Source organism: Rattus norvegicus, chromosome 13 (assembly GCF_021556685.1).
Source record: "Rattus norvegicus strain SHRSP/BbbUtx chromosome 13, alternate assembly SHRSP_T2T, whole genome shotgun sequence".
Classification (NCBI taxonomy): domain Eukaryota; kingdom Metazoa; phylum Chordata; class Mammalia; order Rodentia; family Muridae; genus Rattus; species Rattus norvegicus.
In genome coordinates this window covers 64,745,870-64,817,958 of record NC_141546.1, presented here as the reverse complement: position 1 = coordinate 64,817,958, position 72,089 = coordinate 64,745,870, and the positions used below count along the sequence as shown (strand labels likewise).

The following is a 72,089-nucleotide window of genomic DNA, read 5'->3' as shown; positions in this document are numbered from 1 at the left end:
ACACACACACACACACACACACACACACAAATAAAATTTTCCCCTCAAATTAACTATCACTAATTTGTCCTTCAGAATCATTAATTTCAAACTCCCTACTATGATTTTGTGTGTGTGTTTGTGTGTGTGTGTTTGTGTGTGTGTGTGTGTACACATGTGTGTGTGCATCTTAAATGTCATTCTCCTTACGACTACCATGATATAAATTTGGAAGTTTTCTTTGTAGCTTTTATGCAGAAAAATTTGTCAAGTCCCCAACCATGCCACTCTGTGCTGTGCCTCCATGTATGGACAGCTTCTCTCTCTCCCTACCTCATCTTACATACCCTGCTCATCCACCTGGTTCTCTTAGTCATGCTTCGACAACTTTTCCACCTTCCTTGTGATTCCCTCCCTGATGACTGACTTTCTCCTCTTCTCTCCTTTCATAATACTTTATCGGCATTGTGGTGATTATGCTATTGTATAACAATTATCTGCCGATTATATCTTATGAGGATAAATAGTGGGAGCCTGAGCCAGTTTTATCTCCCATTTATAATAGGAAACTAGTCTAAGACTGTCTGAGCACCTATGATGATTAAGATTGATTGTCTACTAGATAGGATTTATAATCACTATAGAGACAGATCTCACAGCAAGTCTATGGAACATTATCCAGTTGAGATGGACCACGGATGGCACCAGTCCATAGATTGGGGTACTGTACTGAATAAAAAGGAGAAAGGGAACTGAGTATAACCTCCCCCTCCTCTCTGCTTCCTGACTGTGCATATGCTTTAACCAGCAGCTTCAAGTTCCTCACCGTGGTGCACTGTAAGACAAAATAAAACCTTCCTTCCTTAAGTTGCTCTGGTCAGGTACTTTGTCCTAGCAAAAGGACAAGGAACTAAGATAATTTTCAGGGGACCTATCATTATGTCATGAGCATCTGTTACAGAAGAACCTACCTTCTATATTGTGGATTTCGTACATTTGGAAAAGTTTGTACTAAATAGTTCTATAGACATTTGTAATAAACATAGCCTTTGTGGCAATGTTGACAGTGGTGGAGGTCAGACAACGTACCTAAGGAATATCTCCCTACCTTTCCTCAACCGTGATGCATATATGAGAACATTTTTGTTTTCTGACATAGGGTTTTATTGTAGTCCATCCTGACCTTGAACTCAATATGTAGTTGATGATGGCCTTTAACTTCTGATCCTCATGTCTGTACCTCCCTAGTATTGTGGTTACAAGATATGCGTGACCACCCTGAGTTATATGTGGTGCTGGAGATCCAACCCAGGGCTTCATCCCCACCCGATCAAAACACTCATGAAATAAAATATTTAAAAGAAAAAAAGAAAGGAAAATTAAGAAATTAAGAATTAAGAAAGGAAAAAATTGAAATGTAGCTGATATTTCTAGAAATCTGCAAATTCCTCACAAAGTAGGTGCCAGAGAGAAGTGTCAGCAGCTCAGAGTACTTACCGCGCTTGCTGAGGACATAACATGGCTTCTCAGCATCTGCACTGGGGAGGGGAGGCTTCCAAGCATCTGTAATTTCAATTCCAAGGATATCAGATACCTGAAGACTCTTCTGGTATCTGCATCCATGTACCCATACTATCTGACCTCACACACATACACGTAAGTCAAAAGTAAAATAAAATAAGGTACACTTTTATACTCTGGACCAGAACAGAACTGTTTATAATCATCATTGTCTTCAAACTAAAAACCAGTGCCAAAACTATGGCAGGGTGCTTGCTAATATGCAGAAAAGATGTGGATTTAATCCCCAACACCAATTAAAACTGGACCTATTGACTTACACCAGTAATCCCAACACTAGGGAGATGTGGGCAGGAGAATCAGGTTAAAGTCATCCAGAAATACACACTGAGCTTAAGAACAGCCTGAACTAGATGAGACTCTTTAAAAAAATTTTTAAATACTATTTAAAACAAACTGGTGAACCTTCAAGAATAGAATAATAAGCTAGAATAGAAATAAGCTCTGAGTGATGGGTTTCCAGGTCCTTGTTGCAGACATTCGCATGCTCCCATGTTCCCAGTGCTGGTTACTACTGCACACTGACTGCCTTTGTTCAGTGATGTAATGGAGCTATCAACTCATTTTTGCTTGTAAGCATAATGTTTTTGTACACTGTGTAAATGTTATCCTTGTGTTATTCAAGTGTCCTCATATCTTGTTTCAATCCAGACAGGGCATTGTAACGTGTAGGTCAAGACTCTCCTCTCTTAAGCTTCTACAAACTATTCTTACCATCTATTCTCTGCCTTGTCATTAAATACTGATCACCTAATGACTGGGGAAAAGACAGAAAGAATGGAAACTTCCACCAGCCAGAGCAAGGAGAGAAGGGGAGGGGATTCAGATTAGCCACCAGAAGGAGAGGGTCTGAGAATATACCATGGAAAGAAACATCTGAAGCAGAGAGACTGGAACAATAGTTAATTGTAAGTGTCATGGGGATAGGAGGTAGCCAGACTAGCCTAGTGGGCTAAGGTAGATCATTTAACTACTCAGCTATTGAGGTGTAGCTTAAAATAAATCTTGGTTTCTCTGTGTGGCTATTGAGGACTAGGAAAGGTAAAGAAATACAGTCACTGGGTTATTACTGCTTACATTTATATTGTAAAAGAATTCATTTTACAATTGGCTAGTTTGAATACATTATTGCCCATTACAGTAAATGTTCATGTGGAGAAATAATTGTGAAAGATACTGGAAAATATATAATTAACCATGTCTGTTCATCATTTTCATGAATGTCTACTATTCTTTTAGTTTTTAATCAACCAAGGCAACATTTGGCTACATTTTATATTTCAAGGCTTCTAATGTCCACAACTTGAAGTTTTATCTGCATAAAAGATGTCTAAGATGAACATTATAAAACAGAAAGGACAAAGGGAGAAGAGAAAATGAGAATTATCTGTGTCTTTATCTAGTCGAACTTAAAACTTTGCCTTAGGGCTTCCTAACATACAGGGAACAAGAAATGCTATTCTGGGGCTTTTTACCCTTACTACCACAGTACAGATGGAACACGGTAATTGTTTAAAGGCTGTGGGAGAAAAGAGAACACCTAGTTGGCTGACCAATTCTGAGCTTCAGTTTGTCACTGGGCTGATAGGATAGAGGTTTGTGAACGCTCAGTAGTCGGGAACCATGACACCATGAGAAGAAAAGTGTATTATTATATAGTTCATTTTACCAGGAACGACAAAGATGTCTCTTGGTTGTTTTGAGGGATTGGAGATATTTCTAGGTCTTTAATTAATTAATTAATTATTTTACTGATTTGGGGATTGAATGCATTGTGTGGCAAGTACTTTACCTGCTGATCCATCTTCCCAGCCCTCTTCTAGGTCTAATTTAAAAAAAAAAAAACACCACACTTACACATTGTTCATAAATAAGTGTACATTTCAGACGGGGAACTAATATTTGCATAGTTACCCAGTTTGATGACAGTTGATATAACCATTTGCCAGTGAGGGCTTTGTTTGTGTGCTTGTTTGGATTTCAGTGTTTCTAGGCAGAGTCTCATCCTCAGTGGCAGGTTACAGCATCACCCAGTGCTCCAGAGGAATTCTTGGAGTCAGCCACATAGGATTTCCCTCCTTGATTCCTAACGTAATATTTCCTCAGGTTGCATAAGACCAGCCACTTCTTGGGATAAAGTGCTGATTGTGTGAGGGCGTGCACCCTACTAGTTGCCTTGCCTATACAGACTCTGAATGGCCGGGAAGGGCAGGGCACTACACTTGGGTGCCGGCAGGAAAAGGAGACCATATTTCATGAGATTCTTTTTTTTTTCATAATGCACTTATATGTCCATTTCCAAGTTATACGAGTTGTAACAGGCAGTATTTTGAAAACAGGCCCATGGGTATCATCAGCTACTAAGATACAGAGGGCAAGTGTGCTGAGAGCGTCTTTTCCTACCTGGCCTGATGAGGGACATGGGAAGAAGCTTTTCAAAGAACAGTGACACCAACTCCTGTTGCCATGCAGGAATGTACAACAGTAAACATCCTCTGCACCCTGAGGGCTGTTCCTTAAAGGATGTGGGCCTGGAGTGCGCACAACAACCACTCCATCTGACTGCTGCCGTGAGAAGTAGAGGTGCTGGCGTGAGCCCAGGAGACTCGTGTGAGCAGCTAACTTGGCTGGAAGCTCAGGGAACCCAGCTGTAATCACTGATAGTGTGATTTTTTTTCTAATATCTTAAAAAGCGAGTTGTTGGGTGACTTAGAAAACCGTCCTCGTTCATGTAGAATATGTTCTGCTTTTGTAAATAATGGCTAAATGAATAAATGCATGAAATTGATGCTCACAGGTTAAAGGGAGTCATGGCTCTCCCTAGTTTCTTATACTAGACTCTTCAGCCCAACTACCTCAGAATCAAAATTCCTCTAAAGAAGCAATTAATACAAAACAGGGTCACCAGGTTGGGTCCTAGTCCAATATGAGTGGCCTCCTCATAGAAAGAGATTGGGAAACAGATGTTCTGTGAGCTCAGCCGAAAAGTCATATAAGGACTTAGCAAGAGGGTACCTTCAGCAAGTCACAAACATCTGCCAACACCCTTACCTTGGGATCTTATAGAAGTATAACATTTCTCTTTTGCTGTTTTTGAAGCTGCCCAGCTAATCGTATTTTGTTACAATAACTACTAAACACATGGCATGAAATTTTAGAAATTGCCCACTAAGAATTTTCTGCATTTTCAGTCTCTATGTTCAATATAACTGCTTTAGAGTCTCAATTGTAAACTTCTCTTAAGATGGTCTAAGTTCTATATCTCGTCAGCTTATATTAGAACATCCTCCTGGCTGATCATTGGTCCCTTCAAAAGAGTGTTTAAAGGGTTTTGTCATCTGCATAATGTATGGATAAACACAGTGTTCTGTCCCCAGGGACCTCCATCTCCCAGTCTTTAACCTGATTTTTCATAAAGGAAAAGAACATAAACTCAGCAAAACATGTGGCTCATGTTGTAATCCCAACGTCATGGGTTGAGACAGGAAGAGTGCTATGAGGATACTCTGGATTACATCATGAGTTCTAGATCAGCATGGGCAAGAGAGAGAGAGAGAGAGAGAGAGAGAGAGAGAGAGAGAGAGAGAGAGAGAGAGAGAGAGAAAGAGAGAGAGAGAGAATCTAAAATCTGCTTATCAAAGCTTTTCCAATTAATTTGCATCAAGAATCTAGAAGAATTTTATTGGTGATGAAAGATCCCCGAAGAGAGACCCTTTCTAAAGTCACGGGAAATCGCGGACCCCAGACACAGAGAGACCATTTTGGATGTAATAAGCAAAGGCGAGGTTTATTACGGAGATCTATTATGGGGATCTCCGGGTCGACACGTATCCTGCGCAGGAGACAGAGGTGTCGACCCCGAAGCTCAAAAGTCAGGGGTTTATATAGGGAAGGCTAGGGGGGTTGCCTCGGTTACACACAATTGGCTAATTTCTGGCGCGGCTATAAGTGATTGGCTCATGTAAACATGGCAGTGGGATTACAGCACAGCAGGAGAGTACGTATTGACTGGAGCGTACAGGATTTTAGAAGCTAGGGGCGTATCAGGGTTTGAAGGACATCTGGTTAAGGTGTGACTCTGAGTAAGCTGGGGGAGGTGCCTTTCTGCCAGATGGTTTGGGTCAGTCCTGATAACTCGGGCTGGTTCCTGCATTCCTTTTCTTTATCTCTATGGTCTGTTAGTCCTAGCGGCAGGGCGGGGCTGCCTGGACTTGCTTTTCACAATGTTTAGGCCTGAGTCTGTGAATTTTGAAACTTACTCTTTTAATTTCATATTTTTAAGCCTTAAATCTGTATAATTTTCCTTTCAGTGAGAACATTTCATCATTGGGGTATTTTTGTTATCAATTCTGCAAGTGTGGCATGTGACTGCTGACAACAAACAATTCCCTGATTATTAATAGACATTTACACTAGTAATTCATATGATGCCAAGTACTACTTCCCACTTTTTGTTTTGTTTTATTTTGGTTTTTGAAATAGGGTTTCTCTGTGTAGACCTAGCTGTCCTGGAACTTGCTCTGTAGACCAGCGTGCCCTCAAACTCAGAGATCCCCTTGCCTCTGCCTCCCAAGTGCTAGGATTAAATGCCTGTTTCCATTGCCTGGCTACTGCCCACTTTTGAAGACCGCTGAGCCTTACACTTTTGACATCATTTTGGTCTTTCTTTTCTTTTGGCAAGAACAAATATGCCTTATCTTTCTGGCTTTCCCTTCTCCAATCTTTAACAATGCCCAAGTAATTTACATTAAACAAGCACCCTTACTGACATAATCAAACCATAGCCTTTATTGTTAAAAGTATACTCTATGTTATGTAACTCAGTTTATGGAGTACTTGCCTATCATGTCTGAGGCCCTGGCTTTGATCCACTGCATGATTTAGACCAAGTGTGATGGGGCATACCTGGATGTCCAGCACTCAAAAGTAGAGGCAAGAGGACCAGTAATTTTCCTTGGTCACACAGAGAGTTCAAGGCCAGTATGGGTTATAATATAACCTACTGTGATGGTTTGTATATGCTTGTCCCAGGGAGTGGCACTATTAGGTGTGACCTTGTTGGAGGAAGTGTATCACTGTGGGAGTGGGCTTAAAGACTCTTCTCCTAGATGCCCGAGAATGTTCAGTCTGTTCCTTGCTTCCTTCAGATAAAGATGTAGAACTCTCAGCTCCTCCTGCACCATGCCTGCCTAGATGCTGCCATGCTCCACCTTGATGATAATGGACTGAATCTCTGAACCTGGCCAGCCCCAATTAAATTTTGTCCTTTATAAAACTTGCTTTGGTAATGGTGTCTGTTCACAGCAATAAAACACTAAAACAGAAGTTGGTACCAGGAGACAGGTATTGCTTTGTTAGGCCTGACCATACTTTTGTTTGGAAGAATGTGGATTTTGGGACTTTGGATTTGGAGCACAGTGGGATGCTTTAAATAGGGCTTAATGGGCTATCTTAGTAGGAATGCGGAAGATTTTGTTACTGAGAGTAATTTGAACTGTTCCATCCCGGCCCACAATTGTTCAGAGAAGAAGGATGTGTGGCCTAGAGACTGTTTTTGTTGTATTTTGGGGAAAAATGTGGCTGCTTTCTGCCATTGTCCAAAGAGTGTGCCTGAGGTTAAGGTGAAGAGATTTAGATTAATTGCTTTGAAAAAGGAAGTCTCAAAACAGCCTGGTAATTTCTGTTGTGTCATTACTAAAGTTCATGCTTATGAAGAGCATTTTAATGAAAAATAGGAAGCTGAGAAAGGAAAAATACAAAATATATGGTTCGAGTATTAAAGTGACCCCAGGAAGTGAAATGGAACTGAATCCTGTGTTCAAAGGATATTAAATTGAATTAAGGGAGTAAAGACCTTGGGACAAGACCCCATGTAGCTAAATTAGCTCCAGGCAACTTAGTACAAATCTTTAATCCTGGGAGACAGGCTTGGACATCTCTAAATTCAAGGTCAATCTACAGAGCAAGATCCAGGACAACCAAGCTTAGGTAGTGAAGGAGTTAGAAAAGAGAAAGCTAATGATAATGTAATAGAACAAGGAGGCCATGTTCCAGCTCCTGCAAGCAGGAAAACTCAGCTGCTTCGGCCATGTGTCTCTGGCTTTATATTCAAGAGGAGAAGGAGACTACTGGGACAACTGAAGCTGGTTACCTGGAGCTAAGAACTTAGTGGTGATTAAGAAGAGACCAGGATCACTGAAGTGAAATCTTCTGGAAAGAGCAGAAAAAAGCTGTGTTCCAGAGATAGCCAAGGCTGTACCTCATGCTGCAGCTTTACTTGGTAATGTGTAAGAATTACCCTTGTGGTACTAATTTTGAAAGGGTCATGAAGAATAGCTGAGACTTGGGGTTGTGAGAGGCCATGGAAGGCCATAGGTGAAGGTACAGCCTCAGTTGCAGTTGATAATCCAGGACTGAAGGGGTCAGGCAAAGGATATGAAGCTTGGCAACATGAAGGGAGCCTATTTGAGGCTATTGGCGAAGCCTAGTTGCAACGGAAGACCCCTGTGTGTTGGAGATGCCAGTACCATAGAATGCTCACCAAGAACAGCAGCAACAGTGTAGTGGATCAACCTAAGTTAAACTGCTACAGAGGGCAGAGCTGGAGAAGTGAAGCCAGCCCTTTGGAGGATCACATGTGGATCCCAAACATTGAAACAAGCTGTAACATTGAAGCTGCCTTGGAGACCCAAAGATATTAAGATGCCAGAGGGGTTGGTTAGCTATCTGCTGAGGAAAGCTGCTACAGGGAGTGTAACCAGCTCAGGAGAAAGAAGTTTGTTGTAGTCAACAAAGTTGAAAAAGGAGTTGAAGCTCTGAAGACCGCTTTGATATCAGACATGGAGATGGCAGAGTTTGGAGTTTATCTAGCTGGTTGCCTGTCTTAATTCATGGATTACAGTTAAGTGATTGGATGGATGCAGAAGACACTTTGAAATTTGGACTTTTAACATTGTTGATACTGCTATAGACTATGGGGACTTTGGAAGTTGGACTAAATGTACTTTTTTATTATGCTATGTTTAGGTATGGCCTCCATAGACTCATGTGTTTGAACAAGCCTATGGAGGCCAGGGAGTTGAATGTGATGGTTTACATATGCATGGCTCAGGGAGTAGCACTATTGGAAGGTGTGACCTTGTTGGAGGAAGTGTGTCACTGTGAGGGTGGGCTTGGAGACCCTCTTCCTAGCTGCCTAAGGATGCTCTGTCTGTTCCTGGGTTCCTTCAGATGAAGATGTAGAACTCAGCTCCTCCTGCACCACACCTGCTTGAATACTTTCATGCTCTGCCTTGATGATAATGGACTGAATTTCTGAAGCTGTAAGCCAGCCCCAATTAAATATCCTTTATAAAACTTGCACTGGTAATGGTGTCTTTTCACAGCAATAAAGCACTAAGACATCTACATTCTAAAAAATGTCTTTAAGTCTAAAATGTAGGTTTAGAATAAGCTGCTTCTCAGTGGATATGGATGGAGACCTCTCATTTCCTCATTTGTTTTCTCCTGAAACTTCAGAGACTTGGAAGTTGAGCAATGATGGTTCTAAAACTCTCATGATTCTTTTTGACATATTTTAGTTATTTGTGGTTTTTCTAAATGTCTGGGTAATACTTGTCGAGCATTACTAGTAGATAGAAAAAGAGATTACTATTGGCTAATATTTCCAAGCCAAAGCTGGCTTGGATATTACACTAAGTTTTTAACTGATTGATACAGTTGGGTCTCAACTTTTTTACTCTTCTCTGTAGGTCAGAGTCTGAGACTTAGCCAACTATCTTTCTCATTCTCCTTTGCCATCTAATTACTTAATAAGGTCCGTCAATGAAAAGCATGAGAGAAGGCTTAGATGTACAAGGAAGGACAAGAGTTTATTTATTTGTTTAATTCCCATTTTACTTATCACTTCAGTAGCAGGAATGAAGAGACCTGTGGCTTCAGTTCCCAGCTTTTTTTTTCCTCTTTCACATCTGTACTGTGCTGGTTAAGAAAACTCATTAATTGCCAGCCTTTATCCCACTGTGTGGTTGCAATCATAGTTATTCTGCTGCATGGATCGACAAGGCTGTATTCCCTGGATCTCGCAGACATCTGCATATCCCAACTCATCTGTAATTTATGCCTTCATCCTGAGGAGCTTCCACAGCTTAGAGTGATTGGTCTAAGCACTATATCCGCTGAGCACTTGAGGCTAGCTCTCACACCTTTGCTTTTGATTCACAACATTAGAGGAAAGTTAATCTCCTTTTTGCTCTTCCGGCCTTTCAATATTCCCATGAAAGTTTCCTGAGCCAATCAGTTTTTCATTGAAATGCCTAATGTAGGAGCAAGATTAGACTCTCAGTTACCTAGGCAAAAGACTAATCCTTAATTATTGAAGCCAGAGATTGAGTAGAATTGGTCAAATGAGGGATATAGGCCAACCTCTGTAGTTAAATATATAGTCTTTTACTAAAAGAGACATAGGTAGGGAGGATTACCCTAGTAGACAGTCATGAAAGGAAGGAATATAAGCCACAGTTATTACAGTAAAACCTTTATGATTTTTTTTCATGCCATCCTAGTCTATTTTTACTGCTACAACAGGCCTGGGAGTGTATATTTAATACTGAAAACAAATGAATGTAGGTTCTAGAACCTCTGAAATCTGGGATCTTGTGGCCGTGATGTAGCAACTGAGGTATAATGGGTACTATGGTTTGAAAGAAGTCTGTCTTGCTCAACATATGCTGAAATGTCCCCAATGTAAAGGTGTTGGGGAGTGGGGCCTTTAAGAGGTATTCAGAGCTTGACATGGTAGTTTATACCTGTAATCCAAGCACTTAACAGAGTGAGGCAGGAGAATTGTCATGAGTTTAAGACCAGCCTGGTTTACATATCAAGCACTATGGTAGTCTTAGCTAAAGTTAGACCCCAACCTGGGGTGGTGACACATGTTTGCAACCCCAGCCTTTAGGAGGTGGAGGAAGAAGGTTGGAAGGTCAAAGTCATTCTCCATTACATAGTGAATTTGAAGGCATCCTGGGATACATGAGGTTGTGTCTTGAAACAAATCATACTAAACAGAACAACAGAACACATGCTTCTGAATTTATTCTAGCATGGAAATAGTCATTTGTCTTATTTCCACATTTAGATTTGTAAAAATCAGTCATAAAAGAGTCATTTCCATGCACAGAGCACAGAGTCAAAGAGGTGTGGTCCTGACACAGCAGTGACTGACTAGGCCCTGCTAACTTGTAAGAAAAAGGAAGGTTATGATAGCTATGACATCATCTTTCCTGTTTCAGAACCTCAGGAAAGGTGATGTTCTGCGTATTTATGCATCATTTTTTTCACAGCCTTTCTTCCTTTCCATTATGTTAAAAAAAAAAGTCTTGACAGGACCACTCTTTTTGCCCCATACCCAACTTCTTTGGCTCCCTTTCCTCACAGGCACCCAAATCTTAACTACATTTAGGATTAAGGCAAGGATCCAGTGTGACCTGACTATAGATATCTTGGTTGTAACCACCATTTTGCCTGCTATGTGACTCAGGCATACATATGGGGTGTCCTCTGTGACACACCAGCTGCTTAAGACAGTCACCTGGGAAGTTGGTGTGCGGCTCAGTGGGAGAGTATGTGCTAAGCTTGTGTGAAACCCTGGATTCAACTCACAGCCCCCTTCCACCACTACCAAAAAAGGAAAAACAAATACAAATTTGGACATTTGGACATGTTGCAATGGCTACTGTTGATTGGGATGTTGTTTTCTCTAACACTGGACATGTTTATAGCTTTTACAGAAAGAGTAGATACAGTTTATCTTAATTAGTGTTCCCATTGCTGTGAATAGACTCAATGACCAAGGCAACTCTTATAAAGGACAGCATTTAATTGGGGCTGGCTTACAGGTTCAGAGGTTCAGTCCATTATCATCAAAGTGGAGCATGGCAGCATCCAGGCAGGCGTGGTGTAAGAGGAGCTGAGAGTTCACCATCTTTATCTGAAGCAAGCCAGGAACAGACTGGGCATCCTCAGGCAGCTACAAAGAGGTACAACTTTGGCCCTTCCAGAACACAGTTTTTGTTTTTATTAATTGATTGATTGATTGATTGTGCTCTTAGAAAACACTTCCCAGATTTCACCAAAGTGATACTGGTTTCTTCTTAATCACTGTTAATTTCTTAACTCCAGCTAACCAGCATCAATTGTCCCAGTAGTCCTTTCTATTCTTGACTCTAAAGCCAGAGGCACATAGGTAATGCTGTCAAGTTCTGCTGCTTGCTAGGGCTGGAATATGACCTCCTTGTTCTATTGTATTATGACCAGCTCTCTGTTTTGCAATTTGTTCAATGCCTAAACTTAGCTGTCCTGAAACTTGCTCTGTAGATTGACCTTGAACTCAGAGAACTGCATAACTCTTGCCTGAATATTGAGATTAAAGGCATGTACTACCATGACTGGACTTAAACTTTCCTTTACCTAGAACTTGCTCTGTCCCAGATTGTTGTTGAACTCAGAGATTTGCTTGCCTTTGTATCCTGGGATTAAAGGTGTGTACTACCAAACCTGGGCCTAAGCTTCTAATAACCACTGTTCCTCAAGATTGAGGTCAAAAGTCTGTGTCTTCCAGCCTCAAAATATGGATCACAGAGATGTCCTCCATTTCTGGATTGTAGTTGAATCCAGATTAAAAGGCCAAATGAAAACAATAGCCAGGTAATAATACTTAACATTACCTAAGCATTCCTTGTTCAACTCCAAACACAAACAATAAGGTTAGCTGGGTGGGATCTTGCCACAATGTTATCACTCCCTTAATCTATTTCTCTCTTTTAGCACAGGATTCAGTTCCATTCTACTTCTTAGTGTACCTTTATTACTTGAACTAAACATTTTATATTTTTCTTTTCTAAGATTGCTACACTTGATCCAAGCTCTTCATGGGGGCAAATTTTATGCTAGGCTTTTCTGAGACTTCCTTTGTCAATGCAATTAATCTCATTCTCTTCACCTTAGACTTAGTCTCAGGCTGACTTTTCTGACAAGGGCAAAAAACAGCTACATTCTTCACCAAAATAAGACAAAACAGTCTCTAAGCCACATACTAACATTCTTCTCATCTGAAATCTCTTGAACCAGGCTCCCGCAGTTAAAAATTACCCTCAGCATCAATGTCTTTCATATTCCTACTAGGATGGCCCTTTAAGCCCTCACTTAAAGCATCTTACCACTTTCCAAATTCAAAGCACCCAAATCCACATTCCTCCAAACAGAAACCTGGCCAGACCTATCACAGCAATACTCCTGTCCCTGGTACCAACATCTGTCTTAGGGATTCCATGGCTGTGAAGGGACACTATAACCAAGACAATTCTTCTAAAGGGCAATTTGCTTTTATTAAATGTATTATTTATTCACTTTACAACCCCTTATCAGCCCTTCTTCTCTTCCCAGTAACCCCCTCCCCCAAGTACTCCTCCAATTCCCCAACTCGAAAGAGAAGGGGAACTCCTTGCTCTGGGTGCCTTTATCCTAAGAGCAATCTTTCCAGCAACAGTGTATTATTTTAATCAAAAGGCAATTGAGGAGAGTCTAATAGAAGCTTCCTATCATCCTTTTAATGACCAACACAGGGAATAAATCACTAAAGGTCTTTTCTCCCAGCTGTATTACGATAATCAGCAAAGTGATTAATGTGCCACCATCACAGACAAATTAGTATGCACCGTGGCAACTGTAGCACTGCACTATGACCATTTTAGATAACCCTTGATATCTTGAGTCAGGCTTGTTAAGTAGTTAGCTTTAGAGAAAATGTTTTTGTTTTAGAGAAATGGTTGTTTTAGTTGACATTTTTATTATTGTCATTTTTGTTTTAATAGATTTTAAAAAACAATTTTAGCTTTCTGAAAAATTGAGGAGAAGGTACAGAGATATAATATGGTTATCTCTTCAAGTTTTTAAATTAAAAGTTTCAGTGTGGTATGTTTTTAAAAGCAATTGGGGGAAACTTAAAGATGTGTAGTTGAATTAACAACATTACACCAGTGCCACTATCTAGGTTTCAATAATGTTATATATTTGCATAGGAGGCCTCTATTCTGATACTGAGTTCACGGGTATCTATATACTGTTTTATGAGCTATGAATCTGAGGTTATGTAACATAAAAATATTTTAAAAACTAATTTGAGAATAATTAGGATTATGCCTAGAATAATACAATTTTTACTTATTTTCAGTCTCTTATCCAAAAACTAACCCGTTTAGCTTTTGAGATCACACCTGTGTAGGTTATTCAAGGTGATTTGCCTGTAGGCTTTTCATATTTGCATCCTGCTGTTGTAGGGGTAGAGAATGGTGAGGATAGATATTTTGGGCACCAGTGATTGGCTCTCAGTAGACCACTGAATTTGCATTGCTCTTGCTTCTTCTCTGACCCTTCTAGACTGATTTCAACTGTTTTGGTTTTTTTACCACCTCTGCAGAATTTCTGTTCTGGAAGTTCCATTTGTCAGTGATGTGCCATGACTAACCTTGCACTGACCACCAGCCCGCCTGGATCTGAGGTGACTTCATTATTGCTTCATCTCTAGCAGGCTGGATAAAGGGTCTTGGCCTGGCTTGGCCATCTGACTGTGCTATTTGCATACTGTTCCCATCCTAAGTGATATTTCCTTGTAGAGCCCTCGCCTGCCACTCAAGATTTATTCCTTCTTTTGTTTCCCCTCAGATCACAGACATGTTCTACCATGGTGCTAACAAGTTCATAATTATATGTTCCCTTAGTCGTTAAATGCCCAGCTCCTCTCTTGTCTCAGCTCAATTAGGACAGAGACTAATGTGATGCTGTTTCCTTCCCTGAGTGGAGAGCAAGCTATAGGCATCTGGGAGAAGAACACTGTGAGTCAGAGGGAGTCCAGGGCAAAGCATAGATAGGGAAGGGCTGTGAAGAACAGTGGGGACGGTGACTTCAGGGCAGAGCAGACATATAATGACTTTGCTTTTCTTGGGTGTGGACTTGATAAACCTCTGCAGCATTTTGAGCATACAAACATGATCTGACTGGTTTAAAAGGTATTTCCGTTTTCTTGAGTCTCTCTGTGTAAACAGTTGAAGAAAGAAAAGAAGGGTGTTATCCATCAACTCCCTAAAATCTCATTGTAGTTTCTCTCTGTTTCATGTTTTATTGGTATTTTTCCATTGGTTTTATTAGTTATCCGATTTGAAAAGGGAAGAGGAAAAAGTATAGTGAATTTTAAAATACATGAGCCACATTCATACAAACCTATGTACCTATCAACCCCAAATACCTGTGCTATGTGTTGCCCCAACTCTACTTCTGGAGTTTAAACCTGAATTACAGTAGAACAGAATAAACAATATTATGGTGATACATGTAATCCCAGGAATTGGGAGCCAAAGCAAGAGGATGACAAGTTCTAGGCACCATGTGCTGGAGAGCCATACCCTGTCTCCAAAAGCCAACTAACCAACAAACAAAAGAGTGGAATAAGAAAAGGATTAAAAGATACATACATACATACATACATACATACATACATACATACATACATACTACATACATACAGACTGAGCAGGCTGTATGTGTGTATTTTAATATCTGTATTTAGAAATATATATAGCATGTGTGTATGTGTGTGTGTTTGTGTGTGTGCGTGTGTGTAGGTAACAATAATTACTAAAAAGAAGTCATGAATATGAAAGAAAGCAAGGAGAGGTTATATGGGAGGGTGTGGGAGGGTATGGCAGGAGGAAAAGTTAGGGAAAGGTAAATATATATATATATATATATATATATATATATATATATATATATATATACACATATATCTCAAAAACTGAAAGGAATAATTTTTTAAAAGAGTAAGAAGAAAAGGTTGCCAAAGAAAGTGGGTATAGCATGGCTACCCCAGGGCTGGGATGGGCATAGGAACCTGGCCTGTCAGTGTGACTCATCCATTTCTACAGTTTCAGTAATGGAGCCAACATTAACATATGGTCCCAGGGAGGTCCACCAGAGCTTTCCTTTTGGATCTGTTATTAAAACCAGAGCAGTGCATTCTTTTTTGGTCCTGGAGATGCAAGCATGTAATCAGGAAATGCCATCAACTATCTTTTCTTCCACAAGAGAAAGTCAGTTCACGATGGGGAATATTAATAATTTGGGCATAGCAATCTTCCTTCTTAGTCATCTCAGGAATGCTTTGTAATATAACCCACAGCAGGGGTGGAAAAAGGAAATGCATGCTTGTTTTGCATAAACCCATCCGTATATTACTATTAGCCCTAAGATAGCCAAGGGAGTAGAATCTTTCTGTCAGCAATAAAGTTTTCTAAATAAGATTGGCCTTTAACCCAAGGCTTTTTTTGTGCGTTGACAGGGAACGGACCCCATTCCAGCCTGAAGATTTCCTCTATTCTTTTTGTCTCCAACTCCACCCCCCTCCCGCGCCCCAGGAAAGTCCACAAACATCAAGACCTTTTCACAAATACAACACTACACTGAGAGCATGAAATGCACACCTGTAATTCTGGCACCCAGGAGATGGAGACAATTGGATCCAGAATCTTAGGGCAGCCTGAGAATGAAACGCAATGAAAAACCAACAAAACAAACTTAGAAACGACAAGACGGAAGAGAGACCAGACTATAATTTAACAAGAATCAAAATGGTGGATGGATTCAGCATGCATGATTTACTCTTTGTCATACTTCTATCCAAAGTCTCTGGAGAATTTCCATGGCTTTTAGGAAGAATCCATTCATCCATAAGTCCTGTGGTGCTCTGGGTGACTCAGCATATAGCTTCCTCTGGGAGGTCACTGTAGTTCCTTTTGTCCTGCTCACTCACATTCTAACCATCTGGCTTCCTTACTGATGCCCCAAGCATTTCGGAGGCAGGGAAGTAGGGTGGAGACTGAGGCTCACCAGGCTTACACAAAGTACGGGAATAGAAAGAAGCTGAAGTGCTCAGGAATGTCTGAAGGTGACCCAGAACTTATTACAATACTAGAACACATCGTGGGTGGATATTTAAGAGCTATTAGTAAAGTAAATGATATAGCCACCCCCCCCAAACTTACACAATGTGACATAAAAGCTCCAATTACTTACAGTGGGGCCTGCAGAGCTGTTAAATTCTCTACTCTAGCCTACTCTGCCCACCATCCCACCTAGACGTGTACTTTCTTTTTTCTTTCTTTTGTTTGGTATAAGTCTATGTGTATATGCGTGTTCATGTGTGATGGTACAGGTCTGCACATTGGACGTGGTTACACATGCACATGTTTGTATAGGGGGCAGAGGTCAATCTCAGGTACCATTCCTTGGGAATTGTCTTCCTTATTTTTTGAGACACGGTCTGTCATCTGGCCTAGAACTTACCAATTAGGCTAAGTCAACCCTTGTGATCTGTATGTGCCCACCTCCATAGCACTGGGATTACAAGCATGTTCTACTATGATCTGCCTTTTCATGTGAGACCTAAAAATTGAACTTAGGTCCTTGTTGTTGCACCATAGCACTTTACTGACTGAGGTGTCACCTAGCCCAGTAGTGTACATTCTTTTAACAAATTGTTCCTGCTTTTGATACCACTCATGTGTCTCTGTTCAATTCCTTGTTCTGGGACACAAAAACCTAGAACTGCTCCAGGCCTCCAACTCAATCTCTACTCCAGGATGTTTGCTTTTTTTCTTTTTTCTTCCTTCTTTTCCATTTTTCCTTTTCTCCCACCCTCCCCTCTCTTTTTCTCAATCTATTCCTTGATTACTATTTTCTCCCTTTCTCCTTCTCCCTTTTCCTTCCTTCACTACTTCCTTCCTTCCTTCCTTCCTTCTGTCTTTCCTTCTCCCTCCCCTCTCTTCCCTCCCTTCCTCTCCCCCTCTCTCTTTTGGTCCCTGCTCTCCTTTTCTCTGGTTTTATTTGGACAGGATCTCATCCACCTGAAGTTAGCCCTGAATGCTTAATGTAGTCAAGGTTCAATATTCCTGTCTCCACCTCCCACTTAGTGACATTAGAGGCACATGCAGACATTTTAGGTTGATGTGCAACGTGGATCCAACGTAGGACTGCGTGATGTTAGGCAAGCTCTCTATCCACTGAGCTATATCCTCAGCTCTATTTTGTTTTGTATTGATACACATTTCTTTTAGGCGTCCACAGGATTCTCTTTTCTTTTATGTCTCTGCTGCTCAGCTTGTCTATCTTCAACCTTTCAGAACTACATTGACTTCCCTAAAGAAAATGACCTACACGAACCTCTATGGTGTTTTCTGTAAAGCAGTTACCACCATCTTCATTTAGGGACTGTCTGTCTCTCCCCACTGGAATGTAAGCTATATTAAACCATACGTGTGTTGTGTGTGTATATATTCTTGACTTAGAGACCTCACAGAGTCCCTAGTAACCCTGGTGAATGGTAATGTATGTATGAATGCATGCATGTATGTATACCATGTGTATGCCTGTTGCCTACAGAGTTCAGAAGAGAGTATCACATTTTCTGGAACTGAAGTTACAGACAGACCTGCCAAGTAGGTGTGCTGGGAATTAAACCCCGGTCCTCTGGAAGAGCAGCAAGTGCTCTTAACTACTAAGCCATCTTCCTAGTTTGCTTTGAATCCTTTATTTATATTAGTTTCACTAAACAGTTCCATTTTCTAAATTCAGTTATGTATACATACATATGTACAAAGTACTATAACTACTGATTAGTAGATAAATGTGATAAAATCTCTTTATTGATCAAGTGAAGGATAGAATTGAGAGAAACAAAGTATAGAAAGAATAACAAGGGAATTTTTTATTGTTTTACTTCTTGCTTGTGATACAAAGTCTCTCAGGTTGATAGTATCCTCAAACTTATTCTGTATACGAGGTGATCTTGAACTTCAGCCTTCTTGCCTCTGCCTGTAGGGTCAAAGACATGTGCCATGACTGCCTGAAATTCATAATTTTAATGATAAAAAACTGACCAGGCAAGTGGAAATGAACAGTGGCATATATCAACAAACATTTAGGTATTCGTATCAGAAAGGTAGTGAATTAGTGAAAAAGGAACAGGCAAATGTGAATGTAACCTTTATTCTTCACATTCAGTTGTTGTCTCAGAGGCTTATTTCTGAGTAAGCTCCCCGTTTCTAGCTCTTTCTGAACTTGGGCTGGCCTGTTCAACTCAACTGTTCTGGCTGAAGTGCCTCTCCAAGCTGACTGATTCAATCTGGCTTCACTCAGCTTCTCACTGAATTGCTCCACTTGACCTCAAACTAACTCCGGTAATATGTTCTAATCTTCCGGTTCCTTTTTTCCCCCTGGTTTCAACTGCCTCTGCTGACCTGCACTGAACCCCATGAACTCAGGAACAAACTCCACTGCATCTCACTGCACTCACTGCACTGAATCCCAACAGACTGACACAACTCCACTGCACCAAACTCAACTAACTGAGCAGAACTCATTGAGTATCTTTCCCTGTGCTGCTCTTAAATAGCGTTTCTCACCTCTACTGTTTTCGTGAGAGTTGGCCATATCCTATGTGTGACTCATTCTGTTACATCTGTCTCTGTCTGATTCATCAGTTTTCCCTCAACTAGATGCCACTTTTAAACATAGCTGTCTCCTTCTACAAACTAGCCTTGCATACATTGTTTCAGATTAAAGGTATGTACTAAAGGCATATCTATATTCCAACCAGAGTAGTCACATTGATGGATTAAAATTCCTCTATGGGCAAAGGTGACTCCAGATTTCTAGATAGAGGTGAATAATTTATAATGATACCATCAATTCACAGATAATAACAGAAGGGTAATTACCAGTTAAGTAGGGAAATATCTACATAGACTGGCTGAATGGGGCTGGAGACAGGATCCACAGAGTTGTGCTTATCCACTCATGATCTGAATCTATAAACATGAACAAAGGAAACCTTCACTGTCCCTGAAAAAGAAGCTCTGGTGTCCCCAGTCCTCTTTTGGTGTTATGTCTCTGATGGCATCATCAGGTTTCTCCACCTTTTGAGTAGGAAGATATACAGAGATAACGTTTCAAAGTCTAATAGGATCTTTCTGAAAAAGTACACAAAGTTTGACTGTCTGACTTTGTGTGTGTGTGTGTGTGTGTGTGTGTGTGTGTGTGTAAGTAGGGATAAAACACAGGACTTTGAACATAGTAAACACATGTTATATCTTCCCCTCACTGTCATATATATTCTAGAATAATAAAGTCTGTTCCCTGTCGCGCCCACCTCGCCCGGCAAGGAAGACGCAACACGGTCGGATTCTTCTCAACAGCCTTTATTGCAGGACCACCTCATTGCTGATACGGGGACCTCGAGCGGCAAAAGGGCTCGCCTTATATACACAGCAGGCTGAGACTATGCTAATTGTCCTTCAGGGATTGGTGGAGCATGAATCCCTCATTAGCATATTAATGTGAAGACCAGCCTAAATCTCAAGGATAAAGGCTGAGGAAGCAAAAGGCAGAAGAAGTAAGTTGACCACCACCCATGTGTGGTCCAGGTTTGTCAGTTCCACATGCATCAGCCGGGCTCAGCAGAGGTCATGCAGTGGAGACACGGGTGTTTACTACTTGGTCTTTTCTTCCTGTGCTGTAAATACATGGGAGACAATCCCATGACTTTATGGCAATAATCTTAATTGTATCCAATATGTTCCCTACAGTTCCCTGTATAAATCCCTGTATAAATCACTATTTAAACTCCTTCCATGTTCAATGTTTTCATTTAATATTAGTTTTATTTTCCTAGACACCTGCCCATCATCCTACCTTAGGATCAGGTTTTTGGTTCAAATTAAATACTTACATGATTATTTTATAATTACCAGAGCTAAGTAATGTAGAATGATTAAGTAGCCTTTTTTGTTTAACTTTTCCAACTTTTCCTTCAGCTAAAATTATTTCTTTCATTTGCAGTATTTTAGAAATATAATTCCTTACAATTGTTCTAGTGTGCCTAATAAAGTATTAATATTGAAACACATGTTTATTAATAAACTGATAACATTAATATTATGTTTCGAAATCTCAAAAGTATCCTATACTAATCCCTCAATTACACACACACACACACACACACACACACACTCCCTTAGGGTTCTGCTGAGTCACTCTCTGGGTCTTTCATCCTCATCATCACTGTGAACTTTCTTCACTGTGTACTATGAAATAAATGGTTTAACAAGACCACTGTGTGCTTTAGCTTTATATCCTTATGTTACCATAGCAATCCCCTCAAGGGTTTCTTTAGCTTCACTTCAATTTTTAATACTTGTGCAATCTGAGAAAGTTGTTCCAGGCTTACACTTGAGAAGCAAGTGAGCTGTCAACTTCACTGAAGAAAGTATTTTCTAGGAGTCTAGGTTCATGGTTACCCCAATTCACTGTTTCTGAGAACAGTATTTCATTCTTTAGATAACTTATTCTTCATCTTTGCTCTGTTGGGTTCTTTTCTTTATCCAGAAATTCTGTAGCATTATTGTGTCTGTTTTTATTTTAATTTATTTCTAGGCTGAAATATATTAACCTTTTGTACAACATGACAGCAATTTAAACAACATTTAAATCCAACAAATGTTCCTTATGTCTTTGCTGTTTTGTTTTTCTATATTGTCTGCATATTAAAGATTGTACTTGGCTTTGTCCATTTTTTTAATGTTTTTGTTCCTCCCTCCTTTCTCAAATTTTAAGGGTACATTTCTATGACTTGCTGTCTATTCCTTTGAGGCCAGGTCTCTCCCTGAACCACTCCACTTTCTTATTAAGCTGACTTACTTGATACCTCTGTGTCTTAAGTCATACACCCAATTAGCTGGATCAATGAATTCAAGGTGAAAGAAGATGACAATATGTGGGAGCACCTTTGAGATATGGCAAGCAACCTTTTAACTCTAAGAAACTTTAAGCAATCTCCTACTGACTTGCAGGAAGTTTACGATTATTTACACCCCTCCCATGTCTACCCTAGATCTTGCTGACACATTTCCTGATTTGATAAAGTTCTCTTGGAAGGCAAGAAAGCACCGGCAAGATTAGTCAGATACATTCGGAGGCAGTTACTTAAGAACTCATTTTATTTATGATCCTTTATAAACATTTTTACTCCTACCTTTTACCTTAATCATTCACGCCCCCTCCACCTCCTGAAAAGACAGTTACGGTATAAACAAACTTGGCTCTCCTTGGGTGGTTTGGGTTGTGATCTGTACCAACAATTATTGGGGATTCCAAGACAGGGTTTTCTTTTCCTTTCATAACAGCAGGAAAAGTCATAAACATAGTTCCTTCTAGTTCTGAAACCCAGTTATTTTCTGAGTCCCCTAGTGCTTTTTATTTATTCAGGCCTTTTATTTTCATGTTTTACTTTTATAAGTCTACATACCAAGTTTGTGCCTGTTAACTGAGGCCACCAAAAGAGGGTGTTAGATCCTCTGGGACTGGAGTTAGACTATTTTGATCTACTATATGGATGTTGGGAATCGAACCCAGATTCCCTGAAAGAGGAGAAATTGCTCTTGACCACTGAGCCAACTCTCCAGCCCTCACTCAAACTTTTACAAACACTCCCTTATCTAATGGGATCCAAGAATCCATATGGTTTAAGTGACTTCGATTAACTGTGTGAAGCCAGGGAAACACCAAGAGGATACCATTTGCTAACGTTTAAGTCTTTCAGTTCTGCTGACTTATATGTGTGTATTAAGCGAATAAAGATGGAGACATTTTTTCATGTAATACATACAAACACACAAACACACTTCCTTTCATGAGACAGGGTCTCAACAGGAAGACTGGGCTGACCTTGAACTCGTGATCCTTTTGCTTCTACTACGTACTGTGGAGTTACAGGCAAGTGTCACCAGATCCAATCATACGATTATTTCAATAGCAAACTTCAGCCTCTGAAGATTAGAGTTGATATTTCTTTGTCCCTTCAGTATTGCAATATTAATTTTCTCCTTTAGAAAATATGATCTTGAAGTTTCTTTCTTTCTTTCTTTCTTTCTTTCTTTCTTTCTTTCTTTCTTTCTCCCTTCCTTTCTTTCTTTCTTTCTTTCTTTCTTTCTTTCTTTCTTTCTTTCTTTCTTTCTTTTGAAACAGGGTCTCCTATCGACCTCGAACTCACTATATGCAACAGGCTGGCCTTGAGTTTACAAAGATCTGCCTGCCTCTGCCTTTGCCTCTTGGGCATTGGGGTTAAAGGCCTAATAGTTGGACTTCTTAATAGATTCAGAGGATCAGGGCAATTGAGTTGTATTAAACTTGTGCCTAAGAAAATAATACCTAGTAGATCAGACAGAGTTCTGGTCTACCTCAGAGCTGTGTAAATAATATTGTGGACAGACACACAGTTTATTGGCTTATTCCCTTTTTATCTTAGCACCACCAGTTAACCAACTGGTTTAACTGGCCATACCCTAAACAGCAGCTGGAGTCTTAAGGGCTCTATCAGCCAGAGCATGGCAAACGTGTCTGGCATGTCTGGCGTTTTCCCTCCCTTCTCCCTTGCTAACTATTAGATTACATTCCTAAAGCTAGCTCTCAAAGTTGATTCCCTTATTTGGCTCTTCACTCATTCCTGAGAAAAAACACCAAGGTCCAGCAATCAGAATTCATTCCTTGGCCACACTGGCTAACCTGTCCAATCAGAACTTACCAACTCACCCCAGTACATTCTTCCCCCTTTCTGCTTAAAAACCACACCCGCAGAAATACCTGCTGGCTGCCTTTGTCCAATCTAAAGGCAGTTCCCACCCTTACTGTTCCTCCTGGATGCATCCTGTACCAACTAGAGACCCCCCTCCCAAGACACCAAGCATCCATAAGCCTGAGACAAACCACCACATCAAACTGTGCTATTCTTGCTCCATGTTGGATTACTTTAGTAGAAATTTAAAATTATGTGAATGATTTTAATTATGTGAATGATCCTCAACTGTTTTACAAGGTCTTGCCCTATAGCTCAGGCTCGTCTAAAACTATGGATCCTTCTTCCTACAGTTTCAAATGCTGGGATTGTATGTGTGCTTCTCCTTGCTGGATCTCACTTTCTTTCTCTTGTCCCCCACCCTGAGGTCATCACACATTTGTTTAATCTAGCCCACTTTATAGGAAACATTCTGAAAAATTATTGTGTATGAGTAGGGTTAGTTCAACTTTAGTTTTTTTTTCTTTTTAATTTTAGTTTCTTTTAGATTTTTCCTATATTTATTTTTATTATTATTGAAATTTATTGATTATAACTCTAATAACAACCAATCTCCTGGAGCATGTTGGGTATTTTGTAATAAATAGTAAGAAATAATATAAAACTTGTGTTTACTTCCTGGCATACCCTCCCATTTGGAACCTTGAGAATGCTGGGTGGTGACCAGCAGATGAGGGCTCCCAAAGAGAGGCTAGGGACTTTCAGTCTCATTTCTTAGCCTTTGGGAAGTGAAGAAGGGTTGTTTTGGGTTAATCAGCAATGGCCAAGGATGTAATTAGTCAGTGTAGTGAAGCCTCCTTAAATCCCTAATAGAACAGGGCTTATAGATCTTCTAGATTTCTGGAAACTACCAATTCCATAGAGTTAGAATTCATCAAGACCCTTGCAAATTTCTCCTATGCCTGTCTTATTTGGCTGTGCAAGACAGCAAGAATAGTGGCTCACCAGACAGGTGCCTTGACTCTTTCCTCAACAGAGGACCAAATCAAAGGAAACCAGCAAGCAACCAACAAAACGCTAAACTGTGAGCATCATTAGAGTTTCTTCAGTGGAGGGTTTGAGGCAGTCAGCTACACCTCAGAAGGGATTCAACAGAGAGGTCGAAAACAAAATGGGTGAAAGAAAACCTGACAGAGCTACCCAGTGTCCTCTAGCAGACATGTGGACCTTATGCGTGTGAAACTGAGCTATGGTAGTGCACAGTGCTTTGTGCTCCGACTTCTGTTTCCAGCTCAACAACAGGACAAATCGTTCTGTATTTCCTGGTTGTGAAGGCATAGGTGGATAAGCATACCTGAAATTTCAGCACTTGGAAGGTCTGACAGGAATTATCAGGAATTCAGTTTCATCTTTATCTACACAGTGAGTTTGAGGCAAATCCCTGTTCCTGTTGCTACTGATTTCCCTTCAGTGCTGGAGAATCCAATCTGCCTTTGGTTCACAACAACAAAATAATGCATATATACATACATATGCACACACACAGCAAAGAAAGAGTATCATCAAATATTCAAATACCATGAAATAAATATATTTTCACAGATAAAATACACAATTGTTGCCTTGGAATGCTTTACCTTCCAAATTACCCAGATACCTTGAAACTTGCTGTTATTTCACGGTACTGTGTCAAAGTGGTACATGGCACATTCTGTTCAAATTTGTAAGGAAAGTTTTATATGCATCCATAGTTAACCCTGTCCTCATTCTTCCTGAACTAGGAGTCAATAACAGGTATACAGCACTGGCCAGATACAATCTGTGTCAGTCTTGTGTCAATGTCCTGAATGCTGGGCTTACAAGACTATACCACCATGATCCTTTCACTGGTGGCACACACCTTCAATGCTAGCACTTGTCAGACAGAAGCAAGTGGATCTCTGTGAGTTCAAAGGCCAGCATCGTCTTCAAAGCAAGTTCCAGAACAGTCAGGGTTATACACAGAAGCCCTGACTCAAAAAAGAAAAAGAATATATTGCCATGTCTAGCACCTCTTATGATCTTCAAAAATTTTTAATAGTTTTAACTAGAGAACACTCCATGTAATTTACGGATTTATATTTATGCCTCTATTTACAATTGAGAGTGTGAAAATTATGTTGTTTCATGAAACTAGACATTATAAAATCATCAATGTCTTACCCTATAAAAATACAATAACAAGAGTCATCAGGCATGGTGACATATGTCTTTAATCCTAGCACTCATAAGCAGGCAATCTCTGTCAGTTTGAGGACGCTTTGATCCACACAGTGAGTTCCAGGACAGTCAGGGTTACCAGATAGTGGAGCTCTACCTCAAAACAAAACAAAACAAAACAAAACAAAACAAAACAAAACAAAACAAAACAAATGTAATGATAGAAATAGCTCACATGTATAATCTCAAACTTGGGAGACTGAAGCAGGAGGATTTCTAGTTCTAGGACATTAACAACCCCATCACCATTGTGTGTGTGTGTGTGTGTGTGTGTGTGTGTGTGTGTGTGTGTGTGTGTGTGAGAGAGAGAGAGAGAGAGAGAGAGAGAGAGAGAGAGAGAGAGTTTTAGCTCAAGTTACACAGTAACTATAGATTATGTACAAAGTATACATATTCTGGCTTACTGCTGGTCTTAGAAAGTTAGGTAACTTAAAGGGAATACTCTAGAATGAATGTACCAGAGACCTGGGAGTTGAGAGACTCTCAGGACTCAAAGGGAGGGACCTTGGATGAAGTGCTCTACAGTGGGGAGAGGGAACTTGTAGAGTCCACCTCCAGTGGAGAGACAGCAGAAGTTGGTAGCAGGGACTGGCTATTACCTTGATAGGCCTGACCACGCTTTTGTTCGGAAGAATGTGGATTTGCGGAGTTTGGATTTGGAAAGCTCTTGGATGCTTTAAATGTGGCTTAATGGGCCATCATAGTAGGAATGTGAAGACTTTGTTACTGAGAGCAATTTGAACTATTCAGACCTGGTCCAAGATGGTTCAGTGAAGAGAATTTCAGTATGTAGCATAGAGACTGTTTTTGTGGTATTTGGGGGAAAAAAGTGGCTGCTTTTTGCCATTGTCCAAAGAGTGTGCCTGGGGTTAAGGTGAAGAGATTTAGATTAATTGCTTTGAAAAAAGGAAGTCTCAAAACAGCCTGGTGTAAATCCTGCTGTGTGGTTACTAAAATTCACTCTTATGAAGAAGAGCATTTTAATGAAAAAAGGCAAGTTGAGAAAGGAAAAATCCAAAATATATGGTTTGAGAATTAAAGGAACACCAGGAAGTGGAATGGAGCTGAATCCTGTGTTCCAGGATATTAAATTGAATTAAGGATCTTACCTTGGGGTAAAATCCCACCCAGCTAAGTCAGCTCCAGGCAACTTAGTACAAACCTTTACTCCCAGGAGACAAAGACAAGCAGATCTCTGAGTTCAAGAGCAGCCTGGAGCAGGGCAAGTTCTAGGTGAAGAAAAACTTAAAGCTGAGTGTGGTGGTCGACACCTTTAGTCCCAAGAGACAGGCATCCAGATCTTTAAATTCAAGGTCAATCTACAGAGCAAGATCCAAGAGAGCCAAGCTTAGGTAGTGAAGGAGTTAGAAAAGAGAAAGCTAATGATAATGTAATAGAACAAGGAGGCCATGTTCCAGCTCCTGCAAGCAGCAGAACTCAGCAGCTTCAGCCATGTGTCTCTGGCTTTATATTCAAGAAGAGAAGGAGACAATTGATTCTGGTTAGCTGGAGTTAAGAAAGAGTTCAACATCACTGAGGTAAAATCTTCTGGGAAGTGTTTTTTGAGAACTGTGTTCCAGAGATGTTGTACCCCGTGCTGTGGCTGGACTTGGTAATGTGTAAGAGTCACCCAGGTGGTACTGGTTTTGAAGGCATGAAGGGGTCATGAAGAGCAGCTGAGGCCCGGCACTGTGAGAGGCCATGGAAGGGCATTGGTGAAGGCGCACCCTAAATTGCAATTGATGAACCAGGACTGAAGGGGTCAGGCAAAGGAGTTGAGGCTTGGCACCATGAAGAAAGCCTAGGAGAGGCTATTGGTGAAGCCTAGATGCAACGGAAGACCCCAGTGTACTGGAGATGCCAGTGCCATGGGATGATCACCAAGAATAACAGCAGCAGTGGAGTGTGGATCAACCTGAAGTTAAACTGCTACAGAGGGCAGAGCTGGAGAAGTGAAGCCAGCCCTTCCGAGGATCACGTGTGGATCCCAGACATTGAAACAAGCTGTAACATTGAAGCTGCCTTGGAGACCCAAAGATGTTAAAGACATGGGCTATCTGCTGAGGAAAGCTGCTAACAGGGAGTGGAACCAGCTCAAGAGAAAGAAGTTTGTTGCAGTCAACAAAGATGAAAAAGGAGTTGAAGCTCTGAAGAGCACTTTGATATCAGACACGGAGATGCAGAATTTGGAGTTTATCCAGCTGGTTGCCTGTCTTAATTCGGGGATTACAGTTAAGTGATTGGCTAGATCTCAGAAGAGACTGAATTTTGGACTTTTAACATTGTTTTAACTATAGACTAAGGGGGCTTTGGAAGTTGAACTAAATGCACTTTTTTTACTATGCTAAGTTTAGGTATGGCCTCCATTGACTCATATGTTTAAACAAGCCTATGGAGGCCAGGGAGTGGAATGTAATGGTTTGCATATGCTTGGCCCAGGAAGTGGCACTATTAGAAGGTGTGGCCTTGTTCGAGGAAGTGTGTCACTGTGGGGGTGGGCTTGGAGACCCTCTGTTTAGCTGCCTGGGGATGCTCAGTTTGTTCCTGGCTTCCTTCAGGGGAAAATATAGAACTCAGCTTCTCCTGCACCATGTCTCCCTGGATGCTATGTTGTTGCCATGCTCCCACCTTGATGATGATGGACTGAACCTCTGAAGCTGTAAGCCAGCCCCAATTAAATGTTGTCCCTTATAAAACTTACATTGGTCATGGTGTCTGTTCACAGCAATAAGACCCTAACTAAGACAGAAGTCAAGTGGAGGGATGGGGTTTCCATCCCACAGTCAAAAGTTTTGATCCAGAATTGTTCCTGTCTGAAGGGACTGCAGGAACAAAAAATGAAGAAGAGCTTGAGAAAAAGGAGGTCCAGCAGCAAGCCCAAATTGGGATCTAGATCAAGGGAAGGTCCAAAGGCCTGACACTGTCACTGATGCTGTGGTGCGCTTGCAGACAGGAGCCTAGTATGGTGCCCTCTGAGAGGCTCAACCAACAGCTGAAGGAGGCAGATCCAGATACTAGCACCCAACCAATGGACAGAACTTGTGATTGAATTGGGGAAGAAGCTGAGGAAGAGGGGGACCCCATAGGGTCACTAGCAATCTCAAGTGACCTGGATCCCTGAGATCTCTCAGACACTGAGAGATCCACCAACCAGGCAGCACACACCAGCTGATGTGTGGCCCCCAACACATATACAGCAGAGGAAGACTGGATCTGGCCTCAGTGAGAGAAGAAGCACCTAGCCCGAGAGAGTGACTTAAGGCTTCTTGGAGACTGGGGGTGTGGGGTATAGGTTGGGGAGCAGTTGGAGAGGGAGGAAGATGGGGGGTGGTAAAGACTGGACTGTAAAAAGGATTAAAGAATAAAAAAAAAGGAAACTAAATGTTCAAAAAAATGTTTGTTTATCATTTCACAATTCAAACAGAGAAAATGGATGTTTGTAGCCCTAGCTGACCTGGAATTCACAGAGCCCTGCCTGCCTCTGCTTTCCACACGCTAAGATTTAAGGCATGCATCACCATGCCCAGCTGGGGGAAAAAAAAAAGGAATCTTAAGATGCTTATCAATGTTTCTAGAAACGAAATCATTCCCCAAGAAAATGTTTATCTTATACGTTTCATCTAGTCCATACATTAAAAGTAAACTTTTTTTCAGGTTGTCAAGTAATTTCAGACACTGGGTGTCTTCCGCTAGTCCTGACTTTAGAACGCTCCTGTGGTGCTTCAGCTTTTTTTCCCAAATGCTGAGGGATGATAGTGACTCACATGACTGTATTTAGAACACGGTGTGATAGCAATACCTTGAAAGGCATTTAAAATGACGGGATCTCCTTCCCTAAGCGGTCTTTCCTAACCTATGCCTCTTTCCTAAGGTACAAGAACATTAAGAAATACTAAAGGGCTCCAAAGCTATGCTATGTGTTCTGTATCGAGGAATTCTCCTGCAGAGAAAGCAGAGGTCCGTTGGTTTTAGTCTCCCTCCCCAGGTTGAACAAATCTACGCTCCTGCTGTGTGTTCTCATCTCCTCCTCTCTCTGGGGAAAGCGACTAAATGAACCAGTTCTCTCTAGAGTCCCTGTGAGAAGGCTTTCGGTTAGGTCAGTTACTTCCATACATGCCCAGATAGTCATGACACAGATTAGAACGTTCACAGGAATTCTAGGACATAAGCATCCGGTCTACACAACTCCAACACTGTGAACTTTATAAAATAAAACCAAAGCAAGACAAAATGATATGCCCCGTGTAATAGCACAGGCCTGTGATATTAGTGCCTGGAAAGTAGAGGCTGGAGAGGCCACCATAGCATGTCACAAAACAAACAAACAAACAAACAAAACGAAACGAAAGAAAAAACAAAACCAAACAAACAAAAGACAAAACCAACACAGCGGCAAAAAGTAGGGAAAATCAACACAACACCACCGCTGCCATCACCAGCATCACCATCAGAATAAAGTTAGGGATGGTTGAGTTCTCATTCGTGTCACATATTTTTACTAAAACCTTTCAGGTGACTTGAAAATGTGAGTTTATGGTAAAAAATCATATTTTAGTGACTTCTCAGTTGAAACCTTTTTCTCTGTCTATGACATTCTTAATGTCTGCACAGACATAATTTTCCTTTCTCCATTACTGCTGACTGCCTTCCAGCGCTGGTGAATCCCCTGCCTTAGCTCCCTAAAGCAGACCGTGTTTAAAGGCCCTGGAATGAGGTTCCACTAGGATATTTGAGTTGTTTGTCCGAATAGGTACCTTTTAGCAGAGTCTCACAGCCTGTAACACTAAAAGGCTGGTGGAGTTCTGTGGCTCATTCCTAAAATATAAACTAATACCAACAAAAGAAAGCGGTGTGGGCAGGGAGGGGCTCTCCACAAAGTCAAGGACTACCAAAGCCTGTGTGTGGCTCAGCGGTAATAAAGGCAGCTGCTAGCAAGCTCGAGCACCTGAGTTTGATCCCTGGAAAACACAAGATGAACTCCAAGTTGTCCTCTGACCGCCACAACACAATGTCATCTGTGTACGCTCGCACACACAACATCGTTGTTTTTTAGTGTCTATTTGCCCTGAGTTATAGTTTGAAAAAAAAAAAAGTGAACATCTGCCTCTGACTGGACAAAAACCCTTGGGATTTCAGACATTGTCACAGCTGCATGCCTCTACTTTAATTTTCATTTACTTGTTTAGTGTGTGCAAATATTAGCCAGCATTCAATTCACTTAAGAAACTGAGTTGAAAGAAAATTTCTAACAGTTGTCTCTATGCGTGGAGCAAGAATCACTTTCCTAATCAAAGAAAAAGAAATTATTATTTTCATGTTTTTTTTTTTTTTGATGCATCTCATACCCCAGACTAGCCTCCAATGACCTATGTAGCTGAGGACAACCTTGAGCCTCTTATCCTCCCACCTCCACCCACCTGGAAAATGTGTAGGCCTCTTGGATCCCCCGTCTGTGCCACCACAGCAAATTTCGAGCTCTAAGCTGAGGGTGGGATGCAGGGCTTCCTACAAGCTAAGCAGACACCACCAGCCTAGCTCCATCTAAGTTCCCTATTTTACCTTTTAGAGATGAGGAATGTGGGTGTTTTATTTACCACAAGGCTAGACGTGGGAATAGCCAGGGCAAACCAGGCTGTCTATCTGCAAAGTCTGAGTGCTGAGAAGCCAGGCCACCGCCATGGCTTGATAATCTGACTTTTAGCAATAGGAAATCTGCAGGATTTAATGATGTCAGAATCGGCCTGGAGACCCACCATGGCCACGGAATCACTATGTCTCTCTAGTGATTTCAGATAGTATCCCAAATTGCTAAACATATATGCAATTTCTGTTCGAAATTAACCTATGATTTTGAATTTATTTTCAGAGTGTTTATGGCATACATCACTTTGTAAGTGAAGGAAGAGAATTTTTATATTTCGGGTTATGAGCCTAGCCTTTAACAGCTGAACCATCTCTCCAGCCCAAGAATTTTTTTTTTTACAAAAGAATATGCACGCCATTTCATCCAGTTTGAAACTCCCCCAAATGGAAAATTTTATATAAGTATACTTTATTTATTTATTTTTAAGTCAGAGTCCAGCTGGCCTCAAAACAAAATCAAAAGAACAAAAATCCTCGCCCCTGCCTCTGCGGGCACCACCCGCAGCGGACTGGATTGTTCCTTTCTTTCAAGCAGGGTTTCCTCCAAATTAAAGAGCATTTCAATGCCTCAGCAGTGAAGAGTATCACTTACTGTAGATAAATTGAGTCTAAATAAAATACGACGTGATAATGGTTAGAGAAATTTTGCATTTTAAAGAGGTTTCAGGGTGTGGGTGAAAGTAACATTCTTGCCCCATGTGTCACCACCACCCTTTTTACTGCTTAAGGAGCAAGAATGTTTACCCGTAGGCCCCTTTTCTGAGTCTCTTTCAGAATCCTAAATCAGTGCAAGACACTCCCTCAGGAGCATACCCTGCCCTGTGTTTGTGAATGTCGTCATCATGAACACTGTTTTGGGTAACAGCCAGGGAAAAGTCACGCAATAATGCTACCACATCACCTACTGGGAACAATAGGGACCGTGAAAGGCAAGGGAACTCCATCCCTACAGAGAGGCCCATGTGATGGGAGGTCCTGAGGTAGAAAGGTGGGGATGGAGGCCCCAGTACAAAGGAAGCCGGACACCTTGGCTGCTTTTGTTTCTTATCGTCTAAGAAAGAAACCAGCTGGGGTGTGAACAACTGTAGGTGGCTTGTTCTGTGTTCTTAATTTTGTGAGATCGTGACTGTTTTTTTTCTTGAGCACTTCCTGGAATTTTGGCTTCTATGTAATTTGAGCATTTACTTTTGAGAGCACAGGTCCGCGGACCTCTCCAGTGACTTGTACACTGCTTAGAATAGTGCTTGGGTATCATAACTCACGACTGCAATCTAAGCACTTGGAAGGGTGAGGCAGAAGGATTGCCTTGGAGGCTGGCCTAGGCTACATAGTAAGCTTCAAAAGTATGCTATCAAAACCATGTCTCAGACAATAAACCACAAGAGCTGGTGTGTTGGTTCAGAGAATGTAGAGGTCTGAATTAAAATGGCTCCCATAGGCCCGTAAGGAGTGGCACTATTAGGAGATGCCATTTTGGAGGATATGTGTCATGGGGGTAGGCTTTGGGGTTTCAAATGTTCAATCTAGGCCAGTATCTCTGTCTTCCCGCTGCCTGACTACCCAGATGTAGAACTCTCAGCTTCTCAAGTACCACATCGGTCTGTGCCCCAGCCATGCTCCCACCTTGATGATAATGCACTGAACCTCTGAATCTGTAAGCCAGCACCCCAATTAAATGTCTCCTTATAAAAGTTGCTGTGGTCATAGTGTCTCTTCACAGAAATAAAACCCTAACTATGACAGTGGTCAGAGCAAACATCTGACAACTTGAATCTATTTCCAGAACCCATATGGTAGAATGGGAAAGAGAGTCAAGTCTGGCAAGTTTTAAACACACACACACACACACACACACACACACACACACACACACACACACACAATCAAATGTAAACTTAAAATAATTAAAATGTAAATATAAAAATGTTTAGTAGAAATTGCAAATTTTAACACAAAACTTTAATATGAAAAATTAAATTCAGATAGTCACAACAAATATAGTAAAACCCAATATGATCTCTCTTGAATTCTTATTGAGTTTAATGAGGGGTGGGTCTTTCTAAAATGATTCTTACTTCTGGATTAAATAGCGGAGTGATTTACAGAACTTTTACTAGTCATCTTAGGCTCTTTTCTTTACCTTTAGCCTTTGGCTATTAAGTTCTGCAAAAGTCAGTGTTTCTGGGAGAGGGAAGAAAAGCTCTTTAAAGACGTCATGTGGGAGAAAGGGGCTCAGTGGATCTGTGGGGCATGAAAGCAAACAAAAGGAGGGAGAAGCAATCATTCTGAGTCCTTAATAGTATATTTGAATTCACTTTGCAGGGGGACAGTCATAATTAAAAGTGGTTTTCTGTTTGTTTTTGGTGTTTTTTTGTTGTTCTTTAATTAAAAACTGCAGTGGGTCGAAGAAATGGCTCAGCAGTTAAGAGTGCTCGATGCTCAATCATGAGGCCCGGGGTTCAGATCCCAATTCCAGGATCATGCTGCTAGCATCTGAGGGCACCTGCACTCAGACAAACACATGGGTACACATAATTAAAAATATTAAGAATAAGTACTAGGAAAAAAAAAACTCTATATTGGTGGCACATACCTGTAATCCTAGCACTTTACTGTTTATTTTTTTTTCTTTTTTCTTTTTTTTTTTTTTCCAGAGCTGGGGACTGAACCCAGGGCCTTGCACTTGCTAGGCAAGCACTCTACCACTGAGCTAAATCCCCAACCAATCCTAGCACTTTAAACGCAAGGCAGGAGGAAGAGAACAAAGTAGACACACACACACACACACACACACACACACACACACACACACTCTCACACACACACACACACTCAAATAAAACTAAATGATGCTAGAAAGATGGCTCAGTGCTTTTGCAGAGTACCCATGTTTACTTCTTAGCATCCTTGTTGGGAGGTTTATAACTCTAAGTCTAAGGGATCTGGTACCTTGTTCTGTCCTCTCTGGCCACCTTTCACTCACATTCACTCACCCAAACACATAAACCAAACCAATAAAAACAAATAAAATACATAAATAAACACCCTCCTCAAATAGAAATGGACATAGTGATAGTCCCTGCACTCAGGAGGAAGAGACTGAGGCAAGAAGATTTCTGTGAATCTAAGACTAGCCTGGGCAACATAATAAATGTCAGGCAAGCAAGGGCTAGCCCAAAAGACATTTTCTCAAACAAAGAAACAATCCACTTACAATTTTGAAAAAAACAAAAAACCAAAAAACAAAAAATTGTTCCTTCACAAGATGCTACAAAGAAGGGAGGCTAGAAGGACTGCAATTCACACCTCCCTAAATGCTGACAGCCTCATAACTATAGTACATCCAACCCAAGAAACTGATGATGGTATAACCCACTTTCAGCCACCCACTATGTTATGAAATATATTTATTATGTTAATGCATTTTGATGTTGTTAGTATTAGAAGAAAAGGGCAGATTTCCCAGAGAGAAGATCTCAGCTGGCAAAGATGTTACTATTTCTTCAGGAATCACTACACTACACATTGTTTCTTTTTACAAAGTCTCTCCTTATACATCTTTTATGTGTTTTAAATCACTTTTAAATATACTTAGTATTCTGCAAGCTATGAATAACTCAGACAAGGTTATTTTTCCCTCATAGGCATGAATGTCTAGAGTGGGAACACAGGAAGCACACTAAACATAATAGTATCAGATAAGATTGCTCTGAGAGCTGTGAAGAACATCCAATAACCTGAGGAGTGACGTCTGAGAGAAGTTTTCTTAGTTCAGGTGGTTAGAGGAAGACTTTCTGAGGAGGAGAAACATGAGCTGAGATTGACTGTTGAGAAGGCGGACCCATGTGAAAATCTTCAGAAAAGATCGGAAGAGTGTCATCATCTTGAGATTTATTGCTAATAAACAAATCACAAGAAGCCAATGTGACAGATATAGGAAATGAGAGTGTGTCTGTGGTTTGGATGTGGCTTGTTAGCAAACTCATGTTGAAGTGTAATTGGCCCTAAACATTATTGCAAGCTGTCTGTCTAGGTACTTCAGGGGTTTCCGGATCACAGGGACTCTACCTTGAAGAAGGGATTAGTGTACTCCACCAATCTACCATGACTTAGCAAGACAGCCATGTCCCTCCTCTTCCCACAGCCAGTTTGCCCATTTTCCTTGTGTCACTTGAAGCAAATGGGGCAGAAACACTCTACAGAGGCCTCGTAGCTTTGGGACACCCAGCTTCCAGATTCACGAGCAAATTATTCAGTCTCAAGCACTCTGTCACAACAACAGAAAATGAAATATGGCAGGAGGAAGAGTAGATTAGCTAAGTGAGGTAGGCAGGGGGTAGATGGCTGAGTCCCTAAAGCATAGAGTAAGAAGCTTATAAGCATTGCAGCGTAAGAAGTCACTAGAAGATTTCAGACACAGGAGGACCATGACAAGATTGATATTTAAAGCACACAAACTCTCATGACCATAAGAAGAATGTTTTGAACAAAAGGAATAGAAGGATTGCCCATTTAAAGTCTGTTACGCTGACTAGATTGATACTGGTGGGGTTGGGAAGGAAATTGACAGAATTCTGATTTGTCTTTGGAATGCTGTCAACAAGATTATACCTAGGGAAGTTATGGAAGAAAAGGCAAAGCTTTTGCTTAAAGCTAGAAGATGCTGATTATCTAATTAATATTAGATAATTACTGTTTGGTCTAGTTGGAGAATGAATGATTGCATTTGTAAATTTGAGAGGATAGTTGCTAATTGCAGATTAGAAGTTAATCCTGAAAATATAAACTTTGGGAGTGATTATTGTCTGAACTTAAGAGTCTGAGTTAAATTAACATCACAAATATTGTCGTATGTTAATGTATAGATATAGCAGAGGAAGGGAGTACTCTGTGCAGATGAGAAATACCAGGAGAAATACCAAACTGTGTGCCATGGTGTGTGTGTGTGTGTGTGTGTGTGTGTGTGTGTGTGTGTGTGCACACCCACGCCCTTGGGCTGAAGTCAGGCACTGGAGCATTATTTGTAATACCTGCACTTGGGAAGCTGAGGCAGTTGATGGTTAGCCTGGGTTACAATGGTGAGGTTCCCATCTTGAAAAAGAACAAGGCAAACAACATAAAAATAAATATGCAGTTGGCCATGACATAGTGCAAGCCCTTAGTCCCAATACTCGGAGGTAGAGGCAGGTGATATCTGTGAGAGTGCAGTCTGGTCATCTTCGCTGTATGCAACCAAAGCTATACAGTGAGACCCTCCCTGTATTTTACAGAAAAGGCAGGACAGAAGAAAAAATAGTTATCAAGAGAATGAATGAAAACGTGGAATCTCAGCTAGAGGCAGAGAGAAGTAAGAGATGCTGGGGTACTAGATAATGACATGTTGACGTTGGTGGACCAGCAGTGGGCTCTGCAGTGCACACTTAAGTCGGATGCTCAGGCTTGGTAGGTTCACTGAAATGTTGGGAAGTCAAGGCGCATGCTGAAAATCAAGGGCTTCGAGGTAGTTCAGCAAGTAATAGGGATGAGGTCAAGATGTCAGACTAGAGGGATATTGTGGGGAAAGGTACCAGTGGTTTAGAGAATGCCAACCACCAGAAAGATGTGCAAAGGTGTGAAATATGTGAACTGTGGAACTATAGAAATTACCTGGGTGCCAAAAATTGGGAGACAAAAGAAGCCATGTATAATGTTCTAACAGTTTGCCCAGCCGAGTATAATGTTTTTGTTTGAACTTCTATCTGTTTTGTTTGTTCACTAGTTTTTTTTTTTTTTTTTGTATTTTGTTTAATTTTGTTTTCATTTTACTAGGAAGCCCTGGCTGACCGGACTACACAGAAAAGGCTGGCCTGAAGCCCACAGAGATCCACTGGCCTCTGTCTTTTGAGTGCTGGGATTAAAGGCATGCACTAGCATGCTGGACTTACTTCTATTTTCTTTCTCCTCTCTCCTCTCCTTTTCTTTTCCTTTCCTTCCCTTTTCTATCCTTTTTCTTTTGAACTTCCTTTTCATGTTTTCTACTTCCTGTGTAACATAAATCTTAGCCTTTGTCTTTTCGACAATAATTAAAGTGTATTTATATTGTGTGTGTGTGTGTGTGTGTGTGTGTGTGTGTGTGTGTAGCTCAGAAGACAACTCATAAGTGTCGGTTCTCTCCTTTCACCATATGGATTTTGGGGATTGACCTGAAGTCATCAGGTTTGGAGGAAAGCACCTATCCACCCTGAGCCAACTTTCTTGCCCAGTGTGCCTTTTGCATATTAATTGTATTTAATCCTTCTAGCTTAGGCAGAGAAACCAAGCCTGTTGTCTCTGAGGCACACAGAACACATTTTAATAGTTCTTCAGCAACTGAGGCAATGAGTAGTGAGTGACTCTTGTTAGAGTCCATAGGAGCAAGAGCAGAGCCACTTCATTCAGGGACAGCCTAGATTTTTCTTATTCAGTGTTGACGATAGAACCCGGGGCCTCCTAAATGTTAGGCAACTGCTCTACCATTAAGGTACAGCTCACTCTTAGTGTAGATGGAAGAAGAAAAGATAATGGTTTTAGGTTCATGAATCAGAGATATCAATGCCATGATGTAAAGACACAATCAAACTTTATTTTCAGAAGTTTTCAATTTCTTAAATAAGTATAAAAATAAACAAACATTTGTTCTAAGATTTTTTTTTTACATAAGTTAATTTAAATACAAATTTCTCTGAGGCACGGCAGCAGTCACATACTTAACCTGAATTCCCAGGTTCAGTCAGCAGGTTGATGTTCACAACAATCATGTTGGCTTTTTTTTTTTTTTTAATCAATGATGTTAACAATTTTTATACGTGTTTTTCTAAAGTTGATTATTTTCTGATCTTAAACTTTTAAAGCATATAATCTTGAAAATGTTTTATAATTTTTTGTAATAAAATATATTTCTTCATAAGACATACTTCTCAGTTATTTACATACATATCAATATTATTTGTAATCAGTTCTCGATGCACAAATTCTAATGCCTATTGTGCTTTGGATATGTTTTTCAAAAAATTAAGTTCTAACTAATAAAATACCTACGGGGCCTTCAAAATGTCTAAAATGTCAATCTGTATAACGTGTGTAGGTGAGTCAATATTGGCTCTACGCAGTTTGCTATATGAGTAAATTCCAATGGCCTAAGTTCTAACTTTAAACTTTTCAATCAAATACACTAGTTTTCTTGAAATTTATCCATGACCATTAATCTCATCATTTTGTTTGATTGTTCGCACAGTAGTACAGGGAGGTAATCATTAAAAAAAAGGTACATCAATTCTGACATAATGCAAAAAAGAAACACTTGTAGTAGGCTTAAACATAGTTTATAACAACAATGTCTGAAAGACATAACTATCTTCAGTAAATTCAGTAATATACAGTACCTCAGCTGATAATGAGATGTAGAGAATGATTGTCATTATTGTTTTATATTTATTTCTATTGCCCAGAACTACCCACTAACTGACTCTGTTTTTAAATAAGAAAGCAATTCTTCAGGACAAGAATGTAACTTTCTTGTCAGGAACCCCCTCCAATTCTAGCATCTTGGTAGGGCCCTTCCATATAATTACAAATGAAAAATACATTTAATTTTTTTGCCTTTTGTCTAAAGTAACTTCTTCCTCCGAAGGGGAGCTACACAGTAGTCCTGAGCTGAGGTTTTTCCTGAATGTAAAACTTCAAGTAGAGAAAATATTAATGGAGGTTAAAGAAAGAATACTAAGAGCCTGGAACACAGCTACAAAAACAGATCAATCAGCAGTTTCTCAGAGCAAAATGACTACAAGAAACAGAGTAAGGAGAGCATCATGCTGGCATCCAGGCTGAACTCACACATTGCATGGGGCCTACTGCACTTCTGGTACCGTGAGCTGGAAGACATTTCAAAGTTTTGAAGAAGCCCACTGATACCTTTTGCATTGAGAGATGGGCTGTTGTGTCATACTGTGCAACAGAAAAACTCTTTAAAAGTCCAGCCTGGCAAGTCACAGCCAGCACCACAGGAGGATCTGAAAGTCTCCTTCAAAAGTTTAACCCTCGATGCGGTCTTTAGCTTGGAACCCTTCTTTGTTCTTGGTTATTTTGTTTGTGGACTCTTTTGTTGCTATGATAGGTTTTGCTGGCTACCACTCACACACAAGCTTTAAAGCTTTTCCATCGTTTAGGACAGAACATCACGGGCTCCGCCACCTTCCTACGCCAGCAATCTGACGTACAAGGAAGGTCTGATTGTCATAGTAGCTTTTCACTACTCCTGAGAAAAGAAAGATCCCTGACATGGTATCTTAACCATCAGTCATAATAGTTTTCCCCAGTTTTAGAGATTTGTGTTTATGGTAGCTGCTTAATCTGTGTGGGTACAAATTTGACAGCTCAAGAAAGTAAGGGCTTTCGAAAGTGATTCCAACTCCCGATTTAGACATTGCAAATCATTTGTTTCAAAAGATTGCTTTTAAAAAATAAAAAGACAGTTGCCGGTATCTGCCTTCATGCTCATTTAAAACTGGACTTGTACCCCTTTGCTTTGATGAGATAAAGATATGCAAGATTTAAAAACAATTCCACATCGGTTGCTCCTAACATAGTAAGGATGACACAGTCATAACCAACAATGCAGCATTTCCCTCCTTGTAACAGCATTTAAATATTCACATTTCCCTCCTTGTAACAGCATTTAAATATTCATACACCTTTCATTTGTTCTTATTAAGCTAGTCATGAGCTGACATTCAAGTATAAAGATATCAAAATTCATTTCCCTTCTCACTGGCTTATGCCGAAAAATGAAAGTGTTCTTTTTTTCCCTTTCACTTTCCGATAACACATATTTAAAGTACAAACACAGGAATCTTCACAAATGGAACATTGTTCAAGAATATTGCCTTCTGTTATAGAAGATGTTAAGTGAAAAAAAGCATTCTGTATAAATATTAAATAATTAAATTAAATTGTTCATATAAATAAATAAATATGGTCAGTAGACTCTTACAGCTCAGTTGAACGCCTTTTGATTAGTACTGTAGGGTTAATGTCATCTAGTCTGGAGTGGGAGGCACTTGCGTTGATGGTGGCTGTCTTGGTAGGCTGCGGGTCTTGCACATTGAAAGAGGCGAAGGGACACCCTTTCACATTATTGCAGATGAGAGACTGAATTGAGGCAGTGTTGATGATCCTAAAACCCACTTCTCCTCCGAAGGTGCTAGGTTTCCAGTATTGAGGAGAACAGATGGGATTACCCATAAGGCCTTTCAAGGAGAATGGAGCTCCAAGTTCTACCATGGTCTCCCCAAAGATAGCATCTGGACGAGGCTTTTCCACCAGCAGGGCGGGATACAGTTCCATGGCATCGATGTCATGGTAGAGGGCTTTCAACTCTGCAGCCATTTCTTTCTCTCCTGGAAGGTACAGACAATATGGCTATATCAAACTGGGAATTGCCGACAATAGCCCTGGATGACGAGTACACATTCACTAGCCGACCCCCATTCCTGCTCCCCTTTCTCAATAAACTCAATCCTTTTCTGTTTCCAGAAGAAGACGAAAAAGAGGAAGAGGAGGAAGACAGTTTATTCCTTCACTAAATTCCCTCTCACCTTCTCTTTTCTCATTTAATCCTTGGTCATTTTAGAAATTTCAGCAACCGTTTCTCACCTGTAAGTTCTTCAAACGATGTGTAAGGTTTCAGGGAGAAGCGTTTGCGGTACTCATTGAGAGACTGGTATTTCATCTCTCTGCTCTGGTCAATGGAGGCCTTTGCCACTGCTTGTACAGCGATTGGAACATTCCTTCCCCCAGCAACCTGAGAAAGGTGAATAATAAAATGAGATTCTTATGCATATTCTTGTGGTCCTACAATTTGACGTCATCACTTCTAATCTGTAATGAATGGGCCTTTTACGATTATTAAAAAAAAATAAGCTAATAGACAAGTCTGAATATTTACTTCTGTAATCTATAAGGTGACTGAAAGCTTTAAAAAATATTAGTTTTAAGATAGACAGGTGTCGCTATTTGCTGGATAATTTTAGTTGAACTCTATAACCTTTCAAAACCTTCCATGCATCATGTTTCAAGAACCAGTAGAACACCTGACTATTCTTTTAGTAAAGGAAAAAAAAATTGTCTCTATGACAAAAGTCCTAAAGCTACTGACCAGCCGGTTCTTGCTTTTCAGGAACAATGCTTACCCGGCCAGCAATCTGTCTGGTGAATGACTCAACAAAGTGAGCAAGTCCGTGTTCAAGGAGGATGGAGTTGTTGTAGAGAAACTGTTTGAAAGTGTACTCCTGGTCTTCAATGTTGAAGGTGTCCGGCAGCAGCGGATGCCAGTGATAGAGTGTGTTGAATTCAGAGGCAATGCGGTTCTGATACTGGAACTGCTGGTTGAAAAGCAGCTCTGGGTCGAACTTGAGTTTGAAGTGGTAACCGCTCAGGTGTTGCACGTAGTCTTCGATCACTATCTTGATCGTCTCTCCTGTTGCACAACAGAGAGAATTTATTTCCCTCACAACCAACGGTAAGTATGTCCCCACATCACATTCCCTCTCCCTATTCACGAGAAGAAGTCAAAACATAGCAAATGCAAGAAATGAGTTCTTCCTCTTGGAGAGGGAGATGGCCTTACTCATTTCTCTCTTGCTCACCTATCAGTATGAGCCTGCTGGTTTGGAACAGTCGCTCGTCATCCCACTCAGGATGCTCCTGTTTGAGTATATCACACACTCTGTTGTGCTCCCGAAGCCAGATGGTAGCATACATCATCAGACCCGGCACCAGACCAAAGACTTCCTGCCCCACAGCGAACCGCAGGTGCTCAGGGACGTGGGGAGGGTAGATCATGTCTACCTGAGTGTCTTTGACTGTGGGAGGATACACCTCTCCACCGATGACCTAAATCACAAGAATAGTAATAGCAGAGTTTAAAAAAGAAGAAGTAGAAGAAGAAAAAAGCCACAATAGTTTTAAAATGTAAGTCTAAACAGCAGGTGATAATTTTTAAACTGTAAGGAAAATACCTGATATTTCAATTTTCCATCCTGGAAAAGTCGAAGTTTATGTTGTCTGTCTAGAGTTTCACCGTAAACATGATTTAAGTCCACCTAGAAAATTGATAATGGGAAAATTTCAACTTAATGATTTCTTACTATCATTTCTTATTAAATTTTGATGATTTAGTTGAACTTAAAATTCAACAAGTGATTTTTTAAAAGATTTATTTTATTTTTATATGTATGAGAATTTGCCTGTATGTATGTACATATGTACATATGTACATATGTACATATGTATGTATGTATGTATGTATGTATGTATGTATACCATGTGCATGCCTGGTACCCTAAAATGTCAGAAGAAGGCATCAAATTCCCTAGAACTGACTAGAGTTATACAGATGGTTGTGAACTATCATGTGGGTGGGTGTTAGAAACTTCAGCTGGGTCTTCTGCAAAAGCAACAAGTGTTCTAAAACACCAATACAGCAAGCTCAACAAATGCCTTTTTTCATAGCCACAAAATTCTAAAATAATTTGTCTACCAGAGCTACAAGCCTGTATATTTCTTTATGTTGAATGATATTAGTCTCCTGTATTAAATATGCTTCATGCTTCATTATAGCCATGATAGTTATTTTATATTACTTAAAGCAGCACAATCAGGGGATTTTTTTTGGGGGGTGTGGGGGGAGACTGGGTCTCTATCTTAATAGCAGAGTCCGATGCCTGGTGCCTGGCAAACATATTTCTAAGGTTCACTTCCCAATGCCACCGATGATTAATTATTTATTTATTTACAGAAGATATAGCCTTTACATAGACCAAACTTTTAGACTAAAAATGTAAGGGACAATTACATTAAAATATTTCTGTGTGTGTCTGCTTATTTTTACTAAACCAGCAAATGAAAATGGAACACTCTGTTATGGTTTTAGTAGACATGACATTTGGCTTAAAAAAAAAAAATGGGTGTGATTTGTTTGGCATGGCAAGATGTCAGCATTTCCTAAGGATTTGCTTTAAATCTGAGTTAAGCCTACTTACTCCATGGCCCAGTCCTCGGGTGAACCCAGGTCCTCGCTTCTGATCTGTCTTGAAAAACTGATGAGTGAAGTGCTGGGCAAAGAATGCGAACATCATATTTGTGCCTTGGGGATCCGGGATGAACTCTCTCCTCAGAAGAACCTTTTCCAGAACTTCTTTTGAATCAGGAAGTTCCTTATTTCCTAGAACAAGAAAACTCTAAAGTAAATATGTATCCATTTACATATTTGTTCAAACAAACAGCTGTCTAATTCCTGAGAGCATCCATCTTAAAAACATGAACTCCAAGAGGATCACAGCACGGAAACAATGGCTGTGCTTTGAGGCACAGTGTCATGCTTGTACCCCAGGCTGGACTAAACTCACTCTCTATCCCAGAATGGTCTTGAATTATTGGTTAACCTTTACCTTAGAGGTTACAGACAACAAGCTAACTTACTAAGGGTATAAATTCATGTTTTAAGATATGGGGGTGAGTTATTGAATAGTTTTATCAATAACTAACATGAATTCTATTTAGCATAAGATGCTAATGTTGAGACATTATATCAAAATGGAGATTTACTTTCACATAATAGATCCGCACTTTTAATACGCCTCTGTGGACAGCCATACTAAAGACAAAACTATTTTACAGTTTTTAAATAAAAGGACAATCCAGGGTCAACTTTTCTAGGTACACACCCAACCGTCAGTACACTTGCAACGTCTCTATTTCTTTGTACTCACCTTTCACACCCATGGGAGTTGGGCAGTCATCAGCCACAGGAGGAAGGGCCCTGGTGTAGTAGGAGAGGTTGGAGAAAGCTTCCCAACTTTTGTAACCGTAGTGCACATTGTAAGTTGGTGGGCTGTCAATCAAATGTGATCTGGCTGAAATTTTAAAGAAAAAAATTATTGAACCTCATGTGAAAAAAACCAACAAGGGGATATCAATTATCCATTGTACAATGGATCAAGTACAGAGATTGGGTTTCATTCAGACAAAGATACCCTGCTTTACAATGACTAAACTTTAAAAGGCACTGGGAAAATGCATCTTCAATAAAGTTTAAGATTTACACAGGACATTATGCTCCAGTAGTCTTGACTTTTCAGGTACTACCCACTTCCTGTTCCATAGCTGATGACAGATACAGTTGGGCATGGCCCTCAGAACGATAGACAGCTATTTTCTCTTCTGACCCCCAAAGAAAACCCTAATCAACCATTTGTTTAAAGGGTGCTTTGTGTTCAGAACAATTCCTGCAAGCCACGGATAGTCAATGAACAAGTGAACCACACTTCCTCCACAGGAATGAGGGGCAGGAGTCATAACCAAGATACAGACTACAGGTTTACATGACAGTGGTTTAGACATATCAGGGGTGGGGGCAGGGTAGGAAAGTATACTTCAAGGCGTTTTGAAAAGGTCGGAGAGATTTCTTTGGGTCGGGCTTCTAGTGCATAGTTTTGTTCGATGCTGGAGAACAAGGGAGGTTTGTACTCACACGTCAACACGTATCTCATGATTGAATTCCGAAGGAAGGGAATGTTGTTCACAATGTTCCAGACTCCCTTGAAGTGGGTCAGGATGTAGTGTACTGTGTTTGGGGTGGGCTTCAGCAGTAATTTGATTCTTGTCAGAAACTCAGCTGGAGAGAGACAAAGCGGGAGGAAGAGCTGAGTAGGCGCCTCCCATAGGACATAAATCTACAAAATTATGGTGACCTTATGTGTCCCCATTCCAAAGGAAGATACCCCAAGAAAAACTTACGCGTAGTACAGTTTTCACCGTAGAATCCAGTCCGGGTACAGTCACATTTATATTGGTCAAATCCTATGCTCATACATTCACCACGGTTTTGACATGGGTTGGAACAGCAAGGATTTGCTATATTAAAAAGACAAGACAGCCTGTCAGTCACTCTTGACTCATCTTAAAGATTTAATTGTGTCACTATGGGTCAACTTTACAATGGTAAGTTTGACAAATACACAGGTAGTCCTAGAAAAAAAAAGTTTTATTTTAACTAATTCTGTCTTATGAAATGGTTGTAATGTAGAAATAACAACTTTCTATTCTTAAGCAAGAAAAGCTGAGGACCTAACTTCCTGGCTCACATTATCGACATTTTCAAAATAACTTGGATATTCAGACTAGAATTGTTAAGTTAGCCCTTTGAAAATTAAAAAGTACATTTGTCAAAATTTAGTGTAAGGAATATAAAAGTAAAATAGTCAAGTTTTAAGATTTTGAATATTTTTTTAGAATGTCTTCTGGATTTTCCTGTGGGAAGAAGAGCCTCCAACATGTATTTAAAGCAATCACTCCTGTTCGGTTGCCCACACACGTGCTTTTCACAAGTATTGATCAAATTCTGTCTTACCATAACGACAACCATTACGACTATTTCATTTTAGCAAATGAAAGTGGTTCTCTGCTCAGTTGAGTAATGGCTCATAACCTGAAAGCGGTGGCAAAACCCCTGCCATCCTTGCAGTTCCTTTGGATTTTAGCGGCTCAGGCGCTTTGCCAATACACAGCCCATCCCATACTCCTAGAAAGGGGTCTGAGCCAGAGGAGTCCCTCCAGGGGTGCTTCGGGGCGCGAAGCCACTCACTCACCTGCATGGCTGAGCGCCAGGGCAGCGCAGAGCAGCACAGCTCGGAAGAGCATCGCAGAGGTGGCAGCGGTGGTGGCAGCAGTTGTGGCAGCGTTGGTGGCAGTGAAGCTGGCGGGGGAGCTGGCAGGACACAGAGCTGAGTTCCTTCGTAGGCAGGGTCTTCGTACTCCTGAAGCTCTCCGCTCAGTTTGACAACTGGCCGCTAACCCGGAGAACCTTGCTTTTAAATCTTAGTAAAGTGGACTCCACGTGACTTCGTGACTGTGTCTTTCCGCCTCGGCTTTCCCCACCCCCCACCCCCCCAGCTTTCCCCCATCTCCGCTTCCAATTGCATAATACCCATAGGGGCAGGCTTTACTCACGCAAATGAGCCCAGAGAAGCCAGGAAGCTTCCCTCGGCTGCCCAAAGTGGTGCCAAGAGAGCTGCACCGCCCTCTGCATCCTTCCAGGCGCCCTGTGGTTCGCTGTGCCTGCTCCAAGACTGGCTCTCTTTGAGGTCTCGGGTTTCCTCCCAGTCCCGCATCCACTGGGGGGCCGGAGGAGCAAGAGAATGTCACAGCTTCCCCTCCCGGGATCCGAGATCCTAACTAAGGGAATCCCCTTGCCTCTCCCCACTGGGGCGCAGTCTGACGTGCTTGCTGCTCTGAGCACGCACACAGTTACCGGTGTATTTAATTTATTCTATTTTTAATGAAATGAGAGGGCTGCTGTCAGGGTGACATCTGCATTGGTGGAGTTAGAGTGAAGTCTTTCACCGAACTGTCCTCCAGGCTCCGCAGTCCTAGCAAGCCCCAGGCACTCGCCTTTCCCAGAGACAGATGCCGAGCTCCACGTTGGAATGCTAAGTGTCCACCGCATTGCTTTAAGGTATTTTCCTCCCTGCTGTTACATAGCTTTTATCATTTTGATCAACAACTCTTTTCACAGGACAAATCACTAAAAGGAATTTGTTTTAAAATGTACCTTTTAAAGACTTATTTTTGTCCACGTTTACGTTTACAAGAAGATATGCTATGGCAACAGATCAAAAGATAATACTTTTTTCCCGATAACTGGCCTTATTCTCGCTAACCTTAAAAAAAATCCACTTCTTTCTGAAACATTGCTTGATAATAAAAATTAATTGCCTAGAGAGGTGATTTTTTTTTGACTGTTGAATAACTTCCCACTGTGTTTGGTGTTGGCCCGGGAGGGGGATCTGAGGATGGAATAGTGAAAAACCGAGTAAAACAAGAAAATGAGGAAACTAAAACATTCAATTAAACCGTACGTTCTTGGCATGAATGGAGAAAAAAAAAAGACACAAAATCTGAAATTAAACTGTATTCTCAGGAAAGTTAAGTCAGGAAACTGGTTTGAAGCAGTCTGGGCAACACAGCTAGAGCCCTGCTCAAAAGAAAACAAACCAGAGCAAAACAAAACAAAACAAAATGTAAGAAGAGAAGGTCCAACATGGGGGAATCGACCATGAGAAACAGCCCTTCGGAAACTACCGAATTCCTTACTCCTCGGAGGTCTCCCAGAAAATAAGAACGCTCATGGAATTTTTTTAACTGTTTGCTTCATGTGCATGCTAGTTTGATTCTACATGAGACATAGTGACTAAAATTCCATGTCACCAAGGGCCTTTGTTCTAGTCATGTTTAATCATTCCGTGTATGGCACTCCCAACCCCTGACAGGGAGTCCTATGCCATCTCAACTGAGTGCACAGACTGTTTTCTTTTGGGGAATCCCTTTAAGTAGTTCTTGTTTTCTGTTTTATTTTGAGTGAGTGAATTGCATGGGCTCAAACTGTAAGTTTATTAAAGCTCCTGATACTAACTTCGGCTAGGAGCCATGTAAAAATCCACACTCTTGTCAGGGTACTCAAATCATATAATGAAATCTTCAATGGAATTTGAACAACCCCATCCTCTTCTGATAGTAATTGTATGCCTATTATGCAGAGACGTATATTCTGATGTTTTAAAAGAGATTATGACAAAAGGGGGATGGGGTGGGGGGTCGGAAATGGGTGGTAGTGTTGGCCCTTAGTCCCAGCACTGAGGGAGAAGAGGGAGCTTAGGCAGATCTCTAGACCTCCCTGCTCTACAGAGCAAGTCTCAGGAGAGCCAGCTGTACACAGGAAAGTCCTTTCTCACAAAAAGAAAAAGAAAAAAGAAAAGAAAAGAAAACATTGGGAATTCAAAGAAAGAGGGAAAAGCAAGGCATAGGGAATAATTACCTTCAGACTCCTTGAAATTTAAAGACATTAAACACAATCACAGAGGAAATTCAATTAACATATCTGCATGGTTCAGTTGGTTGATTTAATCTGTAACTTCAAATGTGAGGTGAAGAGGGCTCCCTATACTACCGAGTTACACAAGAACTCAAGAAGAAACTTAGACCTTGAGGACAAGAGCAATTTTGAAAGGCAGTCCAAATAAGGACATAAGGATGTAAGGGGAAATGGTCCTGTAATTGACTGCTTTTGAGAAGTCTGAATCCCAGAGCACAGTATGTCGGCACCTTTGAGTGCTGATGACAAGGGAATATTAATTGTCCCAAACTAAATCAAGATGGTTCAACCTCTCTATATGACAAAGCGCGATGATAAAGATGCTCCTCTGTAGGATTCTTTACTCTTTAGCTGTGGCTATGAACTGTGCAGACTGTTGGTGTTTCTCTGTACTTTTGGGCACACGTAAGTGCCTGCTGTGTACAAAATACACTTCGTTAGTATGTGAAAGTTTCCTTGAGAAGCTAAAAAAGGAAAATGAGGAAACGCATTAACATCTTCGAGAACATTCTGCTGAGTTTTACCGCCCTCTTCTGCTGCTTGAATTTCCAGCAATGATTTTTCTCCTAAGATGCTAGGTAGATGGTTAGGTAAATTTTGGTTCTAATTTTATCAGGTTCTTATATAATCAAACCTGCAGTGCTGATATTAAGTTTAAAGTCCATGCACATACTGGAAATAAATGATGTTCATTGTCTTTGTTTGGGGTCTGTTTTTTGTTTTGTTTTGTTTTTTGTTGTTGTTTTTGTTTTTGTTTTTTTTTTCTTTTTCTTTTCCCTGGCATGGGGTTTTTCTGTGTAGTTCCGGCCATTCTGGAACTCACTTTGTAGATGTAACTGGCCTCAAACTCAGAAATTCTCCTGCCTCTGCCTGTGGCATGCTGGGATTAAAGACGAGTGCCACCTCCATCTGGCTAATAAATGACATATTCCTTAATTCAAGTAATGTCCCATTCATAATAAGTCAATAAAGAGTTAGGTTAAAAGTAAAAGGAAAGATACATTGTGTTGATATTAATGAAGGAAAACTAGAATAGTTTTGTTTTTAGAGAGCACCCTTCAGAGCAAAGAAAGAAGTAACTAAGAGGAGCAGTGCATTTGATAGAAGAGTCTTCAAGGGGGCTAGGGATCCTTCTGTACCATGTATAACAATGGAGCCTTGATACACATGGAGGCAAATCAATAAACCTGCAGGGAGAAAGAGATGTTGGGTGCTTCAGTACTCCTAATCTGAGATGGGCCACGAAGCAGATAGCTGACATGATTGTAAGTCAGCTAGGCATGATCAACTTCCAAGGCCGTTTCATTTAAGGACAGCAACAGAAACTCTCTTCTAAGTTTCATGGAACACATACTCCAACCACATTCTAGGCCATAAAAACACACATGCAAAAAAAAATGTCTTCAACCTGCCCTAGATATACACTGAACTTGAAGCTAATGCCATAACTGGTAAGGAAGTAGGCACATTTCCAGGAACATCAAAACAAGACAATTTCTCCATTTGTTGCTGTTTTTTAAAAGATTGTTTGAAAAAAAAAAAAAGATTGTTTGTTTGTTTGTCTGTAGGATCATGCAAAGGGTGTCATGGTGCCCAACTTATTACTTGAACGCTGGGATCTAACTCCCTTCTTTACGAAGAGCAAGCTTTCATGACTACAGAGCCACCACCCAGACCCACTCCCTTGCTGCTGCTTTTAAACTGTATACCAGCCAGATGTGATGCTGCATATGTGTAATCCAAGCCCTTTGGAGTTGAGGCAGGATAATCAGGAGTCCAGTAATTCACAACTCATAACAAGTTCAAGGCCAGCCTGCTCAAATGCTATCTTGTCTCAAAAATAAATAAACAATAAATAAATGTGGGTGTGAGTTTTTTCTTAGTTATAGAATAAGAGAGATAGAAATAAAACCATCTTAATAGATATTTGCTCTTTTTTATGGGACATCCTTAAGAATCATCAGCAAAGTCTTCCTGAAACTAGATGAGTAGATGTGGAGGAATTTTAATCTAGCAACATGGCTGTTCTGACAAGGGCTAACATCCAAAGATCTTCTATGTCTGTGTGATCTAACTAAATGTAGACATGCCCTTAGTACATGCCTTTTAATCCCTTTGACTGGAATACAGTCACACCTTTAATCCCAAACAATGATAGTAATGTTAGTTTGTAGAAGGAAGCAGCCACGTTTGAAAATGACATCTACTTGAGAGGCAGACAAAGTGAAGAATCAGAGAAGGATTTGACAGAAAGAATGTGAGATAAGATGTGCCCAACTCTCAGGAGGGCAGCTCAGGAAAGAGAGGTGATTTAGGAGGTGAGTGGGGAAGGACAGTTCAATGACTGCAATTCAGTGGTGCAGTGGAGTCCAGGCAGTGCAGTTCCTGCAGTGCAGTGGAGTTCCAAGCAGTTTGTGAGCCAGAGAATGAGAAGGACCAGAAGATTAGAACAAACTGCCAGAGATAGTTTAGGCCGAACAGAGTAATTCAGTGAAAAGCTGAGAGAAGCCAGTTTGAATCAGTCAGCTTGAAGTGGAGTTTGAGTCAGAACAGCTGAGGTGAACCAGCCAGCCATTGTTCAGAAAGAACTAGAAATGGTGAGTTTATTCAGCTGTAAGTCACGGAGATGACAGTAGTATTGCTTTGGCTGGCATCTCCTTCAGGGAACTGGCTTAGCAGACATTGAAGGAATAATTTCCTCAAAGGTTTCACAGTCTGTTGACACCCTCTAAGGCTGGTACTTACATTTTCTTTGTAATTTAGTCAACTTTATAATGAGGGTTTCAGCTCGATTTCTACACCTTGAGCTCTGTGGGTGCTAGAGAGAATATTCTCTTCCAGCCAATAGTTAGAAACTTTTAGACTGTCTATTTGGAGCCTGTCAGTTTTATCATTGAGTTTATTGTTGCCCTTCACTGTATTCTGAGATACTACAAGCTCATTAATTTTATTAGAGTTCATTCTTTCCGATTGTCAATTTATCCGGAGACAATAAGAGCAGTCAACCAGCATCATTATTTTCCCACAAATTGCCAACTTTTTGTATACACAAAATCACAAATTCCATTGCCTTTCACAGTTGGTAAATCAGGACAAGCAACTGCATTTGTCCAGATAAGGTTGTAAAATAGTTCATGCTATGGGCTTCCAATATTCCCCAAGCTTCTAGAAGAGGCTTCAGTAACTATAGCACACATTGGCAAATTGTATAGCATCCAGATATTAAAAAAAAATTTATCCTTATACTTCTGTTGCCAAAATCTGTATTAGTAAGGGTTTTGTAGAGAAACATACTGATAGAATCACTTTATTTATCTATCTATCTATCTATCTATCTATCTATCTATCTATCTATCATCTATCTATCTATCTATCTATCTATCTATCTATCTATCTATCTATCTAGGGAATTTATTAGAATGGCTTACAGACTGTGGTCCTGTTAGTCCTCCAACAGCTGTCAGATAATAGAAAATCCAAGAACCCCCCAATTGCTCAATCCATAAGACGGGATGTCTCAGCTGCTCTTTAGTATACACAGGAATTCTGAAGAAGTAGGCTGTAACGCCAATGAAGGAATGGATTTGGCAGCCAGAACAGGAGCATGGGGAAGTGGGGAGGAAGAGAAATCTTCCTTTTTCCATGTCTTTGTATAGGCGGCTATCAGAAAGTGTGGCCCTGGTAAAAGCTAGATCTTCCTACCTTTTAGAGATTCAGATTAAAAGTGTGTGTTTCCACTTTTAACTGCTATTTAAGAGGGAAAACAAAAACAAAAACAAAACCTCTCACACCTGTACCCAGCTGCTTGCCTTTAGTTAATTCCAGATGTAGTCAAATTGACAACCAAGAACAGCTATCACAAGTATGATGAGAATTTTTAATCAAGAATTTGATCCATTAAAGAAATGTAATAATCTGGACTACAATGAAATTAAGACTTTCAGCTTTACAAAGGATGTTAGAACAAGAAGACAAACGGCGAGAAAATATTTGCAGAAAGCATCAGTTGTTATCCAAAAAAAGTAAAACCTCTTAAAAGTCAAATAGCCCTATCAATAAATGAGACAAAAACTTGAACAGACACTTGGACAAATAATACACATATGCATGCATATACACATGTATATGTACACACATATGTATATACATATATACATATATGTATAAATTTGTATACACACACATACTCACACACACTCTGGCATCTGTAATACCAGAACTCAGGAGGCTGAGGCTAGGGAAGTACTGTGAGTTTCAGACCAGCTTGAACATACCAGTGATCTCAGGGCCAGACTGAGCTAGTTAAAGGGACCTTGTCTTAAAATGAATAAACAAACACAAAAGATAAACAATTAAATAAAATGAAACACGGCATCTATAAGAACACCCCACACCCAGTGTAGTTACAACAGCAAAGCTTGCAGAACAAAGGGAGCCCTCCCTCACTGCTTGTGTGAATGAAGAATGGTTCAGCATATGGGAGAGACTTGCAGCTGATGCATTTTCTTTACACAAAAGTAAGCAGACCCTTACTGTGCTTGGGCAGCCATGTGGCTGGGTATTTACCAAAAGAACAAGCCATGCCCAGATGTTTACAGTTTCATTCTTCATTGCCCTGTCTTGGCAACAGCCAAGGCATCCTTGAGAAGTGGAACCGTTAGACTATGGTCCTGGGGTATTAGTCCACCTAACAGGAAATGAGATCTCATTCTTGAAAAGAGAATGAAGAATCCGAATGCACATTAATTACTAAGTGAATGTGGATGCAAAATGGTTCTTCCCCTATAGGGGAAAAGGGATCGTTTATTCTGAGTCCAATATTAGTGACCTGACCCTAGATGAACAGGGGTTTAGGCTACCCTTGAATAGCCTGTACTGTGCAGGCAAGAAACTATTACTTTTAGAACAAAGAGAGCCATAAATCTAGGTTCTTATCTAATTGTGAGGGCCCAAAGGTAGGTGGCTTAGGCAAGGCCAGGGAAACTAACTATAGGTTTTAGACATGACCTAGTGATACTCCTAACTTTGGGATTGGTGGAAACTGGGGGTCTGCTAAGGACACATCTGAACAGGTTTTATATGACAGTCAAAGGGATGTCAGGGTGGTGCCCAGAAAGGATGAACAATGAATGACTATTAAAGGGACTGAAAGTGGCCCAGATAACCTGTGAGAGTCTAACTGCAATTTCTAATCTGCCTTCATCCTTGTAGAATCAAACACAACATGGTGCCTCTGTCCCTTCCAACCCCCCTTGAGAACTTCAGACACCAATATGAGGCAGTAGGATTTCAACATACGACTGGGGAGAAGTCATCCCATAGTTGATAAATGGTGTTTTCAGCTGTAGAATAAACCTTGGCATGTACAATAGATTTGGGTCCCATTGTGTGTGTTTATTGACGACAACACTAGAAGCACTCAGGCGGAAGCAGTTGCTATGAGGCTGCAGGCGAGTAGGTACTGAGAGGATCTAGCTACTCTTTATTTCTAGACTCCAAAGAAGCTTTCTTTTAAAATGAACTTCAACCTGTAAACGATGGCTTCTGACTGGCTGTTCTCTGTTATTGATCCCATCTCTGCATCTGCACTGCTGTAAGGAAATGCTTTTGCTAAGCATGTTTGCTGGGTCCTCCCAATCGCTGGAGAAAATCTTCAAGGTTTGGAATGCAGTGGTTTTAAACAGCGTCAGCTGCTAAGGGCTCTGAGCACAGATGGGAAGTCTATTTCCTTTTCAGCCAGAGCCTCACTTTGCCCTAAGGGCAGACGCTTGAGGAACCTATTCCTTCCAGCCCTCTTACATCCACAAAGAACTTGCAGAATCTCTTCTGTCTGATCACTCAAATCTCAAAAGCGTCTAGTTTTCCCCAGGATTTTTTTTCATCCAGCCATACTAAAGACTCAACGTATACTCTTTACAAAAGCAAAGCAAAGCAAAACAAAACAATGTATGTCCAAATTGGTGGGGTTTTGTGGGAGATAGAAAAGGATCCTGGTCTCATCTTTGTGAGTGTGGGGGGAGGGACATTTTTACACATTTAAGTGCACCCAATCAACATAACTAAAAGACAAATTAAACAAAGGGGCAAGCAATTAAATAATGTTATGGGGTACCTGAAGGAAAAAAAAAACACTCCCGAGAGAGTCTTCAATAAGTCGAATGGAGCCTTTATTAACTGCTGGCAGGACTGTCCAAATAGATTAGCAGGACAAATGCAATTTTATAGAAAGACTGTTCTGGACATCTGCAACACGCAAGCCTTGTTTGTAGAAGTGGAGTGATAACAGTTAAATGTCTGGCAGTCAGTCTTTAGTTCTGCATCACAGCATATGGAATGTAGGGCTCGTTCAGAGAGGCCAGTTTTACCCAAGATAGTTTTAGCACTTGAAATACTCTTAGGAGTGACTTTATGAGATGGCATAACTATAGTTTAATGGCCTACCACATTAAGACTTGTAAAACGAATAAAAATAAACATATCGGTCTGTAAATATGTGTTGAGGGATGAGTTCTCTTTCACACTAAAAATGGGCCGGCTAGATGGTGAAGGTGCTTTCCACCAGCCTGGTGACTTGAGCTTGATTCCACAAGGAGGAAGTGCAAAAACCAACTCTCACAAGTTGCACACACATACATACTCATAACTGTACACACAAAGAAATGTAAAACAAATATATACATTTAGTTGCTGAGAATGCCTAATTCGTTTTACTTTCCCTTTTAAATCACATTCTAAACAATTCATCTAGTAATCCTATGCTTGGGCTGCTTTTGGCCCCTGTATCCATTTCACTTGATCCAGGTATGGGGCCATGCGGCATAACAGAGCCAACCATCACCCAGCAACCTAGAGCCGTAATAATGATGTGTCTAACTACTTCATCTGCCACAGCTCCTGTTGACTCCTTTCTCATTGTGCTCTAGTGCTGGGTCTCTACTGTCACGGTGAACTCAATGAGAGGTAAAGGGCTCAGTCTGGAGATGGAGATGGGGACAGAGGTGGAGACGAGGAAATGGCAGAGTACCTGAATGGCGGCTGTCAAGAAGACAACATCCTTTAGGTGCTGCTGTTCCCTGTACCATCTTGAGATCCAGGCCACCAGCCATCAAGTATCTATCCTCAGGGAAAGGTGCTTGAGCCATTGACCTCATTGAGAGGTAAATGGACCCATATACTGACATACTAAAGTACAGTGACAACCAGGCCCCAAATGAGGCAGATGAGTAGAAGAAAACCAAGGTTGCAAGGTCATAAATGGCAAGATCCACAGGTAAAACCTCAGCGTTGCTTCTTCCTCTTCCAATATATACTTCTTCTCTCTTGTACACACTTTGCCCTGGACACCAAAGAGCTAAACAAATACTCAGCCATGTGACGAGGGCAAGTAACCAGAATTGTGGTTAGTAGACACCAAAATGCACCTTTGCACATCTGGGTCCTTAAAATAACTCTCACATAAATCTTGGGGTCGCTGGTTATTAGGGGGAAAACGTACCTTCTTCAGAGATATTGCCAAGATTTTAATCTTGGATAGCCAGAACATGCCTATCCAATGATTTCATTTTGGTGCCGCATGCATACTTGCAAATACTGATTCTGTCTGTCTGTCTGTCTGTCTATCTATTATCTATCTATCTATCTATCTATCTATCTATCTATCTATCTATCTATCTATCCTTCTCTCATATACTACATCCTGATGCATTTACCCTCCTTCCTCTCTTCCCACATCATCTCCCCCACCCCCAGGCCCCGACCTCATCTCTTACCCCAAATCTACTTCTCTGTTTCCCTTTAAAAATGAGCAGGCCTGCCGGGCATGTCACCCACCCATGGCCTAATGAGCTACAATACGACCTGGTACATATCCTCATAGCATCGAGGCTGAAGAAGGCAACCCAGTAGGAGGAAAAGGGTACCCAAAAACAGGCAAAAGAGTCAGAGATACCCCTTCGCTCCCACTAGAGCACCAAGCTACGCTTTTAACTTTTTTTTTTTTTTTTCTGAGCTGGGGACCGAACCCAGGGCCTTGCGCTTGCTAGGCAAGTGCTCTACCACTGAGCTAAATCCCCAACCCCCAAGCTACGCTTTTAAATTCAGGTTCTTCCATTGACATTTAAGTAAAAGCTGGCTGTGCAAATCAGCTGTTTTCACTTATAAGCGCTGAATGTCATTTATTTTAGCATTGAATGGAAAAAGTTTATTTAGACAAGATGTCAAACACCCACTTTTAAGTTTCTTATCAAATATTTTCACATAAGAAATAATTTTGAAGCCTGCTGTGCTGCCGTATGTCTGGCGTCCCAGCCCTTAGGGGTTGAAGGAGGCAGGAAGATAAAGAATTCACAGTCATTCTCAACTACATAACTAGTTCCAGGACAGCCTGGGCTAAAGGAGACCCTGGCTCAAAAACCAAAACAGCAATCAACAACAACAACAAAAGAATTCTAAAAACTAAAAGTTATAAAAATAACTTAATAGGCACATTTAATACATTTAATTTTGAAGCTATGTGGAGATAAAAGCATATTTATTTCCCAAATTCAATCTAAAGTAATCTTCATTCATTCAGCTAACTCTTTTGGACAGTTTATATTTCCCTGTTAAGTGCTGTTATTGTGAAGGGTGTAGAGCATGGCTCCTGGTTTGTCTGTCGAGGTCAGCGGACAACCTCTGTGAAATGGAGTCAGCTCTCTTTTCACTTTTGTGTCGTTTTTGAGAATTGAACTCAGGTTGTCATGATTTACAGCAAGTTTTTCTACTGGCTGAGCCATCATGCTGGACTCCTGTGTGTGTGAGTGTGTGTGTGTGTAAATGTGTATATATATGTATATGGGTGTGTCTGTGTATATCTGTGTGTGTGTATATGTGTATGTATGTGTGTGTGTCTGTGTGTATATGTGTGCGTATATGTATTATGAGTATATATGTGTGTATGTGTGTGTATGTATGTGTATTTGTGTGTATGTATGTATGAGTATGTGCATGTATATGTGTATATGTGTGTATGTATATGTGCATGTATATGTGTATATGTGTCTATATGTGTGTCTGTGTGCATATGTGTGCATGTATGTATATGCGTGTGTATCTGTGTATATATATGTGTGTATGTATATGCGTGAATGTGTGTATGTGTATGTTTTAGTTAGAATTTTACTGCTATGAATAGATACCATGACCAAGGCAAGTCTCATAAATAACAACATTTAATTGGGGCTGGCTTACAGGCTCAGAGATTCAGTCCATTGTCATCAAGGTGGGAGCATGGCAGCATCCAGGCGGGCATGGTGCAGGAGGAGCTGAGAATTCTACATCTTCACCCAAGAAGCCAGGAACACACTGGGCATCCTCAGGCGGCTAGGAGGAGGGTCTCCAAGCCCACCCCCACAGTGACACCCTTCCTCCAACAAGGCCACACCTTTTAATAGTGCCACTCTCTGGGAGCAGCATACACAAACCGTCACAGTGTATGGATATGTGTGTATGTATGTGTATGTGTATGTATGTATGTATGTATGTATGTATGTATGTATGTATGTATGTGTATATGTGTATATATGTGTGTCTGTGTATATACATGTGTGTATGTGTGTATGCGTGTGTGCCATATGCATGGTATATGTGTGCAGGTGCTAGTACTCATGAGTGTGCATGATATAGGGGAGGACATGAGGAATCCTGCTTTACTTCTCTGCACCTTATCCCCTTGAGGCAGAGTCTCCCAGTCAAGCTAATTTAACAACCTATGTTGTAAAATATTATTATTTTTTTTATACTGTTTAACAGGAAGAGGTCCGGAGGGAGAAAGGGAAAGAGGGAGGGACAGAACATTTAAATGTACAAGCATTTAAACCCCATTTTCTTTTAGCATGGCCACTCTTACACCAATAATTGTTAGTACAGGAAAAATGATTCGTATCAAATGTTTACTGAAGTCCAGTAGCCAAAGACAGCAACACTGCAGTGCCTTTGTGGCCACTGTTTTCTTCGTTGGGTTACATCACTGATGACTAGCATCTGGTGAAGGAGGTGATATTAGGGAGACTAATGGAACCTTCTCTCAGACAGGATTAAGGCCACACCCCTAGTGAACTACAGATAGGAAGCTTCGGCACTTCTGTCTTTTGCCTTCACTATCTGGTAGTAGGAACCTGTGTGGTTAGTATGTTCTGTGTTCAAGTTCTGCTAATGTCTTATTGCTTGGTCTGGGAAAAATTGTTCTAAGTGTTCTGTGTTCCAGTCCTCTGATTTTTAGTGGGAATGACATAGGACAGCACAGGTGAGACAACAGAACAGTTCTAGCTGTGTAAACTTCCTGTAACTGTCAGGTGTTAAGTATATTTAGGTGTTAAACATGAAAAATATTTTACATTTTCATATCTAACTCCTGTGTGAAATAACCCTATACATTTAATTTTCTTAAGGGGAAGGCTGACCACATATTTTCCATTTTTACTTATTTACTTCTTTATTTTTTTCGTGGTAATGAGAACCAAACATAGGACTCTCACATACTAGAGAGCACTCTACCATTGAATTATCTCCAACCATCACCATGTGTGTGTTAATGTCCTTCATATTACTGATTTGGGAGTCAGAATAGGTTTCTCTATATGAAATATCTATACACTAAATATTCGAGTGCATATTACTTGTACAATGTTAGGTAGCAAAGATTTTGATGCTTAAACCCTATCCTATAAAGAACTTGTACTCATCTTCCTTCCTCAGCCATTGAGTGCTGGTATAGCAAAGAGGAATCTTTTTAAGAAAAGAGATATGAAATCTCAAATTAAGCCAAAGAATGCATTTATATTTTGAATATAAATAATGCTCAGTGCCTAGAGGTACTTTTCACCAAACCTGATTTGATACCCGTATGGTTGAAACAGAGAACTGACTCCTACTCTAGGGTGAGCTTGAGTACACACACACACACACACACACACACACACACACACACAGAGAGAGAGAGAGAGAGAGAGAGAGAGAGAGAGAGAGAGAGAGAGGTTTACAAGGTCAAAGTGAGGTGAGGTGCACTTTAATCACAACTCTTGGGAGGCAAAGCAGGGAGATCTCAGGCCAGCCAGCGAAGGCTACATGATAAGACTGTCTCAGGAAAAGGAAAAAATGAGAAACTAAGTAAGAAAAGAAGAAAGGAAGGAAGGAAAGAAGGAAGAAAGGAAGGAAGAAGACAAAAACATGTGACTGTAAAGTACAAGATAGCACAACATTTAAAGCTGGGTAGTGTTTGCACATGGCTTTAATTCCAGCACTGAAGAGGCAGATGGCTGAGTTTGAGGTCTACAGAGTGACCAGGACAGCCAGGGCTGCACCGAGAAAATCTCTCTTAAAAAAGCCAAAACAAACAAATAAAAAACAAAAAAGTTAAAAATCAATAATTATTGCAAAACCGAAAACATCTACTAATTAATGAATTGATTATATGTTATATGTTTTCTTACAGGTTTTCCTTCATACTATACATTTTCATTTTTCTTTTTTAAAGATTTATTTATTTTACGCATATATGAGTACATTGCAGCTGTCTTCAGACACACCAGAAGAGGGCATCAGCTCCCATTACAGACGGTTATGAGCCACCATTGGGCTGCTGGGAATTGAACCCAGGACCTCTGGAAGAGCAGTCAGTGCTCTTAACCTCTGAACCACCTCTCCAGCCCCATGTTATACATTTTAAACATCTCTTTTTCTTCTTTAATGATTTTAGGATAATTTTTAAGAAGCATTGTTTTTGAGGAGGCTGAGTCACACAGTGCAGCCCAGGTGCTGACCCTGAACTGTCCTCTATTTTCCTGTCTCCTTGTCCCCAGTGTTGAGGTTCTAGGCATACACCATTATCCTGTCCATGATTATTTTTGTAAAGACAGGATCTCACCATGTCTTTTTCCTTGGCTTTCATGTAGACAAAGCTGGTCATAAACTCCAGAGGCCACCAGTCTCTGCCTCCTGAGACCTGGGAATAAAGGCATGCACTACTATATCCTGCCATCTTTTTTCTTTTTGTTACATGGTTTCCTGTTAGTCCAGGCTGGCCTTGAACTTGACGTACAGGTAAGAATGACTCGGGTTCCTGATCCTGATATGGTTATAGGCAGACCATAAGATAGGCAGCTGTCAATAACCAAAAGATGCCCCAACATAAAACAAGGACACATGCTCCACTATGTTCCTAGCTGCCTTATTTATAATAACCAGAAGCTCGAAAGAACACAGATGTCCTTCAACAGAGGAATGAATATAAAAATGTGGTACATCTACACAATGGAGTACTACTCAGCTGTTAAAAACAATGACTTCATGAAATTCTTAGGCAAATGGATGGAACTAGAAAATATCATCCTGAGTGAGGTAACTCAATCACAAGAGAACACATGTGGTTTGCAGTCACTGACAAGCTGATATTAGCCTAAAAGCTTAGAATACCCAAGATACAATTCACAGACCACATGAAGCTCAAGAAGAAGGAAGACCAAAGTATGGATGCTTCTTCAATCCTTCATAGAAGGAAGAACAAAAATACTCACAGAGGAAATATGGAGACAAAGTGTGGAGCAGAGACTGAAGGAAAAGCAATCCAGAGACTGCCCTACCTAGGTATCTATCCCATATGCAGCCACCAAACCCAGACAATATTGCTAATGCCAAGAAGTGCAGTCTGACAGGAATTTGATATAGCTGTCTTCTGAGAGGCTCTGCCAGTGCCTGACAAATACAGAGGTGGATGCTCACAGCCAACCATGGGACTAAGAACAGGGTTCCCAATAGAGAAAGGACTGAAGTAGCTGAAGGGGTTTGCAACCTCATAAGAACAACAATATCAACCAACCAGACCCCTCAGAGTTCCCAGGGACTAAACCACCATCCCAAGAGAACACAGGGATGGACCTATGGCTTCATGCACATATATAGCAGAGGAAGGCCTTCTCAACATCAATGGGAAGAAAGACCCTTGGTCCTGAGAAGGCTCAATGCCCCAGTGTAGGGGAATGTCAGGGCAGGGAGGTGGGAGGGAGTGGGTGGATGGGTGAGGGAGCACCCTTATAGAAGCAAGGGGAAGGGCAAATGCGATAGCAAGTTTCTGGAGAGGAAACCCAGAAAGGAGATAACATTTGAAATGTAAATTAAAAAATGCAATAAAAGACAATTTTTTCAATGATCAGATATTTTATTCTAATTCTTCCTTCCTCCCTTCCTTCTTAAAATTTGAGGTAGAGTCTCCTGTCGCCCATTCTGGCTTTGACTTCACTGTACAGCCAAGTATGACCTTGAATTCCAGACTTTCCTGCCTCTTCCTACCAGGGACACATGTTCCAGTCCTTCTTTAACACTCCCATTTCATCAGGTACTTTACAGATAAAGACACAAAGGCATAGAAAAGTCACACAATTTGCCTAAAGTCAAACTGAAATTTGAGGCAGACAAGTACGAAGCCTTCATCATTGAGCTAAAACCAAAGGACAAAACCATCCTGCCTCAGGCTCCAGAGTGCTGCAATTACAAATGTGAGCCCCCATCATGGGTTAGTTACTTCTTTCTTCCCCTCTGTCTGTCTTTCTGTCTATCTGTCCGTCCATCACTCCTTCCCTCCTCCCTTCTCTCCCTTTACTCCCTCCCTTCATCCCTCCCTCCCTTCTTTCCTCTTTTTATTCCATCTTCCCCCTTTCCTTCCCTCTTTCTTCTCTTCCTTTCTTTCTTTTTAAAGTTGTGCTATGTACTGGGCTATGTACTGGAATTCTGGGTAATAGAGAATGACCCTGAACTCTAACCCTGACTTCACTTCTTAAGTGCTGAGATTAGAGACATGGGCCTAGTATAGGTTTCATTTTTTTTCTTTTCTTAATCACTTGGTTCTCAGGAAGCTACAGTATCTGACATAAAGGTAGTAGGTATATGTGCTTATTCTATTCTTGATTTTAATGGGAAAGCCACTGCAGCGTCCCCAGGAGGATGATGTAATTTGACCTTGAAGTGAGCTTTCTGAGAAAGACCCTCTCCTTCCATCTGTCTAGAAGCTTTATTGACTCACTAGTGGACAGTTAATGTTAATGTCTTTTAGCATTGCTCACAATTAAATATGGCTTATTTCCTTTGACCTTTTAATTATGTTCATTATAGCAATAGATTTCCTAATGCTGAAAGCTATTCTTTGGGAAAATCCCTACGAGACAGACACGGGGAATTGATTTATTTTGGGGTGTGTGTGTCACTTTATCCTTCTAATTGTTCATTAACATTGATAGTCTTGGGGAAGATGGCTCTGTCCTGGGTTTTAGGTGTTTTCTTTGTTATGTCGTCACATTTAGTCGAATCTATGTAGATCATTGTGGCCTTGAACTCTTTATAATCCTCCTGCCTCAACCTTGAGACTTTAGTTTTAGATCAACTCTTTGTTAGCATTTGCTACTACAGTTTGATCCTGTGTTAGCCTGATTTCTCATTTGGAGGAAACAAAAACAATTCCAAGCTGATGGAAATGGGTTCCCACCAAGGGTGTGTCTGAGTTAGGATTACGGTTACTGTGGTGAAGCAGCATGACCAGCTCGAGCTGAGGAGGAAAGGGTTTACATTCATCTACTGTTCATCATTGAAGGAAACCAGGATAGGAACTCAAACAGGGCAGAAACAGGGAAGCAGGAACTGATGCAGAGGCCATGGAGAGGTGCTGCTTACTGGTTTGCTCCTAATGGTTTACTCATATTGGTTTCTCATGGAACCTGGGACCACCAGATCAGGGTTGGCGCTACCCATGATAGTCTGGGCCTTCACCCATCTGTCACTGATTAAGAAAATACCTTACAGGCCTGCCTACAACCAGACCTTATAAAGCAATGTTCTCATTTGATGTTACCTCCTCTCGGATGACTCTATCTTGTGTCAAGTTGACATAAAACTATCCAGTACAGGTGTGGCACTCACTTAGAATCCAGCAGTCTGGGTTCAAAGGATCACTGAGTTATATATTGAGTTGGAGGCTAGCCAGGACTATACTGTAAGACCCTGTCTCAAAACAAGAGGAGAGAAGAGGAAGAGAGAAGAAGAGAGAAGGAGAAGAGAGAAGACTGAGAAGAAGAAGAGAGGAGAAGGAAAGAGAGGAGGGAAGGAGGGGTTGAGGGAAGGGAAGTAGAAAGGGGGAAGGAAGAAAGAAAGGTAAGGATTCATGAAGACCTTTGTAAGTTTCTGGGAATATAAAAACGCTAAACTGTGAGGAGGTAGCACACTTAGGAACTTCCTCAATGTGGAGACCACTTTGTTCTTGCCACCACCAATCACCACTCATTTAGGCATTACTCTGTCAATGCACCCAACAGAGACCCCGTGGTACATCAGAGCTGTGGTCTCTGCTGTCTCTGGAGGCCAGGAGTATAGGAAAAGTATAGGAGTTGAAAAATCCTACAATATATCCTGTGTAAAACGGAGCCCAGGATTCTCATGCAGTGGTACCTATCTTTAATCCAGACATTCAGGTAGCAGAAGCAGGAGGGTCGCTGTGAATTCAAGTCTACACAGAGAGTTCCAGGACAGCAGAACTATACAGAAGAAATGGTTGGAAGTTTCTGGAAATATAGAAAATTAAACTTGGAGGAGGCTGCCCACTTAGGTCTCAGCATGGAGACAATTTTGCTCTTGCCACTGCTGGCCATCACACATTAAGGCATTACATTGCCACCTCACTGAACAGAGTTCAGTGAACTCGGAAAAACAAAATCAAAGATGGAGACTTGACAAGACCTCCAGTGATCAAATGGCAGAAGTCCCAGCTAATGAAGGAAGGAGGCGGGAGGTCCTTCCTCTACATTTTCTAGGTGGGCTATCAATGTATTGGATGATGTTCACTCAGATACTGAGGGCAACTGTTCTTAACTCATCCTGATGACCCAGATCTTAAACTTTTCCACGAACACCCTCTCAGACACACCCAGCTATCGGGGCATCCCTTGGCTCAGGCAAGTTGGTACATGAAATGAACCATCTGTCAACTTGACTTTGGTCTTCCCTCCCTCCACCTTCTTTCTCTTTTCTTTCTTAGACAGCAACTCATGTCTCAGGCAGGCCTCAGACTACCTGTGCAATGGAAGATGACAGCTATGCCCAATTTAGGGTTTGGTGCAAGCCAGGCAAACACCTCATTGACTATGCACCACCCCAGCAGGCTAGCATTTCCTCCCCCCCCTCCCTCCCTCCCTTCCTTCCTTCCTTCCTTCCTTCCTTCCTTCCTTTCTTCCATTCAAATACATTGCTTATCTTCTTTCTGTTTTCTTTAAATTTTGCTATTAGCCTTGTGCTAAATTGGTGAATTTTTTTTACATTCATATATTTGAATTTGATTTTTTTTTTTGTTTATTTGGTTTCTTGAGACAAGGTCTGACATAGTCCAGGCCTTAAACTTGCTGTGTATCCAAGGCACAGACATACACAAAATAAAGATTTTAAACATAACGTTTTGCATTGTAGTGGTCCTAACAATCACAATTCACTGTCTAATTCTGAAATATTTTCATGAAGCATGACTTTCTTATCTAATAAGAGTCTACCAGAATAGCATTATTTACAAAGGTTTACATTTAATTAGCTATAGATTATTTTGACAATTAAATATATGCAAATATACAAAGCCATTAAATCCAACATACCTAAAGCATGGAAGAAAGTAAGCAGAAGCATACAAGAGACTTTTACAGTTTTTCAGAAGTTGTGATTAATCTCAATTATTCACTTGATAAGCTAAAAAATTACCTTGGAGATGGGTCTTTGAGCATACCTGTGAAGAAACAATCTTGACTGAGTTAACTGAAGTGACAAGACCTGACCACTGTGGATGACAGCATTCCTTGGGATGAGATATAGGATCCACATAAAAAAGAGAGAGTGAGTTGCATTCGGAAATTCATGTCTCTCTGAATCCTGGCTAAGAATGCCTCATAACCAGCTACTCTAAACACTGGCTGCTTTAACTCTCCCTGCTTTCATGGTCAAGACCCTTGGACTGTGAGCTCAAATAACCCCCATCTCCCATGGTTGTTTTGGTCAGAATGTTTTATCACAGCAACAGGAAAAGAAAGTAGCCTGGCATTTAATTTATCAGCAGTAGATGTTACTGGTAATTGTCCTTCCTTTTTTCATTGCTGGGTATCAAGACTACATCCTCACACATTCTACACAAGTCGCCCCCCTTCCCTGACATTATTATGCAACACTTCTATGACATTTCTCCCCATCTCTCAGTACTTCTATTTATCCTTTAAGGTTCTTCTTTGCTTCTACCATTTTGGTTTTTTCTCCAAAATGGCCTTTTGCTTTCTTTCCTCCCATTCTTTTCTTCCAATGTCCAGTTGTACCCAAATGATGCAAGCATTCGCGTTTCTATTTGGATGCCTTATCTGAGCTCCAATGTCAATATCTGAAGGACTGCATTATGTCCTTTGAACATTTCAGTGACAAGTCATATGCTGTGTGTCCAAAATAGATCTGGTGGTCAAACCCTCTCCTCCCTCCTTCCTCCTCCCTCCTCCCTCCTCCCTCTTACTTCATCTAATCTGCTTCTCTTTGGTTTACTTTCCAGTAAATTATAGCATGATACTTTCATTATTTTACTTACAGTTATTGCATTTGTGTAACTTCTCTCCTCTAGGTTACCTGGATCAAGCCATGATCTCTCATTTTACATCTTCCTTTTCTCCTTCCTCTCAGTTCCCATTTCATCCCAAGCAATAGCTTTAGTAAGAAATTTGCAAGCCATCTTTGTCTTACAATTCTTTAATGCTTACAGATAATTCTTAGGATAACAGAAGGAAAAAGCACTATAATCATTATACTTAGGAGACTGAGCAATGAGGTTTATCAGGAGTCCCAGGCCTGTGTAAGCTTCAGAGTAGGTCTCTAAAAGTAAAACAAGGAGCTAGATAGATGGCTCAGGACTAAGAATACATGCTGCTCTTATAGAGGATCTTTTCCATCTCAGTATCCACATGGTAACCTGCAACCATTCATAATTTCGATGGGGGGGGGAGTGATCCCAGGTTCTTCTGCAAGATCAACAAGTGATCTTAACAACTGAGCAATTTCTCCACCCCCATTGCTATCATTTATATAGTTACTTATTTCTTTATTTACCAAATAACAAATTTTCATCCTTTAGGTATCTGTATAAAAATGCTAAAAAAAAATCTTAATTGTAACTCCTATGTCATTATATACCTTTTCCTTTAAAGGTTATACTTATTTTTAATGTATGTATGTGTGTGTATGTATGTATGTATGTATGTATGTATGTATGTATGTATGTATGTATGCCTCATGTATGTACATACACCATATGTCTGTCAGGTACCTGAGGATGCCAGAAGAGCATACCAGATCCCCTTGAGCTGGAACTACAAACAATTCTGCTACCATGTGGGTGCTGAGAACCAAACCCAGGTCCTCCGCAAGAGCACTAATCACTCTTACTGGCTGAAGCATCTGTTTTGCCCCTGTGTACATTCTTAAGGGTCCCATGGCTGTCGTACTTATGCTTATTGTGTGAATACTTATGCAAGGAACATCTCTGCAACTAGAATACATGCGTCATCAAAAAGATCCTCCTTGGTCTAACACAAAATTCTGTAGGAATCCAAAGCTGTCCTCCTACCTTAGCCACTTCAGTGTTAGATTTGTAGGAGTCTCTCTTTACCATTATATTGTTAACATAATATTTTCACTGTGCTTATGTGAGTGAATGAATAAACGAGTGAATGAAGGATGACTAGAGTCATTAACACCTCTGCAGATCTTCAACTATCTGTTGACTTTAGTATTCTAAATGTCTCATCGTAGCAGTCAAGTTGTGTGGAAAATAATGGGTGCCCTGCAACATGAATTTTCTATGTAATTTACAACTACACACTTCCGTGATTCCGTAAGGTCAGCTTTCTCTGCATACAGAGATAATCTGACTGGAGGAAGTTGAGCTGTAGAATCTCATGCTTAAAAGCTACGTCTGTAGCAAGACCATTAGAGAAGAGATGATTCACTTCAGGTCATTGGTCTGTATTCGGAAGTCCAGACTTGAGAAATAAGTAAACAATGGTGACCCTTAAAAAGATATTGAGTATTTTCCACAGCGCTGTATATTTCCACTCTATTCCTCTGCTGTGGCATTAATCAGAACCAAGAATTTATGGTTCAGAAGCACGTCATTGCCATAATTGCATTAACTGTGAAGACAGTTTCACTGACAACAGGCCACTGTCACAGACACAGCAAACTTGAGGATATAGTATCACAGGCTTCAAGCAGACTTACACTGGAGTCTGGCTCTGTGGTAGTCTTCTTTAGCTTAAGAAACATAACTTTTATCTCCTAGTGCTGAGCAGTTATCAGTGTTGACTGCTTCCTTCCGACCAATGACATTTATAGAAACCAGGTTTTTTGAAGTTCTCCATGTGATGGCTGGTACTGAGCCAGTGTTTTCTACCTCTGCCCTCTTTGTAACTGCCTAGTTCACTGAGTCTTGGGTAAGGCTCGTTTCTTCACTACTCACTCATTCCTTAGCATTTTTGTTGTACACAACCATTAATTTGTCTAAGATCCTAGAAGCAGTGGACTTAGGGGACAGAGTATGAATCAGGTTTTTTTCTTTTTTAAGACTTTATTTATATATGTGAGTTCACTGCTACTGTCTTCAGACATACCAGAAAAGGGAATTGGATCCCCTCACAGATAGTTGCGAGCCACCATGTGGTTGCTGGGAGTTGAAGTCAGGATCTCTGGAAAAGCAGTCAGTGATCTTAACCACTGAACCATCTCTCTAGCCCATAAATCGGTTTTTATAGATTTTTTTTCCTGTGCATACAGTGCACTGTGATTTTTTTTATCTTTATTAATGTGAGTATTTGTAATTTACATTTCTTTTTTTTTATTAACTTGAGCATTTCTTATATACATTTCGAGTGTTATTCCCTTTCCCGGTATCCGGGCAAACATCCCCCTCCCCCCTCCCCTTCCTTATAGGTGTTCCCCTCCCAACCCTCCCCCCATTGCCGTCCTCCCCCCAACAGTCTAGTTCACTGGGGGTTCAGTCTTAGCAGGACCCAGGGCTTTTCCTTCCACTGGTGCTCTTACTAGGATATTAATTGCTATCTATGAGGTCAGAGTCCAGGGTCAGTCCATGTATAGTCTTTAGGTAGTGGCTTAGTCCCTGGAAGCTCTGGTTGCTTGGCATTGTTGTACATATGGGGTCTCGAGCCCCTTCAAGCTCTTCCAGTTCTTTCTCTGATTCCTTCAACGGGGGTCCTATTCTCAGTTCAGTGGTTTGCTGCTGGCATTCGGCTCTGTATTTGCTGTATTCTGGCTGTGTCTCTCAGGAGCGATCTACATCCGGCTCCTGTCGGTCTGCACTTCTTTGCTTCATCCATCTTGTCTAATTGGGTGGCTGTATATGTATGGGCCACATGTGGGACAGGCTCTGAATGGGTGTTCCTTCTGTGTCTCTTTTAATCTTTGCCTCTCTCTTCCCTGCCAAGGGTATTCTTGTTCCCCCTTTAAAGAAGGAGTGAAGCATTCACATTTTGATCATCCGTCTTGAGTTTCATTTGTTCTAGGCATCTAGGGTAATTCAAGCATTTGGGCTAATAGCCACTTATCAATGAGTCCATACCATGTATGTCTTTCTGTGATTGGGTTAGCTCAGGTTTTTATAGATCTTGATGGTCTTTTTTTGATGTGACATCTATATCTCCAGTCATTTGAAAACATCTCTTTTTGATGTTTTGCTCAAGTTCTGTTTCTAGGATGTTATGGGTGCCTGCTTCACCCAGGCACTCAGGAACATGGGTTTGCTTGTGTGATGTGAGCAGCTTATCCCTAATACCCTAGCTTTCGCAGCTCTGTTTATACGTCTGGATTTTAGCTTTCCTCCCTTGGGGAAGCATAGATGACACAGGGATAAGAATTTTTGTAAGAGGCTTATAGTGATAATCAGAGAACAAGATACGGAAGACAGTGTGAATATAAGTTGGCGGGTATTACATCCGCAAGCCCATGAAATCTGTAGTTGGCTAATTCTCATTCATTTGGGAAGTAGTGAGAAAGGCATTGCTGTTGAACAAAATGATAAACCCAAAAGACATGGCTCCTAATACATAATTCCATCTATACAGGCATCACTTTAGTACAGGAATAGAAACAAGACCTGAACATGTGGCTTAGTTGGTTAAGTGTCTGCCTGGTATACACAGCTGGGGTCTGGTCTTTGGCACCATCTATATCATAATGGAACATTCTCATCATCCAGGCAGTGGAGGCAGAGGAATCAGAAGATCAAACTTCTTTTCAGCATCATAGGGTGGTCAATGCTTGTCAGTTAAGATGCTGTCTAAGCAAAGCAACACATACACACACATACACACACACACACACACACACACACACACACACACACACACACAAAGAAAACCTGAGTAGTGTGTGCATACACAGAGTTTATGTTTTGTTTAGATTAGTTTAGTTTAGTTTAGACTTTAGTTCAGAGTTTCCTATTCTTTCACCACCAAACATTTCTAAGGAATGAGAAGCAGACTAAAGGAATGTTTAAGCAGATCTTTGCAATCCACTCCATACTGGCCAACTAGCCAGATGAGACAGTGAACACCTGTAATCCCAGAATTTGGAAGGTTGAATCAAGAGGATCCTTTAGAATTCTAGGATATCCTGGGTAAATATAGTAAGATGTAGTCTAAAACACAACACCAAATAGGCAGTGGTAACGCGCATCTTTAATACCAGCACTTGGGAGGCAGAGACCGGCAGATCTCTGAGTTGGAGGTTAGCCTGGTCTACAGAGTGAGCTCCAGGACAGCCAGGGATATACAGAGAAACTCTGTCTCTGAAAACAAACAAACAAGCAAACAAGCAAACAAGCAAAACACACACACACACACACACACACACACACACAGAGAGAGAGAGAGAGAGAGAGAGAGAGAACAACATATCAATGAATGCAACAAACGAATTACCATATACTATTCCCTTTCAAAGACCTAAGCACAAACTAAGATATAAAGCAAAACAGCAATTTAAAATTCCCATTGTGTGCTAAGAGGTAAGGGTGTTTATCTATGGCAACATTAACTGCCAATCATAAGCAAAAACCACATCCTTCCTAGATAATGAATGCAGAAGGAAGAGAGCTGGGAAGGGAGTGAGCAGCAAACATTTTATATTAGCTGTTAAAGCACCAACGCTGTAGAATATGACAGTGGCACATCTTTGACTGAGATTACCATCTTTCGGCCAGGTGATTAAGAGTACTTGATCCTTTGGAGGGTGACGTAAGTTCCATTCCCAGTACCCACCTTGGCTGGTACACGATTGATTGTAACTTCAGCTCCACAGTATCTGAGACTCCTTTGGCCTGGTTAGGCACGTATGTACAAATTCTTGCAACCAGATACATGAACACATAAATAAATAGTGTAATAAATCTTTAAAAAGAAAACAATCTGACATGGTGGCCCCCTCCTTCAATCCCAGCACTCAAGAGGCTAAAACAAGCAGATCTCTGCAAATTCCAGGCCAACATGGTTTGTGTATTACACTAAAGTCCAGGCCAGCAAGGGCTAAACAGTGGGACACTGGAGAGAGAGAGAGAGAGAGAGAGAGAGAGAGAGAGAGAGAGAGAGAGAGAGAGAGAGAGAATACTTATCCTTTGTGGTCTGTTTGGTGAAAGGATCAGTTTAATAGTCTTAAAAGGGTTAGAATCCTCTCTGAAGAAAACTGATTTTGCTAACATTTCTACGAATCTAACTTGATTGTAAAGTTTAGAGCTATGAAATGTTTAAAGAAACTCCTTTTTTAAGCTTCAAATCCTCTTACCATCTGTGTTTGTCAACACAGATGAGGAACAGAATTGATAGAATGAACACACACATACACACCCCCCACCCCACCCCACACACAAGAGGATATACTACAGCATGGTCCAACTGGTCCAACAATGCCTGCCTACCAAAGAAAGGTCAAAGAATCCAGTAGTTGTCCAGTCCTGAGGCTGGATGTCTTAGCTGCCCTTTGGTATGCACAGGGATCCTAGAGAAGTAGGAACTTCCCAGCAAGAGCTAGGGCAGGCAGACAAAGAGTGAAAGCTTCTTCCTTCCTCCATTTCCCCTTTATAGGTTCTCACCCAAAGGGCATGGCTCACATTAAAGGTGGATTTTTCCCACCTCAAAAGATACGAACCAAAGTTGAGTCTTCATACCTCAAATGATTAAATTAAGAAAAATACCTGACAGGTGTGCCCAGTCACTTGCGTTTTTGTTAACTCCAGTTATAATTGACAACCAAGAAAAACCATCTCACCAACACAGCATACAACCTTCTGTGACCATTTGTACTCAGCTCCAAGGGATCTGACACCTCTGGCCTTTGGTCACTGGCATTCATGTACACATACCTACCTGTAGCTACACATATCTACACATAATTAAAAATAACAAACATAACTCTTTTTAAAAGGATCTCCTACAGCTGCTCTTGGTGGCACACATCTATAATTCCAGCACTTGGGAGGCATCAAGATTACCAAAAGTATTAGGCAAGTCTGGTCTTCAGGGAGCTGAGGGCCAGCCAGTGTTACACAGGAAGACCCTGCTTCAAAAGATCAAACCCAAACAAAAAGTAATTTTCATTGTATATGAAAATTGTTTATTATTATCTTTATAAAATCTATCTACATATTATTATTGTTAAATACAGTGAGAATTTTTTGCCAGGGTGGGTAGTTAAGATAGGGTCTCAGTGGCTAGCCTGGAATTCACTAGGATGTCTAGGTTGGCCTTAAACTTCTGATGCTTCTACTATTTCTAGCTACTTAGCATCGGGCCTGGGAAGTGTGTATGTATCATCATACCCGGAAAAAGCTTTGTGTTGACTCTGTCAGGTCTTTCACTGACTGTTAAATAGTGTATACTTTTTATTTTGATTTTTTCTATTCTCTTA

At 40.8% G+C, this 72,089-nt stretch overlaps 1 protein-coding gene, 1 long non-coding RNA gene and 1 pseudogene across 2 annotated transcripts; 1 reads left to right on the top strand and 2 right to left on the bottom strand.

Annotated features, from left to right (window-relative positions):
- Nucleotides 1-37,722: 37,722 nt before the first annotated feature.
- On the bottom strand, nt 37,723-46,000 carry Ptgs2 (prostaglandin-endoperoxide synthase 2). The gene is given in 10 exon segments (NM_017232.4): nt 37,723-40,554; nt 40,811-40,958; nt 41,347-41,633; nt 41,803-42,049; nt 42,175-42,258; nt 43,198-43,379; nt 43,927-44,070; nt 44,688-44,831; nt 44,954-45,070; nt 45,805-46,000. Coding segments are annotated over 10 exon segments (1,815 nt in total). The 5' UTR covers nt 45,857-46,000; the 3' UTR covers nt 37,723-40,144.
- A 224-nt stretch (nt 46,001-46,224) lies between these two features.
- On the top strand, nt 46,225-49,947 carry Ptgs2os (prostaglandin-endoperoxide synthase 2, opposite strand). The gene is given in 2 exon segments (NR_132640.1): nt 46,225-46,670; nt 49,655-49,947. It is a non-coding gene; the product is annotated as a prostaglandin-endoperoxide synthase 2, opposite strand (long non-coding RNA).
- Nucleotides 49,948-54,621: 4,674 nt separating this feature from the next.
- Tmem208-ps1 (transmembrane protein 208, pseudogene 1) lies at nt 54,622-55,629 on the bottom strand (annotated as a pseudogene).
- Between the last annotated feature and the right edge of the window lie 16,460 nt (nt 55,630-72,089).